We start from the raw sequence: 72,089 nt of genomic DNA, 5'->3' as shown, positions 1-72,089 counted from the left end.
AGACGTTGAACGTGGGAGTATCACAGTGGATGAGTGGGGCATTGGTCTATGGGTGTTTCGATGGGACAAAGTACTCTGTTTTTGGTGAGGGAAAACAGGGGCTTCTATGGCAGCTTACAGAGGGTGGTGCAACGACAGTGGTGTATAGCGGGGCGTTGGCTCACGATTGATTGTTGGTGAATAATCTCATATTTTTTGTGCGCAAGGTATTAGGCATATTTATAAGAAATGAACAATCCTTTCTTGTAGAACCGATTTTATGAAATGAGTTAAGCCCATAAATTTCTTCATGGTATCAGAGCAAAGGTCCTGAGTTTGAACCCTGACTCTACACTTTATCATATTTTAGTTAAATATTCTACGTATTAGGCCACCCATTGAGGGAAGTCTGGCCCACACGTGAGGAATAGTGTTAAGATATAAAATAAATAATAAAATCTACCTATTCCCGTAAGCTTAAGTTTTTAGGATAAGTGGTGATTTTTTATGGTATCAGAGACTGCCACAGGACGTATGGAGGCTCACACTACTTACCCTGTGACAAGGACCTGCACGTGAGGGAAGATATTGAGGAATAATTTCACATTGCCTGTTGACAAAGTCTTGGGCATATTTATAAGGAATGAGCAATCATCTCTTGTAGAATCGGTTTTATGAGATGAGTTAGGGTCATGAATTTCTTCATTGATCTACTCCAACGAGGGTGGTGCTGCCGTGAGAGGTGCTTCCCATGGCTGCAGGCATGAGTTTGTGTTGGGTGCAATGTTTCCAACAATAGCATCTCACTGCGTCTTCGACGTGGAGAGGGTCTTGTGATGCAACGACTTCCCCTTCTTGGCATGAACGTGGCTATTGTTGCTTCCTAGACATGAACTTTGGCTGCGACGTGGGGTCGGGCATACCTTCGTGTGGGGACATGATGGTTGTGAGGGGTGGTTTATGTGGTTTTGGATTCCAACGAAAGGTGGTGGTGGTGGCTGCATTGCGATTATCCTAGGGAATCTGAGGAAAGAGAGGAAACTTGCAATGGATCTTGTGCTTGGGAGGAAGGGAAAGTGTGCATGAACGTGTATATGGTGTTTAAGTAAGGTGCTATTATGAACCCAAGTGTGAAAGAGATGTGCATGGATTATGGACCTAATTCATGGGCTTGGGTTTTTGGGCCCATTTCTAAGTATTTGGGCCCACATCTTCGATAGTGTATGGAATTAATAAATGGGTTGGGCCAGCTAACGTAGTCTAAATAATCTCTTCGGCTTAATCGTATTTTCATGGGTCAAGTATTTAACCAACACTCATGGGCCTCGACTTAACTTCTAAAATAACCCTACTTGTCCCATACATTTTTCGGGCCTAATTCCCACTTGGTCCATTAAAAGATTTTAACCTAATTATCAAACCTAATAAAATTGATACACTACCAAAATAAATTTTGACCTTGTGTTCTATTTCAAAATTACTTGTTAAATCTCAAGTAGACTTTTCATACGTATTAACTTAGATTTTATTTTATTTTATTTTTTATTTTTATTTTTATTTTTTTATAAAACCTGCGATATATATTAGCTTAGTCTTGGTATTGGGCCTAGGTGTTCCATTAAAGTGTGACATTTTTTATTTATTTTATTTTATTTTTTATCTTAGAATAATATTAGTTACAAGCATAAGGTCTTATACACAAACTCTTTGTAAAAACATATGTTCCACTAAAAAGAAATAATCATTTCCCTTTACTGGATCAAAGTTAGCGGCGTCATGAACTTGAACCTTGGAGGCAAATATTGGCCAAAGAGATTTCCCAAATGTCAAGAATCACAATATTGAAATGATTACAATATCGACAATTTTATCTAATAATTTCCCATTTGGATTCCCTTGAATTTGACTCCGGCTCCGATTTTTTCAGAGTTTAAATTTGAACTCTGACTCTGACTTATGTAGGCTCCAATTTACATTGAACCAACTTCGACTTGTCAGAGCGGAGTCGGATTTGGGCTTGTTTTAGACTTTTTTTTTTAACTTCATATTTAACCAATTTTTAAAGCAGAACTTTTTGTTCGTTTTCAAATTTTAGTTTTTCCAAAAATTAAAACTAAATCATTCACTACTAATTTACTTATAATATACTACTTATCTAACTTATTTTTATACTAGACTTATACTATAGTGTGTAATTACATTTTATCATACTATAGTATTACATATTATTTTTAGTGTCTAATTACTTGTTATTATACTTTAACTAAATTATTTTGTTTTTCAAAAATACCTCAACTATATTGAAATCACTCACTTTTGGCATATGGAAACTGTGGTAACAAAACAAATACCTAAGGGTTACATGTATTCATAAAACCAAAACCCAGGCATAAAAACCATAACCTCTAACCACTTTAAAGTATAACAAAAAAAAAAAAAAACATATGATGATGAATATTAAGCAAAAAAGAAAAAAAAAAAGAACATCATATATTAAAATTAAACCAGTCTAATATGAGGTAGACCCAACTTTTCTATGCGCAAAATTCCTATAAGACGAGAAGGAACATCCACTGAGGACCACTATTGACAATTACACCCTTCCACTCCCATTCGTGCCAAAAAATATGTTGAAGCATTCCTTCCCTGTATATATGAGATGCTTGGACATGCAAAGTCTTTACAACATTCATGACTTCCTCACAATAATCCTCAAAGTACCAGCTTTCACATCTCTGCTCCTTTAACCACTTAACCACCAACAAGGAATCTAGCTCCACATCAATCTGCACTATACCCATATTTTTTACCATGTGAAGACCATGTAACAAACCCAACAATTCAGCATAATTATTAGTACATGTTCCAATAGAAGCTAAAAATGCCATAATCAAATTGCCACCCTAGTCTCGAATCACAGCACCAGCCCTAGCCATTCTAGGACTCCCTCTCGAGGCCCCATCTACATTAAGCTTCACTCTCCCTACTTTCAAGCACTGCTAACAGACAAGCCATGTAGTTCTCTATTTTGTAATCTTGATTGGGATGTTGAACTCCTTAAGGAGCATCTCATCCCGAGTGGTGATCAGTTTTCTTGATTTTAATTTCTACCCAAATTGGGCCATCCATGTCTTGAAACCAAATTGAACCCGTAGATTGTGAGATCCCTTCCATCCGTGCACGACACTACCTGAGCCACAAATTCCAGGTGATAATAGAAGTCAAGATGCCTAAAATTTGCCCCATTTGTGAGTTCCTCGACTCCTTAGTAAACCATAAATAAATAATTTGATACCACGTAAAGCCTGCGACATCACCTAAGCCAACCTGAGCTGCCGCATGTTGCCAAACTGCTCTTGCAATCTCTCCTGATTCTAGCACATGGTTTAAATCCTCATACACACCCTGCAAACAACAATCACACTTTGATACCATTGGGACTCCAACAGATTTCAATCTGTGATCAACACTTAGTGCATTATTAAACTCCTTCCACATGGTGACTGAAGTATTTTTTGGAATACAATAGTGCCAAATCTACTCAGCCCATCGAATTTTTGGAGCTCGGACTCTAATACATTGCCATGCACTTTTAGATGTGAATTTCCCATTCGTGTTCTGCTTCCACACCAGCACATCCATGCCATTTCGTGCCTCACTTAAAGTTTTCATGACTTCTTCAGCCTTTTCAACACCAAGGAGATTAATTAATTAATGAACATCCCAACCATCCGCCACCTTGCACTCCTTTAGTTGTAAATTACGATTCCCCACAACTGGATAGACATCTCCAAGGGGCCATCATCCACCCAACTATCCAACCAAAAAGCCACATTCCCACCATTATTTTCCACTTTGACAAACTGAGAACATCTGGAATACATGAATGGACCATGTTCCAAAACCGAGTACCCTTACCATGAACTATTACTGTCCAATATACTTTAGTAAATTAGTATTATCTGTTAACCGAGACTTTGACAAATTAAGAACATCCAGAATACATTAATGGACCATCCTCCACAACTATCCCATATGACTAATAAGTCTAGTATAATAAGTTAATACCAAATAATACTATTAGTAGTCATCGAGACTTAGTAGTATTATCTTGACTTAGTAGACTTAGTAGTAGTAGTAGTAGTATATTAACTTGACTTAGTAGTAGTATTATACTAGACTTAGTAGTAGTAAACTTGACTACTAAGTCTAGTATAATAAGTTAATAAGTCTCGATGACTACTAGTAGTATTATCTCGTATTAACTCCAACTCCGATTCCGTTTTGTCAGAATCGGTGAGGAGTTGAATCGAAGTCGAATTTTTGAATTTTTGCTTAGCCCTACCTAAAAGAAGACAATGCATCGTTTGTGGTGCCTCTTGTATACACCGATCATGCAAAACATGAGTAAATAAGCCGGCCATGAAAAAGCATTATGTATCTTTGAATTGATTTTTTTATTTTTTTTATTTTTTTTTTGGTTTGCCTGTGAAGAACTTTAATTGAGGCTTTTGTAGTAATTGAATGAAACGATGGTTGTTGTACTTGTTTAGACCATAAAATACTTACTTTTGATACCAGGATTAAAAAGAAATGTGAATACCATAAATAGGATTTGAAACATGACAGCCTTGGATGTCTCGGAGACTTGTCATTGAGATTTCAAATGTCTAAAACTCCAAGAGATTTTAAAGGCAGGAGGTGTCAGAAGATCCAAGGACAGCTGGCTCAACCAAGGTTTTGGAAATGGTGGAGATACTTTTATTTGTGTTCATGGGTTAAACATTTGCAGCGTCAGGGCAATTGGATTGATGAGACACGTGGCATGACATTCATGTTAGTAGCCACTGTGATTGCAACCGTGACTTTCCAAGCTGGGATTAACCCACCAGGTGGTGTTTGGTAACAAGATCCAAAAAATGGCGATGTAGCCGTCACAACAATATTTATATCTTGTGATTCCAATAGGAAATATACTTACCTATATTTCTTGTATTTCAACACCACCTCTTTTGTTGCAGCTATAAGTGTTTTAGTCTTGGTCATTAATGGATTTCCTCTGAGAAACAGTTTTTTATATGGTTTTTGACATTAACCATGTTTATTGCAATCTGGACCATGGCATTGACCTTTTCCAAGGCAGTGAATTTGGTGAACCCGATCAATTTTCAAGCAGACTATTCACCCATTTGGTCTGTAGTGCTTGTGGTTGCTGATGCGATTCACATAGTTATTATTTTGGATAGGCAAGTTGGTTTTCAAATTCATACGCTGGTTAACCAAGATGTGCTATATGTGGACCACGATGATTTTTCTTATGGAAGTGAAGACTTCTAATCAATATATTTGTAGGTATCCTCAATGCTAAAACATATCTTATATATATATATATATATCCTTACACTTTACAATGAGTCAGAGCCTTTCTTTTATACAAGAAGTCTACAAAAGAATATTCTATATAACAGAAATGGCAGGTGTGCACAGAGGCACGTACATGGTCAGTGCTACAGACGAAAAGGGAGCATCGAGGCATGTTGCTGATAGCACTACGAAGGATGAGTTGCTGCAGTGGTGAATATTCTAGATGATGCTCGAGAGTCCTCATGGTTTTGCTCTGCTGTATAAATGCCTTCATTATGTTGATGCTCTGCATTATGGTTTGCATGAGCTGCATGCATTATGTGAACAGATCCCCTCAAGTCAAGCGGTAGAGATTTTAAGCGTAGACTTGAACATAGAAATTGAAAGCGAGCAGCTGACAAAGGTTTGGTTAGAGCATTGGCTAGTTGGTCCTTGCCTGAGATAAAAGACATTGTAAGGGACTTGTTGATGACTTTATCCCAAACAAAATGGAAGTCTATCTCAACATGCTTGGTTCGAGCATGAAACACTGGATTGGATGACAAGTAGGTGGCCCCTAGATTATTACAATGAAGCATTAGTGTTGAGGTAAGGGTGATTCCAAGGTCCCTACACAAATGCTGCACCCAAATGATTTCTGCAGTGGCATTTGCCACTGCCTTGAACTTGGCTTCTGTTGATGAACGTGCAACTGTAGGTTGCTTCTTAGATGACCATGAGACTAGGTTCAAACCAGAGTATATGAGGTAGGCACTTGTGGATCGTCTGTCATCGAGGCATCCTGCCCAATCGGCATCAGTGTATGCCGTGAGATTCATAGTTGGTGACCTAGAAAATAAAAGGCCAAGCTGAGTAGTATGTCTGAGATATCTTAAGATCCTTGTAACGGCTTGCCAGTGTGGTATTCTCGGTGCATGCATGTATTGACATACCTTACTCACTGCAAAAGCTAGGTCCGAACGTGTGAAGGAGAGGTACTGCATGGATCCCACTGTACTGCGATACAAAGATGGATCTTCGAATAGATTACCATTGTGAAGACTTAATATCTCTGTTGTGGCCATTGGTGTTTTAACTGTCTTTGCCGAGGACATATTTGTGCGTTGTAACAGATCGACAATGTACTCCTTTTGGGTGAGCATGAGACCATCACTGGTGTGAGTTGCTTCAATGCCAAGGAAAAAGTGTAAGCTGCCGAGATCAGTGATGGGAAATTCAGCTCGTAAGGAACAAAGAAGGTCTGTAATGAGTAGCATATTAGACCCTGTAATAAGTAGATCATCTACATACACAAGCACATAAAGTGAGTTTTCTCCAAAAATTCGAGTGAAAAGAGATGTGTCGGCAATTGAAATTTTGAAACCATGGTCAAGTAATTTCTGACTAAGCCGAGAATACCAAGCTCTTGGAGATTGTTTCAAGCCATAGATGGCTTTTTGAAGCTTGCAAACATGGTTTGGAAATTGAGGGTGTGCAAAGCCAGAGGGTTGAGCCATGAAGACAGTTTCCGAGAGTGGTCCATGGAGAAATACATTTTGTACATCATATTGATGCATGGGCCATCCATCTGTGATTGCAAGTGAGAGAACCAAATGGATTGTTGTTGTCTTGGCCACGAGACTGAAGGTTTTTTCATATTCTACTCTCGATTGTTGCAAGAACCCTTTGCCACGAGTCGAGCTTTTCGATGCTCAAGAAACAATGTTCGAAGCCTGAGATGCAGGAACAAGGGTCCATGTAGAGTTAGAGATCAAGTCATTAAATTCCTTTGTCATGGCAGACCTCCATTCGAAATATTTTTGCACAGTAGAGAAACCAGATGGGTTTTCTAGAACTGTAGTGACTATGTGAACTTGCTTTTGAGCTTGCTGTGGAGGCCAATTTATAGTGCCATCTGTAAAGGGACGTGGGCGAACCAAACCTGTTTGTGAGCGAGTGATGACTGAACGTGCATGCTGCAATGCAGTTGGAGCATTTGGATTAGGAAGAACAGAGGTAGGGGGAGGAGGTGAAGTGGGGATTGGGACTAAAACTGAAGGAGAAAGAATGGACTGACTCAAAGGAGAGGTAAGGATAGGTAGAGACGCATGAATGGGTTCGGATTGGGTATTGGGCTAAGATAGATGGGCAAAGGGAAAATGAATTTATTGTACTGGACGTCTTTAGAAATGTAGATACGCTTTGTGGGTATGCAATAGCTAATGGACCCTTGATGGGCCTGTCTTAGACCGAAGTAAACGCATTGAACAACCCTATAATCAAACTTGTGTTGACTAAAGGGTCGTGTGAGAGGCCAACGGGCCGAGCTAAAGATGCGTAGAAAATGAAGTTTTGGTTTGGTTTTGTGTAATGTATAAAAGAGAGATGTATTGGAAAGAGAGGTTGATGGGAGAATGTTTATTAGTCTCACGGCATGTTGGAAAGCATAAGGCCAGAATTGCGAAGGCACAAATGCGTGTGCAAGAAGGGCTAAGCCAAAGTCTACTATATGTCGATGCTTCCTTTCCACTATGCCATTTTGAGTGTGGGTATGTAGATAGGTTACTCGATGCTTAATACCAGAAATAGTTAGAGTTTGAGTGAAGGATCTAAACTCACCACCCCAGTCCGTTTGCAACTGTTTAATTTTTGTGTTATATTGTAATTCAACTTAGGCTTTAAATTTAATGAATGTGGGTAAGGCTTGAGATTTATTTTGCAATAGAAACAACCATGTATATCGGGAAAAATCATCAACAAATGATATATAAAACTTGAAACCTTCATTAGATATATGAGGGGAAGGACCCCAAAGATCACTTAAAACAAGTTCAAAAGGTGCTGAAGAGCAATTTAAACCCATAGGAGCAGGGGTACGATGGTGTTTAGCCATTGCACAAGCATTACAAAAATAAGATAAAGACAATGGATCAAAAGGAATGCCGTGTTGACGAAGGATTGATAGAACAAGTTTAATGGAGGGGTGACTAAGTCTTGAATGCCACAAGGAGACGGATGGAGAGTCAGTGGAAACTGTGTTGGAAAGGGCTTGAGGAGGTGAGTGTGAGAACGTGTACAGACCATTGTTGCTTTCCCTTGAAGGAGGGTGCTCCCCGTGGCACAGTCCTTAACAAAAAAGGAATCAGTGTGAAATTGAAAGTAGACATGGTTATCGAGACAAAATTGTCAAACTGAGATCAGATTCTTTTTAAACGAGGGAACACACTAAAGTTCATAAGCCGCATTAAGGGAACCATCTGCAAGTTTAGTTGGGGGTGCTGGGTGAGTTCCATCAAAAAACTTAAATAACTTTTGACCTCGTAGGTAGGGAACGATTTGAACTTTCCAAAGGAGGTACTTTTCTGGATTAAGTTTTACAGAGATGATATGGGATAGACTCGGCAAGGAAAGGGACGTGGTTAACGGATTAGACATGGATGAAGAAGATGAGGTTTTTGAAGGTTTAGTCATGGTGGACAATTAGTCTGAAGAAATCTTTGATACCATGGTAAAACATCCTCTTTTATATATATATTTTTCCTTACACTTTACAATGAGACAGAGCCTCTCTTTTATATAAGAAGTCTACAAAGGAATATTCCATATAACAGAAATGGCAGGTGTGCACAAAGGCACGTACATGGTCAGTGCTACAGACAAAAAGTTAGCGTTGAGGCACGTTGCTGGTAGCAGTACTACGAAGGATGATTTGTTGCAGTGGTGAATATTCTAGATGATGCTCAAGAGTCCTCATGGTTTTGCTCTGCTGTGTAAACGCCTTCATTATGTTGATGCTCTGCATTATGGTTTGCATAAGCTGCATGCATTACGTGAACACTCAATAACCTAACAGAAGCAATGATTGAAATTAAATTATTTTGAAAAATGTTGTCGGTAGAAATCTTCTCACAATCACTATATAGTAGCAAAGCTGCTAATTATGTGATAGTGAATTAATTTGAACGCAAGCTGCAGGTGTTGGCTACTTTGACCGGCCCATCATGAGTAAAATCAGAACAATCAGAATAATTTTGAGATCGAGAGTCAAGGTTGAGAAGATTGTGATGAAGGTTCAAATGCATGAATTCACAGAAAAGATTGTCAATATGATGAAAGCTGAAAGCCTGTATGAGTCTCAAGGTGGTCCATTAATTATTGTAATGGTCGATTGATGACTATGTTTTCTAATTGCTGATTCACACACATATAATGTTTTCCCGAGTACGTACAAGTGTCGACAGTGGTCATCTGCTGCATTACATTTCTAGTGCAACTGTGCATGCAATACAGGGAATGCCTTATTTTATATTATATTATATATATATATATATAAATATATTAGGGTGATTGTCCAAGGGGGGCCCTTGGAGGTGGGGGTGGTGGCTCAGGGGGTCGCTGTTGCCTTAGTTTTGCCAAGTCAAATGCTTTGACTTTCATTCGTTTTACAGTGACGGCCCCGGTGGATAATTCGTTCCCATCGCTTGCATGTATCGACCTCCCTAACTTCTCACCTGACAATTCTAAACAGACCAAAACCACAACATATACATTCATGATTCAGAAAAGAAAATAATAGAGCAGGTTATAAACAATATGAAAGTGCACTACATAAATTTAATTTCACTATAATTTTGGGTTACGATCGAGGCTATTCCGCCATGCATGTTGCCACAAATTTCACAAAACATATATCGTACAACTCATCAATGAGCTGGGGAATTCTTGGTTGATATTGATCAGGGAGTGATGTGGTTGATTAAAGTGTTTGTCTCCTTATACGTACGCTAGTTGTTCATTGGTCCAATGGTCAGAACCCAATCTAATTGTGTATATTGAGGTTTAAGGCTTCGAAATTATTTGAATCCAGCTACTCATGTACCAGCACAATAAATAGAGGATTAGGCTCTGTTTTAATTTTTGTCCAAACTGAAAGGACTTCACCTGAGAAGGAAATAGAGAATAGAATGGATCATATAAAATTTATTTTCGTCCGCATAAATATTTTGGACAATACAGCTAGCTAAATGAGTAATAAATATTATATAGAATCAATTTCATGCAGTATCTTATATCTTTCAAGTTCTGGACAATAAGTATAATAGAAAATATATGATTTGGGGTCTTTAATTTTCATTTCCAAGATATGTCTGGTGTGTGCTGTGTACCATCTGTATTGAAGAGTACGAAGAGCAGTGGAAAGATAAAGGTTCTCTCTCCCTCTCCCTCTAATTTCTATCATTCACACACTGACAAAGACATACAATATGCATACTCAAAACAAATAACGTACACCAAGGTGAAGCCACAGTCTCTATATATAGATCATATATACATGTCAAACAATTCAGGTTTTAAAGAAAGATGTGCTAATTTTACCTGTGAAAAACAAGCTCCAAGCAAGAAACAGGGTGGTAAGTACAAGAAAACCAAGAAGGTTGTGTCTCTTCATGACCCCAAACCTCATATTGCCTAGCTTGTGGAAGAGTCGTCCTAGAATACCACTATATACATAAATGTGGGGGGCCATATTGCACATTTGTTGTTGCGCAGTTTCAAACTTTCAAACCCTGGATATATATTCCATATATATTATAGTCCTTTTCATTTACTGGGTCAAATTAAGCTAGATAGGTCGTGAACTTGGAATTAAAATTGATTCCGCGCGGTGGACTGGTCATGAGTATTACTTTATCAATGTAATCTTGAATTAGTCTTACGTATTTGAATAACCCAACGTATTAATACATCCATGCATTAATTAACCATGAGGCATGCATCAGCTAAAGAATAATAATATCAAAAGCTAGAACTAAAAAAAATAAAAATAAAAACACAATATATCTCGTTGAAGAAGTAAAATATATATGTTAAAAGAATATAACTCTTCGAATGGAAGATACATTACATGCAAGAGATTTGATCTTTACAGACGAAATTTTTTAGGGATGAATTAAATTTCTCTCTTAAAGTACTTATTTGGGTCAAAATTTAAATTTAGTCTTAAAACATGGATGCAGTTTTTTATGCTTTTGAATAGATAAGTATCTATTCAAACTAGACCTTCTATGACGAAATATATTGTCTAAAAAAAAGAAAAACCGTTCGAAAGTAAAAAAAACCGTTCGAACAAAATTTTAAATACCATTTGAATGTTTACATAACTGTTCGAATAATAGTTGTGGCGGGAAAGTATATACAATTGTGTCGGGAAAAGTTCGAACCCATTCGAACGTAATATTTAATCATTCGAACTGAAGTTTTGGTGGGAAGTTATAAATAAATATGGCGGGTATGTTGCTATATTATTCGAATGCTCCAGTACAAGTTCAAACTGTATTTTAAATCACGTTCGACTGTTGATATAATTGTTCGAATAGTAGTCGTGGCGGGAACATATACATTAGAACCCGTTGGAATGCCACATTTATTCATTCGAATCAATTTTTTGGTGGGAAGTTATAAATCAATCTGGTGGGGATGGTTGCAACATAGTTCGAACGGTACATTTATTTTCGAATGGATATATTAAACGTTCGAATGCTCATAATAGTTGTTCGAACGGTACTGTTTAATTATAGAAATTCATTGAAAGGCATTCAAATATCTTGAAAATAAATATTATTTGAGTTTATTAGTTATCATCAAATGATAAAAAATCTAGCTATGTGGATTTATTATTATATATGATAAATTAAAATATTTCATATTCCTAAGAATTTTATATAATTAATTTAAAATTTAATTAATGAGTTTTATTATGGTAAATAAGAATTTGCAATTAAAAAAATAATTATCTTCTAGGGAGTGTCATTTTTTATATTATCATGAATGATAAGTAAAATAACGAAAATGATTTTTGATAATAAAGAAGCTGGCTATATATAACAAATAAAAATGATACAATAATAAAATCAACAACGTTTGATACAATAAAAAAGGTCAAATAAAAGATAAAACTACTGCGTAAGATTATCCAAGTCCTCCTGCACGATAGAATGCATCCCTCAATCTCTTACAGTCGAACTATAATGGGCGCAATGATCCTCTCCACCATCCTCCCCATCTCCTGCATCAAAAGTATGCGATGGCCCTTGAGCAAAGATCGTATCTCCGTGATAGTAGCCCCTACAACCTGTCTATTAATAGCGGCATGAGTAGAAACTGGATCACACTTCACGCCTCTATCTTGTCTGCTAGAACATTAATTTGGGCCTTCCGCAAGTGGCCCCCTTAATGTCCATATGATTGGGCCCCTTAATGTCCATATGATTGCCTAAGGTGATCTTGTTAAGGGGCCCAATCTGTGGTTGTCTCCGCTCAGTCATCAGCACATTAACCCTCAGTTGGACTAGAAGGTTAGGGATCATCAATGCAAACAGTAGACTACCTTTACTCAAATACCGTGACTCAGATCGGATGCGGAGGACAGATGCGGAGGAGGAAGTATAAAGGTAGATCATCAATCGGCTCTCCTAGTGTTATCCATAACGTAAATCGAGCTTGTTCGATGCCGAAATCACTCTTATGTTTCCTTGGATCAATATTATGGGAAACAATTAAATTCAGCATTCAAAAAAATGCGATACAATCTACCTGTATGATGATGACCTTGCTGCCATCATATGGAGGAGTCAAATCGTCATGCATTAACTGACGACTCTCATCATTTGTGGGACCATCATCTATTGGAGCATCATCTTTGATGGCATCTCCACCATCTGTCACTGCAGCAAGTTGTTGTGCAAGGTATGCACCAATCTCACGAGGGATCCCAAGAAAATCAGCAATAATGTCTGCTGAGATAGTAATACTCACTTTCCGAATGGTAAATGTGAATGACTCCTCATTAGCCTCCATTTGATCCATGGCCTGGTAAAACTCACTGATCATGTCTGGATAGGCCACACCCTCTGCTGAAAAATTGAGGCTCATCCTCTATCGTTGATAATAGAAAAGAGGCTCCGTCCATCCCACACAAAATCGCGGAAGTCATCTATAATGATCTCCTGCTCTACTAGTATCGGCCTCCTCGTCTCACTAGCTTCACCGCTAGCTTGGCCCTCTCTCCCACGTTTTCTTCCCATGTTTACCATTAGTTCACTATAAATAAAACCACAATGAATATAAATAAAATATAAAGTTGTAATTATATTATATATATATACTGTTATGTTCGAATAGAAACAACCTTGTTCGAACAGGAAATAATTGGTTGAATGAACCTCACATCCTGTCCGAACGCTAAATATTATTGTTCGAATAGTAGCTCTAAGTGTTCTAACAGCTCGTAACTATTTGAACAAAAACTTACCCTGAACACCAACTAACTGATTGAACGAGAAAATATGTTGTTTGAACAATATAAATAAAATGATCTTTGAACATAATAAATGTTAAGTTCAAACAGAGAGTCAACCTATTCGAATGTATCGGCATCTCAATTTTGAATGTTTGAATGGGGTTCTTTCACATTCGAAAGCTAAAATGTTGTTTGGCAATTAAGCGTTCGAACAGGTTTGAATCCATTCGAACGCGAACTTGCGAAACAAACCATGGCTGAGTTGACTCAGCATCGAATGTGGAAACCAAGGAATTTTTAGAATCCTTAGTTTTAATAGGTCCAAATTAGGATGCAGGCTTCCCTCCATCATTTTTATGGCCAAAAGTCGCGTGTGGCGGTCGGAAAACACCAAAAGGGCGCAGATTGGATTCTAAATCCGACCCACTTTAAAAACTTAACTAACTAGCAAAAAACACTTAAATGAGTCTCATTTCAAGGGCCATACCTCTTAGATGATAGAAAATTTACTTTCTACAACAGAGTTAGTGGCGGTCACGGCGTACGACGAAGGAGTTTTTGCAAATGGACCACTTGTATTCGAACTAATTTGTGTGGCCGTTCGGTATTCGAACTGGGTGTTTTTATTGTCCAATGGCGTTCGAACGGATGATATGGCGTTCAAACACATTATGATCTTTATTTATTATGTTCGAATAGAAAATATATGTTTGAACAGGATGGAAGGTCATTCAAACACTTCTTGAAGCGTTTGAACTATAAATGAAATTAATAATTTTAGAACATTCGCTCGAGCTTAGTGTCAAGCGGGTGTCGAGTGAACTCATGGTATGAATTATTTTTGTTTGAACAACCAAACTGTTGTTCGAACGGTGTCATTAGTCGTTCGAATGGTTGTGTTAAGTTCGAACGTGTGAATTCACAAAACTTCTCATGATTGTCCATGATCACGATCTATTCGAGCGTTTATGTACTCCATTACATAAACATTCGAATGGCTTACAAGTTTACTAAAATATTATAATTTAAGTAACATTAAATGGACTATTTGTATTCTAGTATTATTATAATAGTAGTCTTATACTATAGTAAATCAAGTATTTGTATTCTTAAATATTATACTAGTAGTATAGATACTTACTAGTATTATAATATATACAAGTATATAATACTAATATGATACTAGTATACTAGCACTAGTATATAATATATAATACTATATATAATATTATATATACTAGTATACTAGCAAATAGTATATAGTATATAATACATACTAGCAAATAGCATGTAATATATACTAATATATAATATACTAATATAATAGTACACTATATACACTAATACTAATATATATATAGTATATTAGTAATATATATTCAACTAGTATACTAGTACTATACTATATATACTACTAGTTAATATACTATATTTAGTCTAAACCTTTGTGTTAGTTATGAAAATTTGGTTCAGTATATTACCCCAGTGTTAGTTATGATGACTATACATAGTATACTACTATAGTATATACTAGTATACTATGTATGGTATATTTAGTATATACTATATACATAGTATACTATATATAATATACTATATAGTATATATAATACTATACACTAGTAGGTATAATACACTATACTATATATATATAGTATATTATATTTTGGTATATTTGGAGGAAATAATTAATGTGTTCGAACGGGTAGGGTCCGTATTCGAATAGACTAGTATGGTGTTCGAACGTTGAGTGTAATGCATCAAACTTTGTTTGAACAAAAAATTCTCGTAGAATGTGTTTGGGGGGAAACTTGGCACCAAGGTCCATGGAATATAAACTTGTTCGAATGGAATATTCACTCATTCAAATGGATATGTGGCATATGGAATCGATACTTACCTCCTTATTTGTCTTCATTTAAAAGAATTTGTGTTCGAACGCTTGTCTTAAGCATTTGAACGGGTAAAAGCTGAATGAAAATGCGCTCAATTTAGGTGCCATTGTGAAATTTTCGTGTTTGAATGAGTAATTGTACGTTACAGATTTGAAAACCTATACCTCTAGTCATATTTCACACATATTGCAAACCAGGAGCAGAGAGAGCGACGACGGGGAGTAAGATATTGTTAGGTATTGGTGTTCTAGAGAGAGAGGAATAGCTTTGTAGTTGATGTTTGATGGAAGTGTTAAGCACAGGTCATCACTGCTAGAGTTGTCTGGGATTGATATTATCACGTAGTTGGGGATGTATCATAAAACAGATTTAGGAAGGATGTAAGAGCTCGAAAGAGGAAACGACAAGCAGTGGAGTTGAATTGGACAAAAAAAGTATTTTCTTTTAGTTGCCATACTGGTCTACCCTGACACTGAGTCACAATTTAGATGTTATGCACATTGAGAAAAACATATGCGAGAATATATTGGGCACTCTGATGTCAATAGAATGGAAGACAGAAGATACAGCTAACTCCCGTAAAGATTTAAATGAGTTGGGGAGAAGACCGAAGTTGCATTTGCAAGATAATGGGTCGTCAACTTATATGCCCCTTGGATGGTATGCACTTTCAAATGATGAGAGAGAGAAATTTTGTGACCGGGTCATAACAATCAAATTACCGAATGGCTATGCTTCAAACATGTCAAGATTTATGCAAACTCATGATTGGAAGATAACCGGTCTTAAAAGTCACGACTGTCATATATTTTTGTAGTGTTTGTTGGCAGTTGGTGTGCGTGAAAAGCTTACTCGAGATGTTCGTACAGCTCTGACAGAGTTAGGGGGATTTTTCAAGGACATTTACTGTAGAACATTGAAAGTTGATGCATTAGTAAAAATGGAAGCTGACATCACAGTGATATTGTGCAAATTGGAGAGTTTGTACCCACCTTCATTCTTTGATGTAATGGTTCATTTGGCTGTACACCTACCTCGTGAGAAATTAGTCGTTGGTCTAGTTTAGTATAGATGAATGTATCCTATTGAACGGTTTTTTAGAAAACTTAAGCAATCAGTGGCGAATAAGGGTCATCCAAAAGGTTCGATTGCAGAGCCATACATCGATAATGAATGACATATAATTTGTTCAATGTATTTCTGTGGGGTTGATACCAAATTTACGAGACCAAATCGAAATTATGAAGGTAGAAAAATGGGAGTCTCATCATCATTTTTTGTATTTTCTCAAACCGTACATCTCATAGGCACACAAGGGGGTTATGACCTATATGGACAAGAGTTCGATAAAGCTCGATGGTATGTCTTGAATAACTGTGCAGAGATTTACAACTACTCGAGGTTAGTGATGAATCTGCATATCAATATAAATTAAAATTCATGGAATATAATATAACTTGATACAAATTAACTGTTAACTTGAACATGCACAGCGAACATATACAGCTACTTTGCCTGGATGGTATAACTGGCGTAGAAAAGAAGCACGAAGAGGAATTGACCTCATGGTTTGAACATATGGTATTACTAAAAAGATATCTTACTATCTACGAACTTCATACTACTAAAATAGATGTTTTGTTATCTAACATTGATATAATTGGAATAATATTTATTGTTGTAGGTTGCATTGAAATATGATGATGATTCAGAAGAAATCTCACTAGAACTGTATGCTCTGACACATGGTACATCCAGGTGGGCAATTTAATACTCTGGATGTTTGGTACGTGGAAATAGATTTCACACGGCTGACAGAGAACGATATAGAAAAATTCATAATTATGGGGTCATAGTCGAAGAAAGCCATGGGGAGGATAACATTGACTTCTATGGAGTTGTCAAAAATATCATAGCGTTAAAGTATGTGGGAAGATATATGGTCTGGTTGTTTAAATGTAATTGGTGGGATGTCTCAAATCCTAGGTTGGGAGTGTGTAACGATGATTATTTTATGAGTGTCAATACATCTCGCACATGATATAGGGGCAATCATTTCATTCTTGCTTGCCAAGCAAATCAAGTTTTTTATTTAGATGATCTGAAGTACGGGAAGCCATGGCGAGTAGTTCAGAAGTTTGTACCAAAAAATGTATATGGTTACATTCCAGAGGCAAACGAACAACATGAAGAATTTGATAGTCTAACAAATGAAGAAGTATATCAAGAAAACGAATCAGGCATCAATCTATTTGTTGATCAAAGTCAATATTACATAGTCCTATTGCGTAGAGAATATGTCCAACCAGAAGTAATTGAGGGTAGAATGTCAGAAGAACATGAGTCAACAGAAGTGTCTAGTGGGGATAAGGTGACTGGTCGAGCAAAACTGATAGTGAATGCAATTAATATTTGTATAAGTATCATTGTTATAAATATCCATAACATTTTTTAGAATAATAATTTATTACAGTTTCAAACAGATATGCCTTCCAAGCGCAAAGTAACTCATGTGCCATCTCCATCCATTATCAACTCCCCAATTGGTTCACCAGCCATGAATGGTGGGCCAACAGCACTAGACCCAGAATAAGGTATTTTACCAAATTAAACACCACGTTTATTGTTCAATTTAAATAATCTACATTTTCAAAATAAAATAATTTAATTAAAATGTGCTTTCATTAATGTACGTATATATAGTTGTTATAAGTTAGCGCCAAGGTCGATGCAATACAAGGGGTGTTTGCATATAGAAAGTAAGGAAAGTGAGAAAAATTAAAGTTGATATTCCTAATGATCAAACCGGTGGCTTTGGAGATTTGGCAGCTTGGCTTACTTCTTATATTGGTACCCTTACTTGTACATATGCACCGATAACTACATCCTTCTGAGCCAAGGTTTCCCATGATGTGAAATACCACATCAAAAATCGTTGCCTGGTAATAAGTTACATAGCAAAAAATTAAAAATAACATGTTAATTTATAATTAGTTTGTGTTGTTACTAATTGTTTATAATTTTTTGAATGACGAGTTTGAACTTAATTTTGGCCAACGAGAGGATCAACTAATGGTTGGGGAGCTAATGTCTAATGCATTCCGAAGGTATAAAGTTCAATACCGTGCACACTATCAGAAGTTTAGTACTGCAACAGACTTGCGTCAAAATCAATTCCAAGCAATGTCACCGAACAAATGGTAGAAAGTTTGTGATATTTGAAGATCCTACTTATCAGGTAATTTCGTTGCTATCTTTTTTTATAGCATATGATAGATGTATTAAACATATAGACATAATTTTTTTTTTTTATCAATGGAGTATTGCGAACAAAGCAAATAGAGCAAATTTAACGATACACCATTATGCGGATTCTCGATCTTTTTATCGTTTATCTAAAAAAATAGTAACGTTATACTATTCCCCATTAAATATTAACGTATATACTTTTTTGATTTAAGCTCTAATATAAATTTTCCTTTTGTAGCAAGAAGAAAGTCCTACTGACTATAATCTAACCCAATTGTATCCTAAAACACATAAAATCATGATAGTGTTTGGACCAGGCCCGAAACAGAAGTAAATTATGTTAGTTTAAGTTTTTTTTAATTCAATTGTCTAATAATATTTTGGTTACTTATACTAATTTTAATATATTTTTTTTCTAAGACAATATGATATAACTTAGGGAAACTGTTGCGGATCTATCTGATGAATCATCTGTCAACGATGCTCAGATCTTTTCTCAAGTTCTTAGACCATGTTCTGGATATTTGAGAGGTTTTGGACATTGTGTGAAGCCATCCTCAACATCACCATCCTTTCTCAAGTCAAATCGAATGACAAAACTCAGGAATTAGAGAAAGCAAGGCCTAAGATAGAAAATTTGAGGTCCAAGGAAAAAGATTTGCTGACCCAATTAGATCAAGCAGCGGATTTAGAGGCGAGATTAGAAGAAAATAGTGGCAATCAACGATGTCCCAAAATTCTATTCCACCACCTCAATCCTAGAACTTATTTTTCTTTGATTGTCTTTTTATTATTCTGTCCCATAATATTTGAATAAATGTGATGTTTAAATTACATTATTTAATATTAGTATCGTATTTTTAATTAAAATTAGTTCTGTATCATGAGTACCATTTGAACTGAAATGTCCAGTTTGAACGGTAAATTGCAATTTAGAAACCTGTGAGAGCTTTTTACCTTGCTTTCGAATCGAAAAACAAAACCATTCGAACAACCTGAGAAAAACTCAATATGTTTGAACCGCAAAACCTAGCGTTCGAACGGACTCTTGTTCAAAGAGTTGTTTTATATTCGAACTGGCAGCAATCTTTCACATTAATACTGTTTGAACAACAATTTTTCTGTTCGAACACGATCAAATCTATTCGGTCGTTCGAACCAAGTTTCTATACTGTTCGAACCATTTCAGATTTGTTCAAATGAAAGGATTTCCATTCTAACTAGTTTTTCGGATGAAAATTTTTTGTCTCAAAAAAATTTCCGTGCGAACGTCTACGACTGGTTCTGTCCAATTTCGTCCCTAAAAGTTGTTTTTTACCGACAATCAAATTTTGTCCCAAAAAACCCATCTAATTTGAGACAGCTTAGAGACAAAAATGAGGTTTTTTGGGATGAAATTATTTGTCCCAAAAAAACCATTTCTCTTGTAGCGAATACCATATATATATATATGTATATATATACAGAAAAATGTTAAATGTATTTAAGAAAAACTTACAAAAACTTATTTATTCACTCGTTAGTACGTTATTGATACATTGAAAATCATGAAATTTAAATTTTAAAATTTAAATTTTAAAAGAAAACTAACAAAATGAGTCTTATAAGTAAAAGTGTATGTAAAACTGTAAGTACATGTAGCACTACTCGTGTGTGTGTGTAGACTCAAACATCATATCGCACATAATGATCTCCGTAAAAGACCAATTGGAACTCTTAACATAGCAGATTTAGAACTCTAGCTAGATGCATGTCTTCCATATATAGCATATTTGCTCAAATTACGAACACATCTAGTCTACTGCTACTCTAATAGCACTGATCGATGAACGACTCACCATCAACAATCAAAGTAATCCAATTACGGGATATTTAGGGAAACATCAAAGTAATATAGTACTCTGTCAAAAGAGAGAAAATCTCATATACGGTTCTCTCTCGAGAATGTAATAACCCAGCCCAATCCAAAATGGCCTAGCTCAAACCAAACCCCCTCACGACACTTATGTGCCTCTCACCCAGCACAATCCCCTACCCCTCCAAACACACTCTCAAACCTCTCTCTCTCTCAACCCCCATCTCGTCTCACTCTCTCAATTTTTCTCCCCTTATCCGTACATGCTCTCTCTCTCTCTCTCTCTCTCTCTATATGTATATATATTGTGAGGGAACCAACCTAAAATGGTTGGGTTGACAAGAAAATGAGTGGCGGCAGGTCTGACACCTGACACACCACAATCTCCCTCCACAGCGGAACCCGAATCAGGTATAAATAGGGGATTTCATGGACCGAGCAGATAGGTTCATTAATTTTGAAGACACCGACTTGCAAGCATGGAGGTAGAGCGGGCCGGCATGAAGCTGTCAAGGCAGCAACCCAACCGTGACCGAGGAGGGGAAAGGAGGGGAGCGTCAGATGCGAAGAAAAAGAGAGAAGCACCAGCTCGACCCCGGGAGGAGAGCCACGCCTACATGAACTTGGCAGTAGAGGGAAACCAATACTCAAGCCACAAAAGAGAATGACCCCAAGAGGTGGAGAGTTGCCCGTACTGTGAGTACTACATGAATAACCAACACAGCATTCAGGACTGCTATGCCCTGAAGAAAATAAGGGAAGAAGAGCAGAAGAATCTGGTGCGCCAGTCAGAGAATCAAATGGACCGACACAGAGGTAGGCGCCCAAGCTTCCGATAAGAAGAGAGCCCGAGGAGGTAGGGAGCTAGGGACGGAAGATGAAGAAGCCCCCCAGTGGAAAGCAGACTGCTTGTGGAGATTAGCACAATCACCGGGGGATATGCGGGAGATGGAGGCACTTCGCCGGCCTGAAAGGCACACGCCCGGAGGGCACGCTACAAGGAAGTGTTCATTGCCGAAAGGGATGCAAGCAGGCCGCCACGACGTATTGGAGGCAACACAATAACCTTTGACGAAAGGGATAAAGAAGGCGTCCTCCACCCACATGACGATGTGTTGGTGGTAATGATGTAAGTGGCAAACTTCAAAACCCAGAGGATCTTGATTGACAACGGCAGTTCAACCAACATCCTATTATGGGAAGCCTTTGTCAAGATGGGTATCAACCCAGATCGACTGGGTCCAGCTCCAATGCCACTCAAGGACTTCACGGGAGACATTGTTCAATCGATGGGGGCCATTATTCTTTCAGTCCTCGCGGGGAAGGCACCCAGGATTGCGATCACCATAACCGACTTCTTAGTCATCAAAGCCCCGTCCTTGTACAATGTCATACTAGGACGCCCCACCGTGAACAGCTTGAAGGAGGTGACGTCCACTAAGCACCTCAAAATGAAGTTTCCCACCGACTCGGGAGTGGGCTAAATTGACAACAAGAAAATCCTAGCTTAGGAATGCTACGACCAGGAAATGAGGCACGAGGTCAAAGTTGTAGCATCGACCAAAAGGCCAGAAGAAACACTCAAGCTGGGTTCACCTCCGGTCCTGAAGGAATGGGACAGAGTAGTCAGCGATGAACAGGCCCTCCGACAGGCTACACCTAACGAGCCTTTGGAGCTTGTGACCATCGATCAACAAGAACCAAGACGATAGGTAAAGGTCAGGACTAAGCTGGACCCAGAGATGAGAGTAGCCCTGGTATCTCTCCTCATCGAATACTGAGATGTGTTCACCTAGAGCCACGGGGACATGCCCGGGATCGAATATTCCATCATCAAGCACTAGCTTTGCGTCTACCCAACGGCACGAAAAGTTAAGCAGAAATGGTGTAGTTTCAACATTGAGAAGTATGGGGCGGTAACCGAAGAGATAGATCGCCTCCTAGCGATAGGATTCATTCAAGAGGTCCACTACCTAGAATGACTATCTAATGTAGTTTTGGTGAAGAAGGCCTTCGGGAAGTGGCGGATGTGTGTCCACTTCACCGACCTGAATAAAGCATGCCCAAAAGATAGCTTCCTCTTACTACACATAGACCTAATAGTCGATTTGACAGCAGGAAATCCCCTCCTTAGCTTTTATACGGTTATTCCGAGTACAACCAGATCAGCATGAATCCAGACGATGAAGAAAAGACAGCGTTCATAACAGACTGAGGGCTCTACTGCTACAAAGTGATGCCATTTGGCCTAAAGGATCCAGAGGCCACCTACCAACAGTTAGTCAACCGAATGTTCAAATGGCAGATCGGCTGAAATATGGAAGTGTATAGACAACTTGTTGGTAAAAAGCAAAGAGTCCGAAAAACATTTAACAGATCTATGAGAAGCGTTCTCCATCCTTCAGCAATATCGGATGAAGCTCAACCTATTGAAGTGTGCATTCTGTGTGGAGACAGGTAAGTTCCTGGGGTACATGGTCTTAAAGAAAGGCATCGAAGCGAATCCCGAGAAGGTAGAAGCAGTGATGGGAATGCCTTCCCCCTATAATCTTCATGAAATCCAGAGGCTAGCTGGACGAGTGGCAACCTTGAATCGGTTCATCGCCCGATCAATCGACTGGTGCCTACCCTTCTTCAAAGTCTTGAGGAAGGCCCAAAATTGGGATGAGACTTACGAAAAGACCTTCACCGATCTGAAGTCATACCTGAGTCACCCCCCACTGCTAATCCAGACGAGACCAAGTGAGACCATGACTGTGTACTTGGCAGTGTCTCCACACGCTGTATCAGCTGTACTAGTCTGCGAAATGGAAAAAGGACAATGGCCTATCTACTATATGAGCCGTGCCTTTCGTGTTGCAGAAGCAAGGTACCCCCAAACGGAAATGCAGGTGTTCGCCCTAATTGTCATAGCTATAAGATTAAGGCCATATTTTCAGGCCCACCTGATGAAAGTGCTCACCGACCTCCCACTCAAGATGGTGCTGTAGAAACCAAACACCTCGGGACGGCTCTCCAAATGGGCAATCGAGCTCAACAAATTCAACATGGAGTATCAGCTCCAAGCCGCGATCAAAAGACAAGTATTGCTAGATTTTGTTGTCGAGTTCACCAGTTTTCCAAAGGAAGTATCGGGTGCTCCCTAAGGAAAGCCTTGGTAGGTTTACGTGGATGGCTCGTCCTATTGGGCTGGCGGAGGAGCAGGGGTACACATCGTCACCGAGCAAGGAGAGGAGTACAACTATGCGGTCAAGGAGAGGAGCAAGGAAAGGAGAAAGATTGAAGAAATACCTCCAACTGGTCTGCAACAAGAGCGACCGCTTCCATTACTTTAGCATTCACCAGGTGCTGAGGGCGGGAAATTAAAAGGCAGACCGTCTAGCGAGGGCTGCATCGGTGTAGGAGGAACTTCCACTTCCAGAACACACCGTAATCAGGACGGTCAATGCCCTATCTATCCGGGGGGAAGTTTCTGTTACAACCCCAACACCTCCCGAATGGGCGACAGAGATCCAGAGGTTCTTGCAGGAAGGGCAACTACCCAATGACCAGGAAGAAGGGCAGAAGGTCAGGAACTAGGCGGTCCAGTTCACCCTGCTGGAAGGAGTCCTATATAGAAGAGGTTTCTCCGAGCTGCTCCTTAGCTGCCTCTTACCAAACGAAGCCTAGTACTTACTAGCAGAGATCCAAGAAGGAATTTGTGGAAGCCACTCGGGAGGAAGGGCTTTAGCTACAAGAGTAACCCGGGCCAGATACTATTAGCCCTGTTCCCTCAAAGATGTTGAGGAATTAGCCAAGAAATACCCGAATTGTCAGGAGCACAGACTGATTCCTCACTGCCCAGCAAAGGAGCTGACCTCAATGGGGCCTAGACCTGATTGGCCCCTTTCCAGTAGCAAGGGGAGGAGCCAAGTTTGTCATAGTTGTTGTCGACTACTTCACCAAGTGGGTCAAAGCGGAGACACTCGCAAGCATCACCTCTCGAACCATCATGAACTTCCTGTGGAAGTCATTAGTCTGCCGATTCGGCATATCTCAGAGCTTCGTATTAGACAACGGGAGACAATTCGACTGCACACACTACCAGGAATGGTGCACAGAGCCCGGGATTAAGGTAAAGTATTCCTCGCCTGGGCATTCTTAAGCCAATGGGTAGGCTGAGGAAACCAACAAAACCCTCATCTCCACCCTCAAGAAAATGATCGGGGCACACAAAGAAGTGTGGGCTGAAGAACTCCCAAGCTTACTGTGGGCATACCTAAGCACTATCCAGACCCCCACCAGTGAGATGCCTTTCGCTCTCACTTACGTGAGCGAAGCGGTAATTCCCATAGAAGTCGGAATGCCCATATTCCGTATCCAACACTTCAACCTGGACACAAAAAATGAATGGCTAGCCGAGAACTTGGATATTCTGGAGGAAAGAAGGGAGGAAGCGGCAATGCGAACGACGAGTAACAAGTGAAAGGCAGAGTAGTACTTCAACAAACGAGTCAAGCCACGATCCTTCAAGATAGGCAACATGGTATTGCAACAGACGAGAATAACAACCTCGGAGGAAGGAAAGTTGGGGCCACGATGGGAAGGGCCTTATGTAGTCACCGTAAGCAGCTGACCCGGCTCCTATCACCTCAAGGATAGCCAAGGACACTTGCTACCCCACCCCTGGAATGCCGAACACTTAAAAAAGTACTTTGTGTAGAAACGCAACTTGTACGAATAATTATGAATGAATGAGAACGTCAGGATATTTTTCTCAAATCTCTTATTGTCTAAACGGAACAAAGTCGAGTCCCTACACTCGTAAGAAGACGGGTCTCTTGACTCGATGTGGGGTAAGGTTTCAAGTCCCAAGACTCAGAACCAACCCTCCATCCAACAAAGTCGAGTCCATACACTCGCAAGAAGACGAGTCCCTTGACTCGTTACTGAGTAAGGGTCCAAGTCTCAGGATTTGGTCCTAACCCCTGTCCAACAAAGCCAAGTCCTTACATTCGCAAGAAGACGAGTCTCTTGACTCGATAAAAGTTGAGTCCTTACACTCTTGAGAAGACGGGTCCCTTGACTTACTGCGAGGTAAGGTTCCAAGTCCCAGGATCTGGTCCCAACCCCCTGTCCAACAAAGTAGAGTCCATACACTCGCAAGAAGACGAGTCCATTGACTCGTTGCAGAAGGGTCCAAGTCCCAGGATTCGGTCCCGACCCCCCATCCAACAAAGCTAAGTTCTTACACTTGCAAGAAGACGAGTCCCTTAACTCGTTGTGAGGTAAGGGTCCAGTCCCAGGATTTGGTCCTGACCCCCCGTCCAACAAAGTCGAGTCCATACACTTGCAAGAATACAAGTCCCTTGACTCGTTGCAGAGTAAGGGTCTAAGTCCTAGGATTTGGTCTCGACCCCTCTTCCAACAAGGCTGAGTCCTTACACTCGCGAGAAGACGGGTCCCTTGACTCGTTGCAGGGTAAGGTTCCAAGTCCTAGGACTCAAAATCGACCCCCCGTCAAACAAAGTCGACTCTTTACACTCACAAGAAGAGGAGTCCCTTGACTCTTTGAAGGGTAAGGGTCCAAGTCCTAGGATTTGGTCTCAACCTCCCATCCAACAAAGTTGAGTCCTTACACTAGCAAGAAGACAAGTCTCTTGACTCAATAAAAGTCAAGTCTTTACACTCGTAAGAAGACAGGTCCCTTGACTAAAAAAAAGTCGAGTCCTTACACTCACGAGAAGATGGGTCCCTTGACTCGCTGTGGGGTAAGGTTCCAAGTCCCAAAACTCGAAACTGATCCCCCGTCCAACAAAGTCGAGTGCATACACTCGCAGGAAGATGAGCCCCTTGACTCGTTGCGGGGTAAGGGTCCAAGTCCCAGGATTTGGTCTCAACCCCCTCTAACAAAGCCGACTCCTTACACTCGCAAAAGATGAGTCCCTTGAATCGTTGTGGGATAAGGGTCCAAGTCCCAAGATTTGGTCCCAACCCTCGTGCAACAAAGCCGAGTCCTTACACTTGCAAGAAGACAGGACCCTTGACTCAATAAAAGTCGACTTCTTACACTCGCCAGAAGACGGGTCCCTAGACTCACTGCAGGGTATGGCCCCAAGTCTTCAGATTTGGTTCCGACCCCTCGCCCAACAAAGTTAGGTCTCGAGCCCCAGGACTTGGCCCCGAGCCCTAGCCAGAACCGTGTAAAAAAAAAGGGAGATGGAAGAGAGAAAAAGGAAAACAAAAGAGCACAACAGTTGTCAGAAACAAGCTTTCATTCAATTCGTCAAAACATATAAATTACAAGGTGCTACGCCAAAAAGAAAAAAAGGGTGGAGGCCCGAGCCTATTACTGGGACGAAAGAGGAGAAGGAGGGCCGGAGGGTAGGGAGGATACCCGGGCTTCCCAAAATTCTTGACAAAAGCCTACTCCTCAGGACCGGGAGAGAGGGATGCTAAAGACAAGGTATGTAAGTCCAGCTCAGGATGTTGCAACTGGTGTTGGTGCATCCTCTTGAGGCCGCCATTGTAGCCATATGACTAGGCCGTGTCCCGGATGGCATTGTTGTTCGCAATCCGGGATCGGACCTCCTAAAAAAACTTGGCAACGTCACCCAAATGTGACTTCATGTTGGCAGGACAGGAGGTTGATATTCTTCTGAACCCCCGATTGCGAGAGCTCACCAATGCATGCCTTCGCCTGCCATAGTTGTTCCCTTAAGTTTTGGGCCTCCTGAGAGTGCCTGAAGTTCCCGAATAACAACCTCGAATGCTGCCCAACTGCTAGGGCCTAACCTGGTCAGGATTCCTCCATCTCCCTTTGGGCAAACTTCGTCTCCTCCCTGGATTTCTGCAATTCCTTCTGAACCGACTCCAACTGCTCCTGAGCTGTCCTCAGCTCTACTTCCCGAGGGACCAAGCTCCGCTCGGAAGCGATGCAAGCCGCTTCCTCTCTAACGTCAAACGAAAAAAGTCATGTTCGGCATTGCGCAAAAGGTTCTTGAGAGTCTTCTTCTTCTCTTTGCACCTCGCGGCGACCGTCTCCAGATGCTGGATTTGTTCCTTCATGAACACCACCTCATTGATCAGTTCATTCCACTAGGTCTTCAGGTCCTTTATCTTTCGAGCCGCTTGCTTTAATTTGAAATACCATAAGCGCCCCAAGGAACTGAGCTCCCAGTTAGTCTCTTCCAACTGTCCCAATTCCTCCCCGAACGTCATGGCCCATTGGTCCACGGCCTACAAAAAAAAACGTGAGAAAAGGAGTTTTGTGAATAATAATGTATGTGAGAGAGAAACAAGGCTGGCAAAAAAAGATGAGCATACCTGGGTGAACAGGGGTCTCAACATCCGGCATACTTGCTCGAAAGCATTGGCCCGAGCCTTGTCCAGAACCGAGGTCGGGGACTGCACTCGGTCCGCCCAGAAGGAAGATGAGGGACGAGCAACCGCCAGCTGCCAAGAAAAACTGGGAAGGGATCCTTAGGTCTCGTTGCATGGCCCAGGCGCCGCGGGAGTTAAAGTTCCAGAATCATCATCGTCACTCAGGTCGATGACATGGAAAGGATCCTCAGCCGAGCTCCAAGCTGCAGCAGGAGCAGCTTCGAGAGTCAACCCCTCGCCTTCCTCACCTTCTCTATCCTCTTCTTCTTTTTCATCTTGAAAGAATAATTATGCCCATGTCCCTTCTGAGCTTGTGGCTCAGGAAGGGCTTGGCTCTGCCTCCCACAACCCAGGCTCCGGGGTCGAGTCGCCTTCGTCGCCCATAATGTCTCCGTGAGTTGAGGCTCGGGAAGGGCTTGACTCTACCTCTTAAGACCCGGGCTCTAGGGTCGTCTCACCTCACTCACCCTCAACATTTCTTTGAGTTGAGTCTCGAGAAGGGGGCTTCTCTGCATCCCATAACTTGGCTGATGAACCTGCCTGTGGAACCCTGCCGATAGTCTCTTCTTGAAGATTATCCTCAAAAGAAGTGAAAGGCTCGAACGAGCTAGGCTCGTGAGAGAAGGGGTGCGCTAGTGAGGCGAAAAATGTTGCCTAAAGATCGCAAGCTTCCAATTCTTCTGCCTAAGGAGGCAACAGGTCCTAGAAAGGTTCGGCAGGTTGAGAACTGGTTGAAGCAAAAGGACCAGCAGTAAGGCCAAAACTGCTAAGAAATGACATCGTTGTCTACCATGTCGAGCGAACCGGAATCTCCTCAAGCAAGGACTCCTGGATGCGAGGCATTTGGGAATGGCTTCCAGATTCCCCGACCCGACCACCAGAAGGGGTAGAGCCCCCGGCCTCACCACATTGTGGGGGAGAATCTTTGAGCACCTTTGGTCGCTTGGCCCAGCCGCTAGAAGGACGCTAGGCCGTTTTCAGCAAGAAGGCTAGGTCTCAGGTGGCAAGATGCTACACAAGAAATTTCTTCCAATGGCGTACAAGTGGTTGGGCTGGTTAAGTAGTCACTGATGTTATTGTCCAGAAGGATCACATCGATCTTCGACTCGTGCGGGTGGGCCCGCACCCAAGCTGTGAGCAACTCGTACCGAGCCTTTTCCCTCCAATTGAGGGTAAGCTCCAGGCTCTCCGCAGATGGGGGTACCCCTAACATGCCTGAATGGGGAACTCTTTGTGGGTAGCTTCCCTTTTAGGATATTCCCAGTACGGGTCGGACGTGAAGAAGAACTTGCAGGACCATTCCTTTATGCTTGAGTGACACTGCTTGAGCGAAGTGATCTTTCGGCCCGAAGACCGGGCCTGGAAGCTGACAACGTTACCTAGTTGGTAGATGACCCGATATGCGTAGAAGAACTCTAGAGGCATTAGGTCTGGATATTCTTCGGGAGCCTTGCTCAGTACCATTCAGTAGATGATACAACTGGAAGTCAGGAGGGCCACATGTTAGGGTGGAGTTGCGACAGGGCCAGTCCGAGGTAATTTAAAATTTTTTGAACCGGGGTGACAGAATTGGAGGCGAAGACCATTGGTGAACATTAACTAGAAGAGAGCCACCCTCATCGTGGTGCCGTCAGGGTTCACTGCATGCTCGCCCCGAGGCATCTCTAGAATCATGGAAGGGGGAATCCTATACTTGGAGCGGAATGCCCTGAGGTCAGCTCCAGAGAAAGAGGAAACCCTGTGTTTCCCCCTAAAGTATGGAGGAACAACATCAAAAGGTGCCATCGTAACGGTGGGAAGTTGCGAGTAAATGGTGACTGAAGAAGAGGAAGGAAGGAAAGCACGATAGTGGGGGAGAGAACGGGAGAAATGGAGAAGGAAGAAGTGGCTGGGGAAATGGAGATGGTAAGAATAGTCGAAACGAGAATTGTCGAAGAATTACAGAAGGAAGAAGAAGGGAGAGGAGCGCTTTCAATAGGGGAGGAAAGCTGTAGGGGCTCGGGAAAAGAAGCGGCACTGAGGGAAGTGACATCAGCAAACACCACGCAGCACCAACAGCTGAAACGACGGCACGTATGGCAACCGTCGGGTCAGAAGAATGGGCAGCATGGACCAATAAGGTCCCAGGGCATGGAAAGGGATAGCCGGCACGTCCAATCAACCTTCGAGAAATAGGACGATCGCAGGAAACGAGGAGATGAATTTATTGAGGGTGCAAGTGGCCTCGAAAAGTCGGATCGACGGAAGCCGAATCTGCAGAAACTGAAGGGGAGGCCTCGAGAAACTTGAAGTGATAGAAGCCGAACGGGTAGAATCATGATGGAGGAGTTATGAATTCCCACCCCGTGACCGTGATAGGAATTCGAAGGTTATTGTGAAGGAGGGCCCATCCCAGAAGGGCCCAAGCCCAAGAAGACCGAGCTATGGAACTCCAGGCCCAAGGGAGGAAGTTGGAGACCCCGAGCCCGCTGATCAGGTAACGAGCGCGAACCAACCCAGGATGGCCTGTCGACACCAAGATCAGAGGTGCTAAGGAGAACGTCCCGGGACTCGACAAATTGTCGAGCCCTATCACAAAGCACCAGATAGGACGCCCAATTGCACATGGACAGCAGCACGTGCTCGATCACATATTTGACAAACACAAAGGACGGCTCACCCGCGATCTGACACACTGTCATGGTAGGGAGGTGGCTACAAGACAAACCTAGTACGACTAACAAGGCACGATCTCTCACTAGGCTATGGACTGGCACACTGGGGCGACAAGAAAATGAGTGGTGGCAGGTCTGACACCTTTCACACCACGATCTCCCTCCACAGCGGAACCCGAATCAGGTATAAATAGGGGAGATCCGTTCTACGGGAGACTCACTCTCTGTCCAATAACCTTTACTATCATTCTGTATTTATGTGCTTTCTCCATAGAATTATCTACTGACTTAGGCATCGGAGTGACACTGGGAGTCATCGGAGCTTTTTCTCCCTCTTAGTTGCAGGTGACGTGGAGCTTGGGCATTACGGTGCTGCTCGGGCTACGAAACACGACATCAACATATACATATATATTATTTTTATTTTTACTCTCTTTCTCTCACTCTCTAAACCGTACATATATACATATATTCTCTCTCTCTCAATTTCCCTCTCCCTATATGTATCTCTCTCAAGTTTTCCTCCCCACCCATATTTTTTTTTCTCTCTCTCTAACCTCCACCCATGGTCACTGTTCTTGCTATTTCATCATCACTAACAACAATATTAGATAAATCCTCATCCCTCATAAATAGTATTTATTTAATAAATTTTGTATATAAGATTTGTTAATATTTGGTGTTGTGAATTGTTGAGAATATACTTAGTTGATTACTGTTAAGGTATATTGAAGATTAATTTAATATTCAAGTGTTAGTGGTTGATATTAGCTAGAATTAATCTATGTTTATGTCATCGTTATATGGTTGAGTGTAGACACTATTTACATTGAATTAATAAGGGGATAGGAGCTGTGTACGTGATGTCCGGCAGCTTATTTGCAACCTAGAAATTTAGAATTTATCAATTTTGGAAGATAATCTTTTAGAAGAAGTCTAAATTATTGTTATTCAGGATTGTATAAAATTTTAGAGTTAAGTGAGATCATTTTTAGAGCAGAAGTTGATGGATTATAATGGCCTTGAAATAGGTTTCGATTGATCATTGACAAAGGAATATCGTGACTATTTTGACTAGAAATCGAGGTAAGTAACACTTTAATGGGTTTTTAATAAAAGAATTGTTGGTTTTGTTTTGAATGGTGCACTGGGGGTATTATATTTCAAACTTGTGTAAACTTTGAATTTGTGCACATTGTTATACTATTTTGGCTCTGCTTGTGGGATTTGTGCAAATTTTGTAATGGTTGGAATGTTTGAAAAATGTCATGTGGCTTATTAAATTTGAAGGTTAAATGCGAGCATGCAATTTATTCTTGAGCCCATGATATGAATGTTTTTGTGACATGTTTGACGTCCCTCACGGTGTGATGTCTTCGTGTCATGATATCTTTGTGGTATATTGGTGATTTTCCTATTATCATGTGGCCTTGAGTATGCTATTTGGCTAAATATGTTGGTTGAGATAAAATTATATCGCTCACATTATTTTATTGAGAATTTATTCACTTTCTTATAATCAAGAAAATTGCCAACTCCCATGCCCCCATTAAATTGCTACTTACTAAGCATGCGGTAGCTCATCACTTCATTTCACATATTTTTCAAAGTTGTAGAAAGTTCCTTCCTTTGATGTGATAGCTTTTGAACCTGCAAAGATTCTAGAGTGGACTTGGTTCAGTCACTTGAGGTTAGAAATTTTGGGAATTGATGGTTTTGTTGCGTGAAGATAGTTTTGGTTATACAAAGAGTTTTCTTATGGTCATATTTTGGTTATTTTATAGTTTTTGTTTTTTGATGGAGTATCTATATTGTAATTAATTTAGAATTTAATGGGTCTAGCCGAACTTGTGAATTGTGTTTGAGAATTATTGTATTATAGTTGTGAATAGTTTGGAAGTTTTGTATTTGATATATGCATGTTTGTAAACAAGGAGAAAGTTTTGAAAATATAGGTGGAACTCTGTCCATTTATAGTTTTGAATTTGGGACGTTACAGATAAAATCTCTAGGAATTATGAAAATAATGCCCAACAACCCAAAAATAAAAAATCGTCCAAAAAGATATTTATTTAGTTGGGAATAAATTCTGAAAGGTCATTTAGGAATTCGTCTGAAATAAGAATTCTGAGAATCGCAAATTCGATCAACCCAATTGTCGCATGTGTCTTGCGAGAATTTAAAATCCTCAACTCGATCAATCTAACTACCAATCTAAGTGTCTAGCTAGCAAAACTAATATTGCAAATGTCGCTTGACCAACCATCTAGCTAAGTCTCTGTTTCTACATTAACTAGACTCTAGTTAACTTGGTTAAAATGAATTGGACTGTATAAGTTTTGACTCTAGATGTGCCAAGACAATGATAGAAGAAGGTATAAGCAGATAAATTATTGCATATTTATCAAAAGAGAGAGCTCCCATCTCCCTTGTTGGAGATCATGACCTCTTATATATACACTTAGGTCCATGACCGTTTCTCAGATTTGGGGGCTATGGTACATTGGTACTATTCATTCCCACGCAACTTTGGCTAGGAATTCCTTCAATTCAAGTCAACGGATCCTTTCTTTCTCCAAGAAACCTCTCATGTGGTCGTGAATTTGCCAAAAGAAATTACAGGAGTCCAGCATCAAAAACTTCACAGCAGACGGCCACCTTATCGAGAAATATTGTGATGCCATGTTTTTCTTTTCCTATTATTTTGTTTTTTGTTTTGTATTTTTCGGATGTCTTTTCTTTGAATGAGTTACGAGTTAAAGTCGGAGTAACAGGTAGTCATCGGCCGGCTTATAGCGGTCCACCACTTCTCGTCCAGTATCTCGTCGTTTTCAAAGTGGGGCTGAAATGTCTAACTATCGCAAGCTCCGCCGTAGCATGCAAAATACTTGAACAAGGTGTCAAGAGTTTGATAAACTGGAAAATGGAAAGTATCATACGTACTAACGTAGACTATCTTAAATGAAAAATATTGAATGAATCAAGTGAATTGATCATAAAAAAATAACTAACTAATGTATATTGTCTACTTTAGCCTTCTAACTAATGTATATTGTCAACTTTAGCCTTGGCCTTTCCTTCTTTGGATTTTAACTCCATGTTTTCTATATGGAATGCTATACTCCAACACCTCCCTCAAGATGAACATGAATATTGAGAATGTTCATCTTGCGTAGAGTGTGATGAAAAGGAAATGAACCCAGTGGCTTGGTGTGTAACACCCCGTATTTTAGTGTATTTTTATTGAAAGATTATTTTTATTAATTCAAAAATTTATTCTCTTGTTTAAAAATTGTCGGATATTTTTAAATGGTTGATTTTATGATCTTTAAATTGTGAAAATTAAATTTGATATGTTTTCTTAATATTTCTTATTGTGATGCATTTAAATTGTTCTTTATTTTAAATTAATTGATTGTTGGATTTAATTATTTTATTTTTATTTTATCATTACGTTTAAATTATTTTAATTGAGATGTTGTTTTAAAATCTTTTTCTTTGGATCCTTTTTGTGACCCAAGATATGATGATTAGACCTCATTTCTTTCCCTCACTTTTCTTTTTCCTCCTTTTTCTTTTATTCTTTCCTTTTCTCTCCATTTTCTTTTCTCCTTTCTGCTTCTCTCCCCGCGCGACTTGCTCTCCCTCTCTCCCCTACGTCCGCGTCGTCTCCACCCAGCCCGCCGCTGTACGCCACCGTCCGACGACACCGCCCCTCCCACCTCCTTCCCCACCCTCCGACGACACCACCCCTCCCACCTCCTTCCCTACCTTCCGGCGACCTCCCCCACCTCGGATTTCCTTCCCCACGCTCTCTCTCTCTCTCCCCGCTGGCCGTGTGAAATCCATTCGGGTTGTAGAATTTCTGCGCTGCCGTGCACCTCACCGCCCCTCCCACCTCCTTCTCCACCCACCGGCGGCCTTCCCCCTCCATTTCCAGCTCCTCCCTCGCCGCCGTGAGCTCCCACGATCAACTTAAAGCCGCGTCATTCCTTGAGTCGTTGCGCCACCGTCGCGCCACCTCTAGCCACCATCTCTTCACCACTTCATCCTCGACCTCCTAGCAACCCAAAGCACCCATCCTTAGCCCCAACCCGTCTCCGGTGAAGTACATCCAACTCCATTTCCGTTTTGGGTATTTTTGGCCTAAAACTGCCCTCTTCGCCGCCACCCACGGCAAACCACCACCACCACTAGCTTCACCGACATCCCTAAGCCCTACCCTATCACTTTCGGGTCATGGTTTGTCTCCGTTCAAAAGTGAGTTTTTGAGACCCACGACCACAGTGTATTTTGCACTGTTTCGTTGTTGAACCACCACTTCTTGCACCTCCGGGATCCTTAAAAAATTATAATATAGCGCTGTAAGTATTTCTCCAAAAAAACTATCGTGATTTAAATATATTTTTGCACTAACTCATATTATTGTGATCTGGTTGGACATGCCGGACTGAGTCCGAGGAGTTCGGGGGTCGGATGGATTGTGGATGAAGTTGTTGTGTGTTTGGTTTGCATTGTTGGTTGTTGGTATGGTGTTGTTCATGTACATGGCATATTGCACGCATGATCATGTTTGTAAAGGAAACTGGGTTTTCGTGTTATTGCATTCATGTTCATGTGTTTATCGAAAATTGGATTTTCATGTGAGATAAAGGAAAGAGACTGTAGGGATGGTGGTTGTGTCCCGCCTGTGATTCCTGCCTATAGTGCTCTGATAAGTATTTATTGTGAGGAAAGGAACTGTAGGGATGGTGGTAGAGTCCTGCCTGTGATTCCTGCCTACGGTGCACACGGTAGGGATGGTGGTAAGCAGGGACGATGGTATCGTCCCGCCTGCGATTCCCGCCTACAGTGTCCGATAAATGGTTTGTTTTGTGTGAATCATTTTCTGGAAAAATGACGGACTATGTTTTTGGGCCAAAATGAGATTTTGGCGTGTGTTGGAAATATTCACTTTTGGGAAAAATGGTATTTTATGGCTAAGTGTATTTTGTCATATGAATGCATGTTGGTTGCATTAATATGTTTCTATCCCGTGGTTATTTGGTTTATACTTACCTGTGGTACCATTTTATGGTATCGCAGATTTTGATGTAGATGAGGATGACGAGCCTTAAGCTTGGCTCCGTTGGAGGAGTGATCTAGGATTGCTCCCGTTTATCGAGATTCGCTTTATCAATTATTTATGTATTTGTCTCGTAATATATTTTGGGATGACTGTATAACTTTTTAAAGATAATTTGTTTTGAATATTTGTATTTAAATTTCTGGTACTTAGTTGACTTATTTATATTATCCGCTGCGATTTTTATTGTGCACTTTTGCATGTTGCACACACTTGAGCACATTTCGTTGGGATGCGTGACCTGTGTTGTCATCATCCTGACGTCACGATTCCTATGTCTTTGTACGTGGGAGTCAGGGCGTCACATGGTGAGTATGTCTGCCAACTGTAGCCGAGTGGGAATGTAAAACAGCTTGATAAGCTTCTCTTGCAATTTCTCTCGAACCAAGTGACAGTCAATTTGTATATGCTTAGTTCTTTCATGCTGAACTGGGTTGGTGGCAATAGACATTGCTGATTTACTATTTGTGTATAGAGCTGTGGGTTGTTGATGATCAATCTGCAAGTCCTGCAAGGCATGGACCAACCATTGCACCTCACATGTTGTAGCTGCAAGAGCTCGATACTCTGCTTAAGCAGAGGATCTACTAATTGTGGCTTGCTTTTTGGACTTCCATGAAATTAGGGAATTGCCCAAAAATGTTGTAAAACCTATTATGCTTCTCCTAGTGTCAATGCAGCCTGCCCAGTCACTGTCTGAGAAGGCTTTGAGCTGAAGTTCTGAAGATGATGAGAAAAACAAACCCTGCCGTGGTGTAGCTTTCAGATATCTGAGGACTCTCATTGCTGCTTTGTGATGGCTGACAACTTGTTTTGCTAGAAACTGACTGAACACTTGGACAGAATAGGCAAGATCTGGTCTAGTGATTGTGAAGTATAACAATCTACCAAATAGTCTCCTATATTCTGATGGATCTTCATAAAGTTCTGGATCATCAGCAGTGAGTTTGAGATTTGATTCCATTGGAAATGCAGCAGGCTTTGAGCCTAGGTTACTAGTGTCTTGTAATATGTCCATGGCATATTTTCGTTGACAAAGTGAAATACCAGTTTTTGATCTTGCTATTTCTAGGCCAAGAAAATATTTCAATGGTCCCAAATCTTTAATGGTAAATTGATCATGTAAGAACTTCTTCAAGAGCTGAATTTGCTGCAAATCATCACTTACTAGCAGCACATCATCAACATAAACAAGTAATGCCATAAAAGAAGTTGCTAACCTTTTAATGAACAATGAGCAATCAGATTTTCCTTGAGTAAAACCATAAGTAATAAGAGAGTTAGACAATTTCTCAAACCATTGTCTAGATGCCTGTTTAAGGCCATAGACTTTTTAAAACTCGAGAAACTTTGTTGTTCTGATTAGGCAATCTAGGAGGCAAGTCCATATAAACATTTTCATGTAATTCACCATGTAAAAAAGCATTATTTACATCTAGTTGGTGAATGTGCCAATTTTTAATTGCAACAACAGCAAGTAGAAGTCGAATGGAAGTAATTTTGGAGAAGGTATCAAAAAAATCTAAACCTTCTTGTTGAGTGTAAACTTTTGCCACTAATCTTGCTTTGTGACTTTCTATGGTGCCATTAGATTTATATTTGATCCTGAATACCCATTTACAACCAATTGTCTATTTATTTTTAGGTAAAATTACAAGCTCCCATGTTTTATTTAACTCTAAAGCATGTAATTCATTTTTCATAGCTTGTTGCCATTTTGGAAATTGGACAGCTTGTTTATATGTGTTGGGTTCAGATGAAGTTGTTATTGAGGCAAGAAAAACTCTATAAGAAGATGATAATCTATTGGCAGAAAGAAAAGGAGAAATAGGATAGAAGTTACCTTTGGTAAAACCATCATTAGAAGAAGTTGAATGGGCTGCATTTGAGGTAACTTGACTGCAATAGTAATCCTGCAGAAGAATAGATGGTTTTCGAACTCTAGTGGATTTTCTGAGTTGTGGTAGATTATTGGAAATAGTATTTTTCTGAGATAGAGACATCTTGGTCAATGTAGGAATGGAGGTTATCGTCATTGGAAGTTGATGATATAGATTGATTAGGAAGAGCAGTAGGATTAGTGGAAAAATAATTGTTGTTTTCTAATGGTGGGAATAAGAATGTATGACTTTGTGGATTAGAAGGTGTTTCTGTAAAAGGGAGAATATTTTCATGGAATGTGACATTTCTGGAAATAAACACTTTATTAGTGTTTAGATCCATGAGTTTGTAACCCTTTACATCATAGGGGTACCCGAGGAATAAGCATTTAACAGCTCTAGGATCAAACTTATGTATGTGATTTTGAAGTGTAGAGGCAAAACAAAGACAACCAAACACCTTTAAATGGGATAGTTTTGGTGTTTTGTTGAAAAGCATTTCATAAGGGGTTTTATTATTAAAAAGAGTGGTAGGTATTTTGTTGATTATATGAGCTGCTGTGAGAATACAGTCACTCCAAAAAGATAATGGAATATTTGATTGAAACATCAGTGCTCTAGCTGTACTAAATAAATATTGATGCTTTCTAGCTAATGTATATTGTCTACTTTAGCCTTGGCCTTTCCTTCTTTAGATTTTAACTCCATGTTTTCTACATGGGATGCTATACTCCAACACAAGGAGACAGTGCGTGAAAGACTTTGAATGTTCAGTGCATGGACCTCAACGCTGGGAGTTCTATTTCCGCGTTGATTTTCACCCATTGGACTCAAATCTTATGCATTATGAGCCGCCCTCATTTCCAAATCCACATGGGTTGGTCGTTGGTGGCTTCAAATTCCTGCCCGGGAGAATACGTGAGAGACTTTCTAGAAACAGAGACAAGATACGAGTTCCTTTTGATCAGTTTGTTTTTCGTCTTCTTTTTTCCCTCAATTTAGTGAGGAAAAAAACGGGTGGACCATTCATGTAGGGTGCTGCTACTATGCCGCACCGCTTGACAACCCTACGTATTAATTATATTTTTTTAAAAATATTATTTTAAAACAATTATATCAATATATTAGTAATCACTTCTATTAAAAAAATAAAACAAAATATATTAACGATCAAATAATCATTTAATCAAATCCACTCGTGGAAGATTGGCCCCCTTCCGTCCTCGGTCTTCTAGCAGGGAATTTTATGGGTTCCAAAGTTTTAGGTTGCATTTAAGTGTTGACGCGTGATAAAATGGTTTGAATTAGTTTATAATAATAGTAAAAATTGAAAAAGTAATAGATTATATTAATAATTAATTTAAGATAAATTGTGATGGACTTTTGTATATTTATTTGTGCTGAGCAAGCGGCTTATTATCAGAGAATAATCACTAGCTAGCTCTGTGGATCGATCATCATCATCACGCGCGATTCTTCCCCCTTCGTTTTCTTCCCATACTGCCCCGACGTGGTTGCTCTAAAGGTTAAGTCTTTCCTACTAATTCACAAGGGGAATGGAAAGCACTGATCTCTAGTAAGCCCATAATCTCTTTGCTGAAATTTCAAGTTTTGACATATTAATACCAAAGGCTTGAACTTATTTCTACGATGGATACAAGTCTTGGTAATGCAGATAATACAGTCGCACTCTATGAAGCCTCACTTGTTGGGTGCGTAAGCACCTTGAACACATTGGTGCAAAGGGATAGACTCATTCTTCACAAAATCTCCCTCACATCCTTCACCGAAACCCCCTTACACATTGCAGCTTTGCTTGGCCACCTTCGTTTTACTAATGCTCTTTTAAGCAGAAAACCCAAACTTGCTGAAAAAGTGGACTCATTAGGCCGAACTGCCCTTCACTTGGCCTGTGCAGAGGGACACACCCAGGTTGTGAAAGCATTGTTGCAAGCAAACGCAGACATCTGCTTAGCTCCTGATCAAGAGGAGAGAATCCCTCTCCACTTAGCCGCAATGAGAGGACACATAGATGTAATTAGAGAATTGCTTACTGCCCAACCACAAACAATCTTTCTGGTGAATCTAGACGGATACAACATTTTACATTTGTGTGTTCAATATAATAGTTTGGATGCTCTGAAACTGTTGGTGGAATCCTCTACTAATGATGATTTCGTCAACTCCAAAGACGATGATGGTAACTCCATATTGCACTTAGCTACGATGCTCGGGCAGGCGAAGGTATGTTAACAATCTTTTTGTTTGCCATTGATCCGTATCGACTTTGCAGTTGAAACCTTTAAGTTTTCCTTTCGTTTTTTTCAGCAAACAACTAGTGATTTTCCATAACAATCCACTGTGCAAATTTGCCTCCCCTCTCTCTTGTTTTTTGATTCCTAGTGTTAGCCAGTAAATATATAAGCCCACAATTAAACAACCATTCCGTATATTTGAATTGAATTTATTTGGGTTTGCCTGTGAAGTATTAGGCTTTATGCAGTATAGAATTGGATGAAACGATCGGTTGTACTTGTGCAGACCATAAAATACTTGCTTTCAATACCAGAAATAAAAAGAAAGGCCAATGCCATGAATAGGATTGGTAACACAGCTTTGGACGTCTCAGAGGCAGCTTGTGATAGAGATTTCAAATGTCCTAAAATCCAAGACATTCTGAAGGCAGCCGGTGTTAAAAGATCCAAAGATCTAAATTCTTCTCCACTACCAACACTAGTACTGCCTGCGGAAACACATGAACCAACTCAATCCTTTACTGGAGAACAGTCGGCTCAATCATGGTTTAGGAAATGGTGGAGTTACTTTTATTTGTGTGTATGGGCTAAATATTTGGAGTATCAGGGAAATTGGGTCGATGAGACTCGAGGCACGTTGATGTTGGTGGCTACTGTGATTGCAACCATGACTTTCCAAGCTGGGATCAACCCACCAGGTGGTGTTTGGCAACAAGACACGACAAATGGTACTTTCGGGTGTAATTCTTCGATGTGTGCAGCCGGCACAGCAATTCTATCTTATTCCGAAACATATATTGATTTCTTGTCTTTCAACACCACCTCTTTCGTTGCAGCTCTAACCGTTGTGCTTTTGGTCACTAGTGGATTTCCACTTAGAAGCAAGGGCTTTATATGGTTTCTGACCTTAACCATGTTTATTGCAATTTATTCCGTGGTAGTGGCCTATATCAAGGCAGTGAAATTGGTGAACCCAACTCATTTTCAAGACTATTCACTGATTACCACCGTATTACCAGGAATCTGGCTTTTACTGCAACAGGTTCTTGGCGCGATTCACGTAATTCGCTTTTTATTTTGGATGATTAGGAAGTTGTTCAAATTCTTGAGACGCTGCAGGTTAACGAAACGTCCAGCAAACGATGCCGTCAACGTGTAAAAGAAAATTTGTCATGATCTTGGATCCTGCTGACCTGCATGGATGCATATCTTCGTTCTAAATATAATATGTCATGTGAACGGCCAGTTCGCTGCAAGAAACTAATGGCTGCATTTACTACATTTTGTGAAATTCTGTTGGCTTAATTAATTATTGCAATGAGTGGATGAATCTTATATATTATATTGTGTTGATCTTCATATTTAGTGCTCTTGAGTCTTGACATTATGATTTTGCGGATGCATGCGTGGACGTTGCATGGGTTATTTGAATGGACATAAATAAGAAAAAAATGCCTACCCAACCCACCCCATCGGTCCCGTCGTTACTGGATTTTGATCACCTTGCACTTTCAACGCAAGAGTCTACGTACGCACTGTCAACTAACACAATACATGACCAAATTAATCGAAGCCTGCTTAAACCCAATAACTTCCATCACAGTCTGGATAAAACCCCACTCAACTCTATTATTTGTCTTACTTATATCCAAATTTAAAGACATATATCTCTTCTTCCCTTTTTTAAATACACCAACTCATAAGCAAATAGAACATTATTTGTGATTAAATGATCGGGGACAAAAGCACTTTGACTCTCACTAATAATACAAGGTAGCACAACTTTCAATTTATTAGAAATAACTTTTGCAATCATATTATAAGCCACATTACACATACTATGGGCTTATAATCTACTACTATTGTAGGGGACTTCTTCTTGGGAATAACAGTAATATGTATATGATCAAGAGAAGATGGGAATTCACCGAAATTTAAAGCTTTCAACACTAGTGGAATGACTGATCTGCCCACCACATGCCAATATCTTTGGAAAAAAATTGGTGACATTCCATTTGGCCCAGGTGCTTTTGATGGATTCATCTGTTTCAGGGCTCCCACCACTTCAGCTTCAGTATATGCCTTACCCAGCTTCTCATTCATTGAACTTGTAACTCAACCAGCTAGGTTCTCCAAAATAGCAGTAGAACCCTCAGGTTTGAGCTTCCAAACAGGTTCTCAAAATAGTTAAGGATAACCTTGTCTCTTTGATCTCCTACCTGCCATAGCCCACTATCATCCTAATCAAACCTTAACAATCTATTCTTTTTTCTCTTCTAATAAGCCTTCATATGAAAATACTTAGAGTTTTGAACACCTTCTTTTAGCCATAGAGCTTTGGATCTCTGTCTCAACATGATCTCATCCATTTCCATCCATTTTTTAACCTCTTCTCGAGCCCTATCATGAGCTTCTCTATTTACCCCCACAGGATCCCTCTCATTTAGCAGCTCCATATTATGTCTTGCTAGATTTAGTTGATTTTGCACATTACCAAAAGAGTGTCTATTCCACCTATCCAATTGTTTCCCACACTCTTGTATCAAATCCATCACATCTCTCATATTACCATGTTCAGATCATCTCTCCCAAGTGACCTTTCTAATATCCTCACAAACCTTTTGCCCTACCCACATAGCTTCGAATTTATACAACATTTTTGTTATGCCCTGTACCCAATCCCCCTTAGTGTCAACCCATATTGGAATATGATTTGAGCAAGCAACCAAACCATGGATTACACTTGCATTAGGGAACCTGCCCACCACTGAGAATTAACTAAAAATATGTCAAGTCTTTCACTAATATAATGAGCCCCTTCCCTTCAATTACTCCAAGTGTATTTTTTACCTCTAAACTCCATATCTCACAAAGCACACTCATTAACAATGTCCCTTAAGTCGGTAATCTACCTCTCAGGTCGAGGCCTGCCTCCCCACTTTTCATGATGATGTAACACCTCATTAAAATCTCTCATAACCATCCATGCCTCCCCCATTATTTTTGCACAAAGATCTTAACAAATTTCAAGTGTTATATCTAAGATTGGTATCTGGAGACCCATAAATCCCAGTCAAAAACCATTGTCCCTTCATGGGATCATCATCCTCAATAACAGCATCAACATGACAATTAGAATAATTTATGATTGACAATTTAGTATCTGTTACCCAAAGCAATGGAAGCCCCCCCCCCCCCCCCCCCGGGTTTCTGCCACAATAATCAAAGTTAAACAATTTGAAAAACCAAGTTTGTACTTACAAACCTCAAACTCATGGGCGTCAAGTCTAGTCTCCTACAAAAACAAAATGTCGGGCAATTCCCTCTTCACTAGATCATAGAGGGTTCGAATATCTCATGGGTTCCAAAGTCCACGGGCATTCTAGCTAATGGTTTTCATTGCTCCAGGCAGGGCTGAGCAACATCCACCACCGATACATTTGTCTCAGTTAAAACATCTTCACTCACGACATCCCTCCCAAAATTTCCCCTCTTTGCAGACTTGCTATTGACATCTTCGTCCCTACTCGGCTCCTTTCTCTTCTTGTTTTTGTTGCTAGGTAACCGTTGAGCATTCAAAAGATGGGAGCCTGTCGTTTCTGTTAAAAACGACATTCTTTTCCATTTACGACTTGTAAAGCCATCAGGCTTTTACGTTATAGCTTGGCCCATCTCTTTAGCCTGTGTATTAGACATAGGCCCACTAAATCCATCCAAGCCACATTCTTTCATCCCTTCAATGACACCACTTCATTATCACCTTTTGTCTCTTGTTGCACTGCTTCCCTCCCATTTTTAAATCCTTCTACAACGCCCCGTAAAACATTGCCTCCAACAATTATCCATTTCTCAATCTTCTCTAAGAAATACCCCTCAGATCTCGCCAACACCTTTGCTTCCTTCAATTGTGCCTCATTCAATGTTGTCGTAGTATCCGTTTCTATTACCTTCTGGAATTCAAACTGAGTATCCATTTCCATTCTCATCGATACTAGAACCTTCATCAGAGAGGATCTTCTTGTCGCTTTTGGAGATTCCCTACATTCCCATTATCACCCTTCTTTGACCCTATCCCCATAACTGGCAGCACGCAACCAAGATCCATAAGGGAAGTCCCTTGTCTCATTTAACGCCTGATCTTGCTACTGTAATCCACACTCCTTATCGCCATACCCCAGTTGCCCACACCAGTAGCAGAAATTGGGAACCTTTCATAAAAGAAACTAACCCAAATTGGATCGCCATCGCCCATGGAAATTCTTGTGCCCCTTAACAGAGGCTTAGCAACGTCGATAACAACCCTTACACGCATATATTCCCCGCAAGCCATCTGCCCTTCTCAAGATCCACTTCTTCAACCCTTCCAATTTTATGTCCAATCAGACTCCCCACATAATTGTTTCTTGCCATAAGAGGAAGATCATGAATAATCACTGAGAACATTGCTTTCGTGCGTTTGATTTGGTGTACTTGTTGTCTACCATCTACCTCCTTAACCAACACCAGGTGCTTGTTGAAAGACCATGGTCCCTCTCTAATGACTCGCTCCTTATCATGCCAATCATCAAATTCAATGAGAATCAGAGAGGAATTGAGATCCTTGAAATGAACACCCCTCACTGGTCTCCATGCCTTTTTCATGATCATCTTAAAATCTTCTCTATTATATGTAATGCTTCTAAGTAAAAAGCATCAAAATCAAACACTTCCCACCACATAAAACAACATCTTCTAGCTTTCCCATCTCCACCACCACCTCTTCATTCTCTTGGTCAATCAGAGATAGTCGCTTGTACAACTCATTTAGTTTCTCGTTCATACTTCTTACGTCAACCATTGAAAAACTTGCACGAACACTGATCGATTCAAGTCTACACGTAGGCATTGTGATCACCTCTACTTAGGCAGAAAGCCCAAGAGTAGAAAAAGAACAAAATTTTGTAAATACCACTATAGATAATTGTGAAGTTTTAACTTTTTATTAAATAATTCTATTTGTTATTATTTTCATTATTATTTTTTATCTTTTTTGGATTGGACATTGAATGATTAAAAAATGATTTTCAATTATCTGTCGTGTCACTTGAGGCCAAGTTAAAAAAAATAGAATGAAAAGTATTTTTTATTATATGTTTTGTCGACGAAGTAAAAGCTAATCTTGAACAACTCTTCAATTTCAATTTCAATTTTAGATTCTCAACTCTTCATTTAATTATTATTTAATCATTATAAATTTTTCAAAGTTTCAAACAAAACATAAAAAAAATTCAAAATTTTCAAATCTCAAACCAAAACTTATATTAAAAAATTATATTCTAATAATATTTTAAATTATAATATTTTTATTCAATTTTTTCTGATATATTTTTTCAAAATCACATAAAACATCTTAACTCAAGTCATTTCACTATTATTTATAAATTTATCATCTCATCTTATCTCATCTCATCTCATCATCCAAACTAGATCTTAATTTATAATCTTACAAAATTTTAATATTGTAGGGGAATGCCTTTTAGGGTTAAGCAAATGATAGAAGAAGGTATAAGAAGAGAGATTATTGCTTCTTTATTTAGGCCCCGTTTGGATAAGCACTTGGTCTCATCTCATCCCATCTCATTTCAACATCCAAACATTACTCAAACACAAATACTTTTCAATTTCTTTTTCATACATTTTCATCTAATCATTACAACTTTTCCAAACTTTCATATAAAACACAAAAACTAATTCAACATTTTCAAATATCAAAACAAAAATTATATTCTAACAATATTTTAACTTTTTAATATTTGTATTCAATTTTTTCTCTCCTTTTACAAAATCCAATAAAAATCTTAACTCAAATTATTTCACTAGTATTATTCACAAACTATCTTATTATTATTCACAAATTTCTCATATCATCTCATCTCATCTTATCTAACTATCTATCCTAACCGGGAGGTATAAGATCACTCCACTACTTTTTAATATTTTATCATTATTTTTTCTTACTTTTTTATTATTATTTATAGATCATTTGAGATCAGCTCACTACTCAAACGAGGTCTAAGCAGCCTTGCCTGTAACGACCTCTTACACTTCCTTAAAATGGAAAACTATTATTTGGTGTTCCTTTTCTACAAGCTTGGAAGGTGATGAGTTTTGGATAACGTTAATTAAACCATACAGAAATTTTGCTCTTTAATGTACAGAAAATCCACTGCTCATCAAAAGTGCGATTGATAGCTAGAACTACTTTATATTTCAAGTCGTTTAAAATCATTAAACAGACGGCTTCCAAGACATCCTAAGCTGTCTAACCAATCTTATTTAACGTGTCATTGGATTCTCTTTCTATCCTCTGAGACCCAAGCTGATACGTACGTAGGTATACAAAAAGCCTAAAACCACTTAACAATTAATTAGCAACTGCAAATTATTTCAATTCAAACGTACCTTCAAAGTTTACTACCAGGTGCTCACTACAAGAAAAATAGATTTTTGTGATCAATTTATTACAACCAAAAGACTATTCGCAATCAAAATTAGTTGTAAATAATCATTTCGCTGGAATTAACTGGTCACAAAAGTCTATTTTTCTTATAGTAGCTTTAGTGTTCATGGATTATATATATATATATATATGATCTTATTAACCTTATGTATCTTCAGCCATCGCATATATATATTCAATAATTATCAAAAATCTTGTCTAGAAAGTGTACTGTACTTAATTACTTAGATTCTGAAGAGCTCATATAGTCTTTCCATCTTCTTTAGCCTTAATTTATGATTGAGAAGGCTTAATTTCTAAATGACCGAACCCACCAGTACGTACCGGTGATGTGGACTGGTTGATCAATCGGTTTTTCAATTTGGTTTTAGACCGAGGCTAAGGATCGAAACTTTCTATGTATGAGAAAAAAAATTACGAAAAGCGTTTTGCTTTTTTGTATTATTTTTTCCTTTTCGACCAAGTTCAGTAATTCCTTGTACTGCATGTCTTTAAGAAAAAAGAATGAAAAATAATAAATAAATGCGGTTGTTGATCAGAGTCGAGACCAGTAATATATTAAGACGATAATTATCAATTACAATGTATCAATTATTGATGTCATATTTCGCGGACCTGGACAACTCTTCACCCCCGGTATACAAGCTCGATCCTGCACAGTAAAAAACGGAGCGGGGGACCTCGAGGTCCGTTAATCCTCTGAAGCATGAGTCAGTACTTGGAGAGGTAAGGCTCGAGAGAGAAGCTAAAATTATGAACAAAGAGAGAGAGAGTATTTTTTCCTTACCCCTTTCGTTGTTGGGTTGTCCCTTATTTATAGTTACCATTTAGGATTCCCTGTTGCTGGGTTTTGTGTCGTGCGGGACAATTTGCCCCGCGGGCTACGTTACCGAGCAGTTTACGTGTTATTTCTTTACCGAGCAGCTTACGCTTTATTTCCTTACCGAGCAGCGATAACGCCCAGCTTTCTCTGTGCACTGTTCTGGTCTTGGGCTGCATTTAATGCCGCACACCTTGTGCTCTGTGAGGCATTTAATGCGACATGGCCCCTGCTCTGGCCTCATTAAATGCGACGTGGCCCCTGTTCTGGGCCGCATTAAATGCTATGTGGCCTCCGTTCTAGGCTGCATTAAATACGATGTGGCCTCTGTTCGTCTTTCCATCCTTTCGGTAACGTCAGTCACAGTCTTCCTTTCTTCTTTCCCTAGTCTTCCTCTAAATATCTAGCCCGACCCGGACCCCCTGCCTTGGTGTTGGTTTTGGCCTCATTTGGACTTTGGCGACCGGGTTGGGCCCTATGGCCAGCCCAACTCCTGCAACAAGCCCTTTCTGCTTTCTTGGGCCTAAGGTAATGATTTTCTTCCCATCACACTACCCCTCGAATTTTTAGCACACTTGTGGGCTGGAAATTCAAAAATCTCTTCTGTTATCCTGGAGTCAATTCGTTCTTCACGCACGTGCTATGATAATGCCACATAGTCTTCCCGCTATCAAGGCACCTCTTCAAATTCTGCAACGCTGCTTTAATCTGGCGACCGTTTATTTCGCCGCCCCTTCCCCTTTTCCCTTTATTCTTACATTTTGTCTCTTACCCTTCTCCTTCTCTGGTATCTTAACCCGTATTTCCAATTTCCTTCTCGATTTCTCTTTTCCTTCCCTCGCCATGACCAAGCAAGCTATCGACGAATCCCGTTTCAACTACTTCGTTGGGCATCGATGGGTCTCGTCCATGACCAAGACTGAGATTCGCGCTTTCTGCAGGGAGTTTCCACTCCTCGACGAGACTTCGGTCGAGGTCCAGTCGCATCGCGTCACTATGATAGATCGCTAGAGTCTAGCGCCGACAGTGGCGCTTTACCCTCATATGTTCACCATCGATCTTCGCTTTCCGTTATGTCGTCCCGTTAGCGACGTTCTGGACTATCTGAAGCTTGCCCCAGCGTAACTTAATCCCAACGCCTGGCGTTTTCTCTTGGCCAGCTGCATGGCCTTCTGGCTTGTTTTGTCTGATTCAGAAGACTACCCAGACCTAACTGCCCGTGAATTCCTGAGTGTGTACCGGATCACTAGACTCAACGGGAACTACTGCAGTTTCCAGTTTTATACTGCCGAGAGTTGTTTTACGACCTTGGAGAGGCGCTATTCCTCAATAAAAGAATGGCACCGGCGATTCTTCTTTGTGGGAGGCGCTGGTTGGGAGTGCCCTAAGGGGGAGAGGGACTATGACGAATTCCCCGTTCAGTCTATGTGGGGCAAGGTTCCGACTACCAAATCTCTGGCCATCACCTTATCGGGGAGAGGGACTATGACGAATTTCCCATTTCCCCGATCAAGGAGAAACATCCCACGCCTTCCTCCGCCAAAAGGGAACGTCCCAAACAACAGCGTATTGAACCAAAGGTGTCCACTCCTCCCAGACCTACTCCTGTCGAGGAACCCCCCACGGCTCTACCCCCCCTCCTAGACCTGAAGCTGTTCAGTGAAAGGCGAAGAGCTCTCGGCGAGTGGCACCCAGGTGTGAATCTGGCCAGCCTGCCCGCGAGGGTGGCTTGGTCAGAATTGTGGAGAGTGCTAGCCGACCCACTCAGGGCTTTGGCTCTTTTGGAGGTATATCATCATAAATTTTCAAATGCATGCATACGTACATGTGTTCTGTTCAAACTGAGACTAATCACCTTTGCCCTTCCTGGGCAGGTCCTTCAAGGGAAGAAGATGCCGGAACTGCCATATCCTCTCTCTTCGCTACAGCCTTCGAGGGCCCCGAACCTAGTGGGTCGGCGCAGGTCCCGGGCACCTTCACCTCCTTCGAGGAGGCTCTCTTCGAAGAGGAAGAACTCTTGCCAAGCAACCTACCTCTTTCGAAGAGATGCTCACGAAATTCGATGCATCCTTTGAGGGAGGTCTGCCTCATTCTCTTGCCCTCGCCCCTGAGCACATCGGCTCGGGTCCTTTTGGAGGCTCCCCGACCCCTATCTTGGCTATCTTTCTTTCTGAAGGAGGAGTTTCGCCTGCCAGGGAGCCCGAATTCCCTGAAGTCATGAGCAAGAGCCCGAGGGGGCTATTCTCGGATTGGAAGTAGAGGAACCAAGTTGTTTGGGGTTAGCGGCTCCCGACCAACCTAGGGTCCCAGTGTCCGTTTCAGTACAGGCCCCACTTACCGAGCCGGGGCCCCCGGTGGTTTCAGAACAGATTCCCCTTTCGGAGGGGACTGCCTAGGTATTGGCTCTTCCTTCTCGGTTCTTGTTGACGTTCCTTGATTGTTTGCTCCGCCTGTTTTCCTTTGTTAGTTTTTGGAGGTGAATGCATGTTCTCTCTTTTTTTATTGTTTCTCCTTGCCCCGCAGCAGGATGTCTACCAGGTGGGAGTGGAAATTGATCCCTCTCTGAGCGGCATTCCCCTTTGCACAGATGAGGTGCAAGGTGGGAGTTTGGTCCAAGTTAGAGGCCCTCCAAGCTCTCCCCCCGCCCCCTTGCAAGTTCTAGAGGATGCATCCTTTGCTCTACAACCAGACGTTGACCTGGTGGAGGTAGAGGATGACCCTTCCCCGAGTGGCAGCCCTCTTCACACTGGTGAGGTGCAAGTTGAGGGCTTGGCCCCCTCGCAGGATCCTCCCACAAAGGCCTCTCTTCCGATCGAGGAGGAAAGAATTTCACTTCCAGATCATCGAATGGTCGCTTTGCCTCGGGTGCCCGTTGACCCCCCTTCTTCTTCCGAGCCAGGAGCATCGCAGGGTTCGGGATCTGGCCACACCAGGGCCCGGAAAGCGTTTTTCAAATCGTGCCTCCAGAAATTCCACCCATTCTTTGCCCACGTGAGTTTCCTTCCGCACGACCACTTTTCTCCTCATTCTCTTTTCTTTTTTTCTTCTTTTTTCTTTGCTTTGCTCCTTTTTTTTTATGGATTAACGTCAGTCTTTTAGGCTGCCAAGAAGTTTGCTGACTTGGTCTCCCGAGAACAAGAGGCTATGAAGGAGGACCTCAAGACCCAGAGAGCGCTGAACAAGCTGCTGAATCTCCGTAGTGAGAAGGTACTAAGTAAGAAGCAGTCCCTGGAGGTAGAGAACGAGTCCCTGCGGGAGAGCAATGCATTCCATCTCGAGAAGATCCGTGAGTAGAGGAAGCTAAACAAGGACATGGCCAAGCTGATGGAGATGATGAATCTGGAGCTCGACCTCAAGTGCAAGGAGCTCTAGCGGAAGGGTATTGAAATGGACAGGCTCCAAGTCAGACTAGTCTCCATTGTTGCTGACTTGGAATCTGCGCAGAAGGAGTTGGAAGTTCTTCGTGCTCAGTCGGGCCTCCTTTCGATCGAAGGGGAGAATGCCCATGCGGAAATTCAAAGGCTGAGAAGCGAGTTGGAGTCTGTGCTGGTAGCATTCGAGAGGAACGTCGACGCGGCTAACTCCCTGGAGGATGAGCAGAGACATGTGGCCGAGCTGGAACGTGAGCTGGAGTTTGCCCAAGTGGCCCTTAGCCAGAGCGAGGGGACAGTTGGGATGCTGGAGGCCAATGTTTGCTTGTTCCACCGCTATATGGGACTGCTTAAATCTGTGGATGTGACTAAGGCCCTGGCCTGCGTCTCCGTCTCCCGTATGGAAAAGTCTCTGAATGTCGCTCAAGACCGTGCTGTCCAGCTGGAGTCACAGCTGAGGAGGGCCCCTGCCCTCTACAATCAGGCCTGGATCAACGGGTACCGGGACGGCCTTGAGCGCCTCCGAGGGCTGCTTCTTCAGAACTCCGGAACTGACCTCCGCACTTTGAACCTGTAGGAAGTCATGCCGGACGTGAAGGCTTATGAGAAGATGCTGACTTGGGGCATGAAAGAGATGCCTCTGGCCTTCAGAAGTCCTCCTCCTTAGACATTTTTTTTCTTCTCTTTTTTTTTTTTTTTTTTGCTGTATCCCGATACTTGCTCATTGTACATACCTCCAATTTTTATGTACGTTCTTTTTGTGAACTTTACTGCATAGACCCTTCCGGAATAATAACTTTGACTCTTGCATTCTGTTTCGTATCCTCCCTTTGGTTTTTGTAGTGTACCTTATAGTTTCTAGTCGTTAAGTTCCCCCGGGCTGAGGAGTGCGTTGGGCTCCCTCGCTAGGGTAAGTACCCAGCAAGGTAATCACTGAGCAGCTCGCCTCAGCAGAGGCCTTAAGCGGGGCTTTGTCTACTGAGTACAAAGTGAAGTACCCTGGGAGCCTTTTATTTTAGCTGGACAACGCACTGCAGGGGTCTCATGGCATGGTGTCCTGCTTAAGTCCTCGGTAGAAAGTTCTTAAACTTCGAACCCCGCCCGCAACTCTGTCCGGGCAGCAACTGCATCCCTCCTAGCGTCTACCAAGCCGTTTGTCGCACTCTGTACACACGTGGGCGGCTGAACCTACTGTCGTCTTGATGACTGTCCTGGGGTTGCTCTTCACCGACACCCTTCTTTCTTTGTCTGGTCCAAGTGTTGCCCAGCTTCAGTCAACTACTCCAGGTGCTTTTATTACACTCGTGACTCAAGTTTCGTGCTTGGCTTCCTCATCTGTCACCCTCTTTATACTGCTTACACGTCGACCAAGATTCTCCACATTTATTTCTCCTCAACGACCGCTCCTAGGGATTTGAGTCTTATAGGGGACGCGTGGGAGAACCTTGGGATTCCCGCAGACACGTGGGAGCTGGGGAAGGCCATTAGGTGTCATGGGCCCTGGGTTTACCCTGAACCGTTTCCGGCTATAAAGAGGGGACGTACTCATCTCCTACTAGGGCATAGCCGACCCTGTTTTCTCTCCTTTATTGACTTTGTTGATCCACTACTGCTTCCCCTTTTGCCCCTTTTTTGCAATTTAAGGGAGGCGGACATTTTTGGTTATGGTGTTCGGCTGCTGAAAATAGGGCGAACTCCATACGTCTCTTGCTCCTGCCCTCTTGCTTATCACGCCTCACTTGTTTGGCTGCAGAAACAGACGTCGGTGGGAAGGGGGCTTTGCCTTGGTCGTTGCCTGCCCTTCGATATGTTGTTACCCACACTGCTGCCATCCCCCAGTTTCAACCTTGAATCCCAGTTCATCACCGGGAGACCTCTAGCCATATGCCGCTCAGCTCCTCGTCCACAGAAGAGGGAACATACTTTGCTGAATCTACAGGGTGTCCATCTTCTTAGGGCTACCATGTTTGTTTTTTTTGTAGCCACTTCGTACTTGACTCTCTCTTTTCTTTTCTTTTTTTTTTAGCGATGTGAGGATTCCGCTTGTGACTCTTGTTCAGGATGTATGTACAGAAAGAACCTTGTCTAGCTCCTTCTCTGGGGGCTCCTTACATCTTGTTTTGCCTTCGCTTTTTCCTTGGTGATTGTTGTCAAAAGGATGAAGCCCATGGCTCGATCCTAGTGCTTCTCTCCCCGACGCACCTCTTCCTGCTTTTTAGCACAAAGCTCGGCAAGTCATTCAGACTGCGCTTTGTGCGTCGTGGGTCAACACTTGTAGGTTAGCAGGACCCGGGTGCTCCCTCACCAACGCGGTTCTTCCTTTCTTTTTGCACGAAGCTCGACAAGTCATTCAGACTGCGCTCTGTGCTTCGTGGGTCAGCACTTGTAGGTTAGCAGGACCCGAGGGGCCCTGCTCCCTCACAGATGCGGTTCTTCCTTGCTTTTTGCACAAAACTCGGCAAGTCATTCAGACTGCGCTTTGTGCTTTGTGGGTCGGCACTTGTAGGTTAGCAAGACCCGAGGGGGCCCTGCTCCCTCACCGACGCTGTTCTTCCTTGCTTTTTACGCGAAACTTGGCAAGTCATTCAGACTGCGCTTTGTGCATCGTGGGTCAGCACTTGTAGGTTAGCAAGACCTGAAGGGCCCTGCTCCCTCACCGACGTAGTTCTTCCTTGCTTTTTGCACGAAACTCGGCAAGTCATTCAAACTGAGCTTTGTGCTTCGTGGGTCGATCCCGAGATCGGGCTTAAGTGCCTTGAATCGTTTCAGGGGGGGACACAGCAACGCTACATTTCATAGTTAGTTCATTAAACCTTTAATTAGTAGCAGTTTTACATACATTTGAGCTTAGCTCGTGTCATTTTCATACAAAATACTTCCTCAAATGCTCCGCGTTCCATGGGTGTGGTAGCTCGTTCCTTTGATGGTCCTTCAGCCGGTATGAGCCCGGTCTTCTGGTCGCCGCCACCAAGTATGGTCCTTCCCACTTAGGACCCAGCTTCCCCCCATCTTTAGTTGTAACTCCCGTCTGCTTTAAGACCATGTCCCCTACTTTAAAGTTACGAGGTCGGACTCGTTTGTGAAATACGACTCGACTTTTCTTTTGTTGGTTGCCGCTCGGCTCACGGCATCCTCCCTTCTTTCTTCCAGGAAATCCAAACTCTCCCTCAGTGGCTCGTTATTCCAGTCCGAATCATATTGCTGCACCCTGTATATGGGTATGGCTACTTCTGCCGGTATTACGGCCTCCGCTCCATAGACCAGAGAGAAAGGCATTTCTCCGGTTGGGGTCCTTACCGACGTTCGGTAGGCCCACAACGTGCTCGGGAGCTCTTCAGCCCATTCCCTCTTTTGTGCACCCAGTTTCTTCTTTAAGATGTTGAACATCGTCTTATTGGTTGCTTCTACCTGACCATTGGCCTGCGGGTGTCCCGGAGAGGAGTATTTGACCTTGATCTTGAGCTTCGTGCACCATTCTCGATAGTGTAAACAGTCAAATTGTCGCCCGTTGTCGGAGATGAGGCTTTGGAGGATACCGAAACGACAGATTATGGACTTCCAGAGGAAATTCGTTATTGCACGGGCCGTGATCGTTGCTAGAGCATTCGCCTCTACCCACTTGGTAAAGTAATCCACTACCACCACGATAAATTTCACCTCTCCCTTGCCCATCAGGAGGGGTCCTACAAGGTCCAAACCCCATTGGGCGAAGGGCCACGGGACTGTGACTAAAGTAAGCTCTGCAGGGGACAACGAGGTATAAGGGCATTTTCCTGGCACTTAGGGCACTTCCGGCGAATTTGTCAGCATCTTTGTGGGCATTAGGCCAGTAGTATCCCGCTCGAACCGTTCTCATCGCCAATGCCCTTCCGTTCGTGTGACTGCCGCACATCCCTTCATGGATCTCAACCAATACGTACTGAGCCTGCTCGCGGGAGATGCACCTTAATAGAGGCTCAGCATAGCCTCTTTTATACAGAATTCCCTCTACCAGCGTGAATCGGGCTGCTCGGTTTCTAACCTTTCGGGCCTCCTCCCGATCATTTGGCAAGATTCCCTCTTGAAGGAACCTCAAAATGTTTGTGGCCCATTCAAGGGGTGACTGGGCCTCGATAGTCGACACCCTAATTCCCACTGCAGCTATGTCAATGGTCCGGGCAACCACATGGTCTGGGAGCGGGAATTCTTCTTGCCCCAAAGCTGCCTTAGCTAACCGATCTGCTTCTCAGTTCTCCCCTCTAGGGATCTGATGGATAGTAGAATACTGAAAATGGTCCCGTTCCTCGCCAACTCGTTGCAGATATCTTTTCAGGCTTTCTCCCTTTGTGAGGAACTGTCCTGTCACCTGCCCCACCATTATCTCTGAGTCAGCTTTCACTTCAAGTTCTATGGCTCCAAGGGATCTGGTAATCGTCAGTCTTGACAGGAGCGCTTCATATTCTGCTTCATTGTTGGTGACCATGAATCCAAGCTTGAGAGCGTAATCAAATCTCTCACCTGAATCCGTTACTATGTGTACTTCTGCTTCGCCGCCATTTTGACAAGACAAGCCGTCGACATAGACCAGCCATGACTTGCCACGCGGGGTAACAACCACTTCTTCGGGGAAATTTGAGTATTCGGCTACAAAATCCGCCAGTACTTGTCCTTTCACCAAAGTTCGGGGGAGGTATTCGATTTCAAATTCACTTAACTCGATCGCCTAGCCAGTCATTCGGCCTGAAACATCGGGTTTCTGTAATATCTTCCTCAGGGGAACATCAGTCTGGACCTTCATTCGGTGAGCTTGAAAGTAGGGCCTCAATCGTCTGGCGGCGATCACTAACGCAAAAGTAAGCATTTCCTTTCAGGGATACCTAGCCTCCGCGCCACGGAAAGCTCTGGTAATGTAATAGACCGGGCATTGAACTCCAGCCTCGGTTCGGGTCAACACAGAGGATATCGCATTGGGCATCACAGCCAGGTACACCATCAGGCTCTCTCCTGGGGTGGTTTGGCTGAGCAGCGGCGGGTGAGCCAGGTACTTTTTTAGTTCGTTGAAGGCTTTGTTGCAGTCCTCATCCCATTCTCGCGCTTTTCAAAGGACATTAAAGAAAAGGAGACATCGGCCAGTCGATCTGGCGATGAAACGGCCCAGGGCAGCTACCCTCGACGGAGGCATGTTCATGACGGCCTTGATCTTTTCGGGATTAGCTTCGATCCCTTGGTCTGAAACCATGAAGCCCAGGAACTTCCCCAACTCCACCCCAAAGGTGCATTTATGCGGGTTGAGTTTCATCTTGTACTTTCTCAGCACCGCGAAGGCTTCGCGGAGGTCGTCGTGATGCTGCTCGGCCTTCTTGCTCTTGACCAAAAGATCGTCTACGTAGACTTCCATATTCCTCCCGATCCGGTTCTTGAACATCCTGTTGACCAGGAATTGGTATGTTGCCCCCGCGTTCTTCAGACCGAAAGGCATAGCCATGTAGCAATAAAGTCCTCCATCAGTGATAAATGTTGTTTTCTCTTCGTCATCAGGGTCCATCCTTATCTGGTTGTAACCAGAGTATGCATCCATGAAGCTGAGTAGCAAGTGCCTTGCCGTTGAATGTACTATCAAGTCAATCCTTGGAAGAGAAAAACTGTCCTTCGGGCAAGCTTTGTTCAGGTCAGTGAAATCAACACACATCCTCCATTTCTCACTTGCTTTCTTGACGAATACATCATTAGAGAGCCATTCGGGATAGTAAACCTCCCGATTGTAACCCACGGCAAGGAGGCGTTCTACTTCCTCAGCTATGGCTGTGTACTTCTCCACACTGAAACTGCGGCGCTTCTGCTTGACTCTCTTTGCGTCAGGATTTACGCACAGTCGGTGCTCCATCACTGACCCATCAATTCTCGGCATTTCTTCTTGGCACCAAGCAAAGACATTGCGATGTTCCAGTAACAGCTGTCTCATAGACTGGCTCAACTCTTCGGGCATTCTGGACCCCATTCATACAGTCCGCTCCGGGACTCCAGAATCCATTGGTACCAAGACCAAGGGATTGTTAGGCTCTGCTTGTCATAGAGTTTCTTCATCCCTCACTTCGTGGTCTAGCTCGGTCGCTGTCGAGGGTGGAGGTTGTGTTGCCTCTTTCGGACTTGTCCGTATCCGGGTCTCTTGGGGTTCCCCCTCTTAATGCTGTCCTGCCTAAGCGGGTGGCTCTGATTCGGCGGCTGCTCGGGGATCGATTCCAGAGTCTGTATGATTACTGCTTTTAACTTCATCTCCTTGGTGTAGCAGTCTCTTGCAGTCTGTTGTTCACCTTGCATCTCCCTTACCCCTTTCTCGGTCGAAAATTTCACTTTCAAATGGTACATGGAGGTGACAACCCTCATTTGGTTCAACGACGATCTCCCAAGTATTACATTGTATGAGGAAGGGGCCTTGACCACCAGGAAGTCTACCATGAGGGACGTAGTTTTGGGGGTTGTGCCTACTAGTACCAACAGGGCAATCGCACCGGCTGGTTGGATGGCGTCCCCTGTGAAGCCCCTAAGGGGAGTCGGGGCTGGCTGTAATCGGTCGGCGGAAATTCCTATCCTGCTGAAGGCTTCCCAAAAGAGGATGTCTGCGGAACTGCCATTGTCGATCAATATCCTTCTGGTTCGGTAGTTGGCTATCTACGCTGTTATTACCAGCGCATCGTCATGAGGTCTAAATAGCCCTTCCCCGTCTTCTTCAATGAATGTTATCAAATGTCCCCTGGAAGGGTCTCTGGGGTGTGTTCGTTGGGTGGAGAACACTTCTCCGTACCTAACCTTCCTTGCGTGGGCCTTCCGAGCTGAGGAAGTCACTCCCCCAGCATATCCCCCAGCTATGGTGTTGATCTCCCCTATGGAGGGTTATTCCCTCCTCAACCTCTCCTGATGTAGGCCCCCTTTACGAGGGTTTGTAGTTCCTCTCCTTCCGAGACTCGCACTATCCCTCCGGGCATAGTCCTGACTTTCATAAACTGGGTTGCGGCTCCTGGGGACTGGATCTCATCTTCTTCGTACGGGACTTTGATCCCAATCTCCCCGTACGGTGCTCCGGTCTCGGTTTCTCCAGGGTAGAGGGTGGTATTCTCGTTGTGAATCACTTCTTTTATCACCGTTCCGTCCTGTCCGGATCCCTGGGTCGTCAAGTCTTCCCCATTTAGTATAACAGTCTTGAATGTTGTGTCCATTGCTCCGGTGAAAAGAATAATATTTGGGTAGCACAGGGCCTAACCCCTGTCTCTCCTGTCAACTCGGGTTTTCCCCCACTTCTACCACCAAGCTGGAGTGTAGGCATGGGCCATGCTTTCCCTTACTTTTAACTTCGTGAGTTCACTTCTGGGGGGCTCCTCGGTTGAGTTCTCGATGTCGTTCAGTCGCTTTCTTGTCTGCTCTCTCCAAGTCCAACTTCCTCAGTGCTGTCAGTGCTTGGAGTGTGTCCTCCCCGTTTATGTAACCATCTGCCCGGTCCATGAACTCCCACAAAGTTGACGGTGTCTTGCTATCAATTTCTGCCATGAATGGACTGCGAGGCCAGATCCCACCTAATAATGCTGCCAACGTGATCTTCTCATCTTGGTCGTCCGTTATCATCTGTTCCTTGTTAAAGTGAGAGAGGTATGACTTAAGGCTCTCGTCATCCCTCTGCTTGAAGGTTAGCAAATAGGCTGCCGGCCTTCCCCCTAGTCTGGTTGGCCATAAACTGTGTTAAGAACCGACGTGCTAGTTCGTTGAAGCTATCCACGGTTCCGGGTTGCAAGGAGACAAACCACATTCGCGCCGCCCCCTTCAAGGTGAGAGGGAACGCCCTGCACTCTACCACACTTGGGAAACCTTGAAGAGTCATGTGGGCTTTGAAGGTCTCCAGATGCTCCAACGGGTCTTTAGCTCCGTCATAAGCTTCCATCTGAGGGACCTTGAACCTTGGCGGTATCGGTACTGCCAGGATTTCGGTGTTGTATGGCAATTCAGCATTAGTGAGCAGTTGGTCCACCGTGGTGGGTTGGCCTATCTGTTTTGCCACCTCCATTTGGATCTGTAGGTTTATCTTACGTCGTTCTTCCTCTGCGGTGATTGGGTTAGGTTGAGGGCGGTCCCCTGAATGATGGCTTTGTTGAACTACTTCTATTTCTTCCACATTTCTTTGTAATGCCACATTCTCCTGTCGGAAAGTCTCCACATCCGCTACGAGTTTCCGTATAACCTCGTTCTACTGGTCAAACCTCGCTTCAACCGCTTCAGACTGCATTCTTTCACATTGTGAATGCTGGGAGTGGGTGGTTGCCGGCATACAAAAGACAGGCTAGTTATGGGATAACCAAGATCCCACAAACGGCACCACTGTTGATGTCATGTTTTGCTGGCCTGGGCAACTCCTCACTCCCGATATACAAGCTCAATCATGCACAGTCAAAAATAGAGAGGGGACCTCGAGGTCCGTTAATCCTCTGAAACTTGAATCAGTACTTGGAGAGGTAAGGCTCGAGAGAGAAGCTAAAATTATGAACAAAGAGAGAGAGAGAGAGTATTTTTTCATTACCCCTTTCGTTGTTGGGTTGCCCCTTATTTATAGTTACCGTTTAGGATTCCCTATGGCTGGGTTTCGTGTCGTGCGGGGCAATTTGCCCCGCAGGCTACATTACCAAGCAGATTACGCGTTATTTTCTTATCGAGCAGCTTACACTTTATTTCCTTATCGAGCAGCGATAACGCCCAGCTTTCACTGCGCACTGTTCTGGTCTAGGGCTGCATTTAATGCCGCACACCCTGTGCTCTGGGAGATATTTAATGCGACATGGCTTCTGCTCTGGGCCGCATTAAATGCGACGTGGCCCTTGTTCTGGGCCGCATTAAATACGATGTGGCCTCCGTTCTGTGCTGCATTAAATGCGATGTGGCCTCTGTTCGGCGTTCCATCCTTTTGGTGATGTCAGTCCAACCCAACCCGGACCCCCTGCCTTGGTATTGTTTTGGCCTCGTTTGGACTTTGGCGACCGGGTTGGGCCCAATGGCCAACCCAACTCCTGCAACAAGCCCTTTCTGCTTTCTAAGGCTTAAGGTAATGATTTTCTTCCCATCACAGTGATATTACTCCTAATTCCGGACCCCTCATATATATAATTGAAGGAAACGATACTGAAATATTACTTTTAAGGCATAGTAGTACTTGATAACACGAACGGTTTTCCTCACGAAATCAAACAAGATCGAATTTACTTAAAAATTGACAATTATATATGGTAATTAAAGAAACAAGTAATTAATTTATTTCTGCAATGAATAGAACCTTAATGACTACTAGTTGTGATTAAATAAACGAAAAACAAATGAAAACAAGGAGAATAATAATTAGAAGAAATCGAGTTTTCAATCTTGTACGTGTTATTCTAAATATATATATATATATATATATATATATATATATATATATAGCCATGCACTTAGGTAAAAAGTGTTATTTCTAGTTACGATGCGAGCCGTATACTTGTCCATAAATAAGCATATTATATATAACTAAATATACATTTACGCACATCCTTTATTATATATAGCATTATATATATATATAGTATGCTGATTCAAACAAAAAAATTATATATATATAGTATGTGAAGTGCAAATATAAATTCATATATAAATATTTCATCCGTTTGGATAGTGAAATAGAATAAGATAAATTGAGATGATTTATAAATAGTAATAAAATTATTAATTAAAATTATATTAGAGATATATCTAAACAGATCATTCTTTCGATTGATTTCTCATTTGGATCTGATCTTTCTTATTGGGATTCCTTTCAACGTTTATTTAAAAGCTTTCACAAAGGGCATCTTTCCAACACATGATAAGACTAATATTTAAGTACTAAAGTATATTTTTAAGGGAATAATAATCTTAACATTTTTCTATATATATATACATGATCGATAATTTCAAAAAACCTAACATTAGATAATTCTCCGTAAGTCAAGTGTCAATTAATACTGTGTGGTTGCCGCAAATTGAGCAAGAAGAGATGGGTTTAAAGTATACAGCAAAGAGTAGAGTAGAGTCGGTCAAAATAAACGTGCGCAATTGTGACATGCGCTTGAATTCATTCCCAGTATCGTGAATGCTTTTATATTGCAAATTTTCTTGACTAGTTTGTTTAATTTTCGACTGACCTCTATCGCCTTTTGTCCTCATCTTTTTCTTTGCCCTTTTATATACATATATATATATATATATATATATTAATATGTATATGTATACCTGTCCGGTTCAATCTGATATTTAAAAAAAAAATTAAAATTGAATTGATTTTGACTAATTTTAAAAAAAATAAAACTGATATCAGACCAGATCGAACCCAATATCATACCAAACCGATCGATTATGTTTGGTGCGGTCCAATTTACTGGTTTACCGGTTGACCCTTTTTTTTATTTTTTTTATTCCCAGTAATTAGAGATTTCAAAGGACAGATGTGATTCTTGGAAGGAAAATACTGGGCATCTGCTGGGTTTACTGTTGATTTTTTTACTTAATAATTAAGTTTTTTTTAATAATATTTTGAATTCTCAAAAAAAAATAAAAATATTAAAAAAATACATTAAAAAATAAAAACAAAATAAAATCTAAAGTCAATCCCAACGGAGCTCCAGCGGTGGGAGCAGAGCCGCCCTTCTTGGAATTAGGTCAGCAAATGCGGTGAGGACCATTATTTACAAATTTACATGTGGAAAGTGATAGCATTTCTAGCTTTTTGCGGCTAATGGAAGGCACACTGTCTTCCACTCCCGACCACTTTTGGCAATTTTTATAATATAAATAAATTTATAAATTTATATAATTTGATATGATATAATAATTTAATTTTATAATAATAATAATAATAATAATTTTATAATTTAAGTATTACATTAAATTACGTTAATTTATGATGAATTTATTTTTATTAAATATTTTTATGTGTTGGGATATTACTCGGAGAAAGATAGATACCTCTCTCCTCTCTTGGACGGCCGACATTGGAATTGGGCGGGGACAATGATTGAGTGAGAGAGGCAAATAATTAAGAGAAAGGTCGTGTTGAGGCAATTTATGGCCGCTGCAGGCTGGTTCTATAGAAATTATTATCCCAGGAAAAATATATTTGCAAACCAAGTGTGTCTCACAATAATAATAAAATATATTCGTGTTTTAGCTTTTCTTTAATTATAATAAATTTCATAAAAAACAATGTGTTGAGACCCAGGCTTGTAAGTCGACAAATATGCAATGTCCTCTAACCTTTGTCTATGTATTTTGTGCTGAGCAAGCGTGGCCAATTATCATCCAAGAATAAGTACCAGCACCTAGCCAGCTCTGTAGAGCATCATCATTATCTTCGCGCACGATTCTTTTCCTTCATTTTCTTCCCCAATACACCGGCCTGATTAATTTGGTCGCTCTAAAGGTTACATATTTTTCTACTAGTTTACAAGGGGAGGAGAAGCACCGATCTCTAGTAAGTCCACAATCTCTTTGGTGAAAGTTTCTTCAATTCTCACATTTTAATACCAGCTGAAACTTTATATGATGGATACAAGACATGGTAATGAAGATTATACAGCAGCTCTCTATGAAGCCTCACTTGATGGGTCTGTAAGCACCTTGGACACTTTGATGCAAAGGGATAGGCTCATTCTTCACAAAATCTCACTCACATCCTTCACCGAAACCCCCTTACACATAGCAGCTTTACTTGGCCACCTCCAATTTACTAATGCTCTTCTAAGAAGAAAACCCCAACTGGTGGAAAAGGTGGACTCATCAGGCCGAACTGCCCTTCACTTGGCTTGTGCAGAGGGCCACACCCAGGTTGTGAAAGCATTGCTGCAAGCCAATATGGATATGTGCTTAGTTTCTGATCAAGAGAAGAGAATTCCTCTCCACTTAGCCGCAATGAGAGGACACGTAGAGGTTCTAAAAGAATTGCTTATTGCACATCCACGGTCAATCTCTCTGGTGAATCTGTATGGAGACAATGTTTTACATTTGTGTGTTCGGTATAATTGTTTGGATTCTCTGAAATTGTTGGTGGAGTCCGTAAATGATGAAGATTTCGTCAACTCCAAAGACAATGATGGTAACTCCATATTGCATTTAGCTGTGATGCTCGGGCAAACGAAGGTACGTTAACAATCTCTAGATCAGTTACTTCTTTTTTGTTGACCGTTAATCCATATCGACTTTCTTTCGGAGTATTTGGATATAGAAATACCTTAATCTATTTCATCTTTTCATTACAATTTTTTTAAAAAAAATTTTAAATTTTAAAATTAAAAAAAAATATTATAATAATATTATTCAATCCATCTAAAATCATCTTATTTTATTTCAACTCATTATCTCAAAAGACCTCAAAATCTCTTTTCGTTTGTTTTAGCAAATGGCCGGTGATTTTTCCTAATGATGCATCTTGTCATGATTTGAAATACGGGCAAGAGAGAAGTTTCAGGTGGATGTGACTACAAGACTTGATTGTTCTGTATGATCGATGTCGGCTTGACTGATCAGTCGAACCTCTTAAACCCCTTGTGCAAATTTGCCTTCACTTTTTCTTACTCTTTGATTTTCTACATGACATCGGAGCATAGCCAGATTCCTTGGGTTAGCCAATCCTTGTCTCTTGTTCTTATCATTTGGTTAAGATTTTTTTAAAAAAATTATTTCAGTCTAGTTGATCAATGTGTAAACCAGTCTCGAGATCACGATCCTTGGTTTTGGGATTTAATTTTCTGCCATATAGACGCATGGTCTTCCTTTGTACTATCCATGCAATTGTAAGGATATTAGTGGCAGCTTGGGTTGGGATCCTCCCAATTGATTTTAGACACGAGCCTACTCTTTCACGTATACGGTTTGGCTGTACGTTTTATTTTGCTTGGACAACACCAGCCAGGCTCTAATTTCACAGGCGGCAACATGTACTCGATCGCAGGGCCGGCTCAATATGTTTTGGAGCTTAAGGTTAAAATTTTGAGTGAGACTTTTTTTTTAAAGGTAAAATTCAATAAATTTATTTTTATTTTTATATTATATTTTTATTTAAAAATAATTCCTATCATTTTGTAAAGTAAAAGTATTGATTAAAATTTTATACTACATTTTCAATTAATAACTGACTTAATCTTTATTAAGAAAATTTTGATTTAGAGAGAATTTTATTAAATCTAGTTTTACAAGTACTTTAGACTCTTAGACATAATTATAATCTTTATTATCAATAAAGTTCTACAAACAACTTACACATTTTTTAAAAAGTAGGCTTTTGCCTCTTCAAATGATTATACAAAAACTTTTTATAAACACTGAAAAATTAAAATTTGCTATTTATAATTTTCACATTAATTATATATTAAACTAATACTAAAAAAAGAGAAGTATATTCTTAGAAGGAGAATAGGTAAAATAATTATTATATGTGATACTTTTAAAAATTAATAATGATACAATATCTATTTGATCTTATTTGTATTCTCATTCTCATTTGAGTTAATTAAAATTTTTTATTGGGTATATATTTTTTAAAAAAAAATTTACTTTATATATATATTTTTTAGGGGCCTTCTTCCATTAGGGGCCTTAGGCAATTGCCTAAGGGCCTAATGGAAGAGCTGGCCCTGCTCGATAGATAGACACCGTTGATAACAGAGGCAATGCAATACGGAAATATCACATTCGGTTTCCTCCTTTTTGTTAGTTATTTTTCGTCTTTTTCTTTGCACTATATCGTTGTCAATATGGTACCAGAGTAATGATCTCAAACTCTGAATCCGACTCCCTCTCCACTCCCAAAAACAATCCCCATAGTCCCAGAGAAATGTCTTCAAACACTCAATCTCACGCACTCTCCAACCCAAAAAACAATCCCCACCACCCCGCCAGTCCCTTCTTCATCCAACCTGGAGAAAGAGCCTCTTGTCCCTTGGTTCTTGATCTATTAACCACCGAGAACTATGTCACATGGGCTAGAACTATGTGCCAGGCCTTGAACATAAAAAATAAACTAGGTTTCATTGATGGCAAGATTACTAAGCCATTGAATAGATCTGATCCACTTTATTCTGCTTGGGAACACTGCAATGATGTGATAATTGCCTGGATATTACACTCTGTTAGCTCAGAACATCGATCAAGCATAGCTCATGCAGAAACCGTGGCCAATGTTTGGAAAGACCTGCAGGAGAGATTCTCCATCCAAAATGCACCTCACATCTTTCAACTCACAAAGTCAATCTCCTCATCAACACAAAACACTGATTCCGTCAGCCAATATTACAACAAACATAAAAGCTACTGGGATGAGCTCGAGATCTACGAACCTATGCCAACATGCATCTGTGGAGCAATCAATACTCTACTCAAATCTACCCACCGAGGCAAGGTGATGCAATTTCTTATGGGTCTTGATAATTCTTTTGACTCGATCCATGCTCAAATTTTACTTTATGATCCGCTCCCAACACTCAATCGAGTTCTCTCCTTGGTTCAACAAGAAGAACGACGTCGACTACTCACCCCTGCACCAGCACCGCTGGCCATGTTCACAAAAGGACTAGATTCTCGCAATCAGTCCAACTCCCGTAGGGAACGCTTGTTTTGCTCTCACTGCAACATCCATGGACATTCCCTGGAACGTTGCTTCAAAGCAAATCCTGATTTGCCAGTGTGTTCACATTGTCGTAATCCTTATCATATGAAAGAAAAGTGCTACAAGTTGAATGGATTCCCTCCCAGACACAAGAATCACCCAAAGTTCAAGTCATCTGCTAATCAATCTTCACTTGTGCAAGATAATCCACCCTGGTCCATCCATTACTCAAGAGCAGTATGGTCAACTCCTTGCCTTACTCAACTCTTCCCAAAATGATGCAACCATCCCGGCTGCCAACAATGTTCATACCAATTCCTCATCCATGTCTGGTATTTCCTTTTCTAATGTTACATGCACACACGACCATTTCCCACACACCACCAACATTTGGATTATTGACATTGGAGCTACAGATCACATGATCTGTAGCGTCAAATCCTTCACTCACAATGTTACTCCAATTTGTCAAACCATCAAGCTCCAAATGGCGCTTCAAGTCTTGCCACACATAGCGGTGATGTGCAATTGTCCACTGGTTTAATTTTTCATAATGCATTATGTGTCCCTGATTTCTCCTTTAATCTCATATCTGCAAAATCACAAGCAAACCATTCAAAGTGTTGTCTACTTTTTTTGTCCATCTCTTGTTATATTCAAGACCTTTCATCTTGGATGACGATTAGAGTAGGGACGATGCGTGATGGACTCTATCATCTTCAACTCACAAGACCAAACCCAAACAGTCTATACGGATTTCCCCATTCTCAGTTACCTACAGTTTCAGCTAATAATGTTGCTCAATTTGATCTGTTTACTCTTTGGCACTATAGGCTTGGGCACAACGCAATGACTAGACATATTTTACATGATGTTAATCCGGATTTTAAGACTTCCAATGCTCTTGATGTTCCTTGTCCAATTTGTCCTCTTGCTAAAAAACATAAATTACCATTTCCCAAAAATGAGTCCAAAACAAACAAACTATTAGAAATAGTTTCTGTTGACATTTGGGGACCGAACCCCATCCACTCCTACAATGGTTACAAATATTTTCTCACCCTAGTGGACCAATACACAAGATGCACATGGGTTTATCTCCCCAAAACAAAATCTAAAGCTCGAGACTCACTACAAAATTTCTTTCCGATAGTTGAAACTCAATTTGACACTTAAATCAAAATTCTTCTATCCGACAATGGTGCGGAATTTAACATGCCTACCTTCTACAATTCCAAAGGTGTCCTTCATCAACTCACATGTGTTGCTACACATCAATAAAATGTCCTTGCTAAACGTAAACGCCAACACATACTAAATGTAGCCCGCGCACTCAAATTTCTGTCCGGATTACCCATGAAATATTGGTCTAATTTTGTTACAACTGCAGTGTACTTAATCAATAGACTTCCCACCCCAATTCTTGATCACAAAACTCCTTTTGAAATTTTGTATCATACCAAACCATCTTACTCCACTCGCAAGACCTTCGGTGGTCTATGTTTTGCCTCCACTCTCCCTCACAATCGAACCAAATTCTATTCACGAGCTCGCAAATGTTTGTTCATTGGCTATCCTTATGGAGTAAAGGGGTAAAAACTACTCGACTTAACCACCAATCAAATATTCATCTCACGAGATGTAAATTTTCATGAGAGCATATTTCCATTTAAGCACTCACACGACATTACCGTTACAACCACCCCATTACATCGGCCCATCTCTATTGAAAATTACACATACACATTTCCTTATCAAACCTTTACCCATAACCCACCTTCCCATCCCAATGACACCATCAACACAACCAACCTTCCCAGCCCATTCAACAATCCAATGGACAATCCATCTTCCCAGCCCGTTCAAACAACATCCACAAATCCACATCCAAGTATAGCTATTCAGCCCACAAGCAAATCAACCCGCACCCGGAAGGCCCCTCAATATCTCATTGACTACCATTGTCACCAAGCACGTACCTCTGTTCCTCACGCCACAACATCCAAGACTAGGGTTCCTGCTTCTTCTTCAACTTCAGGTAAGCACATCTCTTTCCCTCTCTCTTCTGTATTGTCTTACACCTCTTTATCCCCTAAATTTCATGCTTTTACCACCTCCATTTCTCTTCATGCTGAACCCACCTCTTACATATAAGCTGTCAAACAACTGATATGGCGCATGGCAATGGATCAAGAACTTACTGCTCTTGAACTTAATGAAACTTGGACTATAATGTATTTACCTCCTGGCAAACGACCAATTGATTGCAAGTGGATCTACAAATACAAGTTCCATGTTGACGGCACAGTCGAAAGAGCTAAGGCCCGGTTGGTAGCAAAAGGATTTATCCAATGTGAAGGCATTGACTTTCACGATACCTTCTCGCCAGTAGCCAAGCATGTTTCCATCCGATGTTTACTCTCCATTGCTGCCATCAAAGGCTGGGATCTACAGCAACTGGACATTAACAATGTCTTTCTCTATGGAGAGCTCGATGAAGAGCTTCATATGCGACCTCCTCCTGGTCATGCCGCAGCTAAAACAAATCAGGTATGTCGTCTCCACAAAAGTTTGTATGGGTTGCGACAAGCCTCGCGCCAATGGAACACCAAGCTCACCTCTTCTCTTGTTGAGTTCGGTTTCAGCCAATCTAAGGCTGATTACAGCCTTTTCACCAAGAGCACTCCTATTGCATTCATTGCTTTGCTTATCTACGTTGATGATATAATTTTGATGAGTTCTGATACTGCTTCTAGTTCCTCTGTCCAACAGTTCTTGGCAACAAAATTTTAGATCAAACATCTGGGCTCCCTTAATTACTTCCTTGGAATGGAGATTGCCCGAACACAGAATGGGATCCAACTTTGTTAGCGTAAGTATGCGCTAGATATACTTGCAGAAACTGGTCTACTAGCTTGCAAACCTTATCCTTTGCCAATAGAGCCAAACATCAAACTACAGAAGGACGAAGGTGAACTCTTTAATGACCCAGTTCTTTATCGAAAATTGGTTGGCAAGCTAATTTACCTGACCAATACACGACGAGATTAAGTTACAGTGTAAACTTGATGTGTCAGTTTATGGATACCCCACAAGTTCCACATTATGATGATGTTATCAAAATTCTCAAATATGTGAAAGGTACCCCAGGGCAAGGTATTTTCTTTCCTTCAACATCCAAAATGGAACTTATAGCTTTCTCAGATGCCAATTAGGCTAACTGCCCGGACACTAAGAGATCCACCACTAGCTTCTACATGTTTCTTGGCAACTTGTTGGTCTCGTGGAAGTCCAAGAAGCAAATCACAATTTCACGTTCATCCGTAGAGTTCGAATATAGAGCCATGGCAGCTGTTGTATGTGAGCTCACCTGGGTGCGATACCTGCTCAATGATCTTAAAATTCAGATTCCAACACCTGCCTGATTGTACTATGATAACTTAGCCGCCATGCACATTGCCGCCAACCCAGTGTTTCACAAAATATCTGAAGGCCAACTGACCACCACTCACGTTTCATCATCTGACCAGTTAGCTGACCTACTTACTAAACCTCTTCATTCACCAATATTCAATCGACTACTTACCAAGATGGGAGTAATTAACATTTACTCTCCATCTAGCGAGGGGGTATTAAAGTTCAAGGAAGCAATTCATCAACACCCGATATGCACCCAGAATAATACATTAGGTTTCATACCACCTAAAAATAGATGATATGTCGTTTGTTGTGCCTCTTGTGTATACCGAGATCATCCAAAACATGAGTAATAAGCCCACTAAAAAGCATTTTGTATCTTTGATTTTTTTTTTTTTTTTTTTTTTTTGTTTGCCTGTTAATGTAGTAATTGGATGAAACAATGGTTGTTGTATTTATCATGCAGACCATAGAATACTTACTTTCGATACCAGAATTAAAAAGAAAGGCCAATGCCAAAAATAGGATTGGCAACATGACAGCTTTGGATGTCTCAGAGACTTGTCATAGAGATTTCAAATATCTTAAAATCCAAGACATTCTGAAGGCAGCAGGTGTTAAAAGATCCAAAGATCTAAATTCTCCTCTACTACCACCATCACATGATGAGGAAGCACAATCAGCTCAACCCATTATTGAAGAACAGTCGGCTCTATCAAGGTTTAGGAAATGGTGGAGATACTTTTATTTGTGTCGATGGGTTAAACATTTGCAGAGTCGGGGCAATTGGATCGATGAGACACGTGGCACATTGATGTTGGTGGCCACTGTGATTGCGACCGTGACTTTCCAAGCTGGGCTCAACCCCCCAGGTGGTGTTTGGCAAGATTCAAACAATGGTACTGTTACAGCAGGCACATCAATATTTCTATCTCAAGGTTCCAGTACTAGTTACCAATTATTCTTGTATTTCAACACCACTTCTTTTGTTGCAGCTCTAAGCGTTGTACTTGTGGTAATTAGTGGATTTCCTCTGAGAAACAAGTTTTTTATATGGTTTTTGACCTTAACCATGTTTATTGCAATCTGGGCCATGACAGTCACCTATTTCAATGCAGTGTATTTGGTGAACCCGAGCTATATTTTTGAAGGAGAGCATTTACCGATCATTTATTCTGTAGTGCTTGTGCTTGCTGGTGCAATTCACATAATCCGCCTATTATTTTGGATAGGGAAGTTGTTGTTGAAATTCATGCGCTGGTTAATTACCAAGCGTCCAGCAAACGATGGCATCAACGTCTGAAAGAAAATTTGTAATAGAAGTTGAAATGATTTTAGATCTACTGGATGCATATCTTTGTTCTATACATATGAACCAGTTTGCTGCAAAGAATGGTTGCATTTACTGTTTATTAAATTATGTTGGCTCTACTGATCTAATGAGTATTGGGTCAGATATTGTATAGTACTATTGTATGGATTTCGGTATGTATCATCTGTTTTCTGTTGGGAATCGGATGAAATAACACCCTGGAAACCCAATATGTCGACACTTTTTTAAAAGCAAAAGTTGTTTAATTATTTGAGATTTATTATATACGCCATATATTAATAACATGCAAAAATATGTTATATATATTAGATATATATATATATATATGTATATGTATATGTATATGTATTTATGATAATATATATAAACAAGCTTAATTTCAGTATAGAGCTAATTAAGCTCTACTGGCATAACTTGCCCAAACTAAGGTTAATTAATTAATTACAACCTTGATCTTATTCCTAACTTGCTCAAACTAAGGTCAACTACATATTTGATTTATTTTGATTAATTTGATTTAAGTGCATACGATAAGATTAGTGCACTGAAGACTTGAATTATTATAAGCTAGCTAGCTATTTATGACTCGAAGCTATTATTTGAATCTTTGATAGAATTGGATATTTTATTATTATATGATAAAACTACAAAATGCATGTTGACCACGATAGATGATTTTTCTTAATCATGGAAGTAAGACTTGTAAGCAATATATATCGATGCATATATTGTAAGAAAGCCAGCCTGACTATGCATATATCGATGCATTTCTTCGACTAAATGCAACAAAAATGCAATAGACTAAATTTGCATCTTGGATCAAGAACAACAACAATGAATATTATCAAGTTAGTCTTTTCAATTGATCCCCAATATTTGTCATACTTACTCTTCATGCTCATAGCCATACATCTCAACACTGGATCATTAATTTGACTCTTTTTTTTTCTCCAATCGCAAAAATGGCTTTTCAAATGTTTCTGCAACTTCTAACATGAGATAAGTAGAGTTCCATTTGGTGGGAACATCAAGGCACACCAATTTTGAACAACTGATTTTCTCTTTCTCTATACACTTTTTGAATTTTTCCATTCTTGCTAGAGATGATCTAACATACTTAACCGCATTAAGCATCCTTGTGATTGAATCATCACAATCTTTGAGCTCATCATTCACAATAAGGTTCATAATATGGGCACAACACCTTATGTGAATATATTTCCCCTCCAACAAATCTTTTAAGGTAATCAATGACAACATCGTTTGAGGAAGTATTGTCAACTGTGGCAGTAAAGTTCTTGTCAATACCCTAATCCTGTAGACATAATTCTACATGCTTTCCAATAATGTCTCATTTGTGATTAGGAATCAAACAAAAGTTTATAATTTTTTTATGTAATTTTCATTCACAGTCAATAAAGTGTACAGTAAGACACATATAGTTTAAGTTCTAAATGGACATCCAAGTGTCAGTAGTTAAACTAACTCGCCCAACTGCCTTAAATACTTTCCTCAACTGCTCCTTCCCTTTTTTAAATGGTTTAATACAATCTCTCATTGTAGTGGTTCAAGATGACACTTGGAATCTTGGTTCTAATGATTTACATACCTTTCTAAATCATTGTGCTTCCACCAACCTAAACGGAACCTCATCACACATTATCATCTATGCAATTGTTATTCGTACCTCTTCTAGATCAAACTTATATGTAGTTGCCATGTCACTCATATTGTTATCTCCCTCATGACTCGTTGTTTGTTGATTCATGGGTTTGATTCTATTAGGGTCTTTCCTACAAACACCAATATGATGCAGTATACTTGATGTACCATATTTTTTGGGATGAAAAATGTAAGTCTTGTTGCAGTAATTACACCCTGCTTTTGGAAAGAGAGACCCATGCCGCTGTCTGTGTGTGAGAGAGAGAGATAGAGGCTTAAGGGTTTTTTTTCTAGAGAAAGATTAGAGACAATCGGGGATGCAGGGCTATGGTTTCGCCCGTTGAATAGCATCGGACCAACCTGCATCTAATTTCAACTCGACTTTATTGGGTGGGTGGGGGTTGGTAATTTCAACCCGACTTTATTAGGCAGACCGGGCCAGTATGTTTTTTTGCAGAAACCTGCTGA

The 72,089-nt window shown here is 41.0% G+C and overlaps 3 protein-coding genes across 6 annotated transcripts; 2 read left to right on the top strand and 1 right to left on the bottom strand.

Moving 5' to 3' along the window:
* Positions 1 to 36,332: 36,332 nt before the first annotated feature.
* LOC121249232 (uncharacterized mitochondrial protein AtMg00810-like) lies at positions 36,333 to 36,965 on the bottom strand. The gene has a single exon (XM_041147949.1). It carries the CDS (start codon positions 36,963 to 36,965, stop codon positions 36,333 to 36,335), a length of 633 nt encoding a protein of 210 aa, XP_041003883.1.
* A 2,083-nt stretch (positions 36,966 to 39,048) lies between these two features.
* Positions 39,049 to 41,238, top strand: LOC121250483 (ankyrin repeat-containing protein ITN1-like). 2 transcript variants are annotated; one of them, XM_041149618.1, is made up of 3 exons: positions 39,049 to 39,217; positions 39,560 to 39,885; positions 40,183 to 41,238. In XM_041149618.1, the coding sequence occupies exons 2-3, from the start codon at positions 39,658 to 39,660 to the stop codon at positions 41,053 to 41,055; spliced, it is 1,101 nt and encodes a 366-aa protein (XP_041005552.1). In that variant the 5' UTR covers positions 39,049 to 39,217; positions 39,560 to 39,657; the 3' UTR covers positions 41,056 to 41,238. The 2 variants fall into 2 exon arrangements, with proteins under 2 accessions (XP_041005552.1, XP_041005551.1); XM_041149617.1 differs by having other exon boundaries at positions 39,049 to 39,885.
* Positions 41,239 to 61,859: 20,621 nt separating this feature from the next.
* LOC121251239 (ankyrin repeat-containing protein ITN1-like) lies at positions 61,860 to 70,097 on the top strand. Of its 3 annotated transcripts, none has more exons than XM_041150602.1 (3): positions 61,860 to 62,080; positions 62,163 to 62,745; positions 69,093 to 70,097. In XM_041150602.1, exons 2-3 carry the CDS (start codon positions 62,239 to 62,241, stop codon positions 69,927 to 69,929), a joined length of 1,344 nt encoding a protein of 447 aa, XP_041006536.1. In that variant the 5' UTR covers positions 61,860 to 62,080; positions 62,163 to 62,238; the 3' UTR covers positions 69,930 to 70,097. The 3 variants fall into 3 exon arrangements, with proteins under 3 accessions (XP_041006536.1, XP_041006537.1, XP_041006535.1); XM_041150603.1 differs by having other exon boundaries at positions 61,861 to 62,745; positions 69,093 to 69,525; positions 69,859 to 70,097; XM_041150601.1 differs by having other exon boundaries at positions 61,861 to 62,745.
* Positions 70,098 to 72,089: the final 1,992 nt, after the last annotated feature.

Source organism: Juglans microcarpa x Juglans regia, chromosome 2D (genome assembly GCF_004785595.1).
Source record: "Juglans microcarpa x Juglans regia isolate MS1-56 chromosome 2D, Jm3101_v1.0, whole genome shotgun sequence".
Lineage (NCBI taxonomy): Eukaryota > Viridiplantae > Streptophyta > Magnoliopsida > Fagales > Juglandaceae > Juglans > Juglans microcarpa x Juglans regia.
This window is presented reverse-complemented; position numbering and strand designations above follow the sequence as displayed.

What these genes read in the sequence shown, in the direction of transcription:
- LOC121249232 (XM_041147949.1), bottom strand. Translation starts at nt 36,965, where the DNA reads ATGGCATTACTTGTTTATGTTGATGATGTGCTGCTAGTAAGTGATGAT.
- LOC121250483 (XM_041149617.1), top strand. Translation starts at nt 39,292, where the DNA reads ATGGATACAAGTCTTGGTAATGCAGATAATACAGTCGCACTCTATGAA. An exon ending in CGATGCTCGGGCAGGCGAAG is followed by an intron (nt 39,886 to 40,182) that starts GTATGTTAACAA and finishes GTACTTGTGCAG; the next exon opens with ACCATAAAATACTTGCTTTC.
- LOC121251239 (XM_041150601.1), top strand. Translation starts at nt 62,149, where the DNA reads ATGATGGATACAAGACATGGTAATGAAGATTATACAGCAGCTCTCTAT. An exon ending in TGATGCTCGGGCAAACGAAG is followed by an intron (nt 62,746 to 69,092) that starts GTACGTTAACAA and finishes TTTATCATGCAG; the next exon opens with ACCATAGAATACTTACTTTC.